The sequence below is a fragment of the Natrix helvetica genome (assembly GCF_964273705.1).
Source record: "Natrix helvetica genome assembly, chromosome: 2".
NCBI classification, from domain to species: Eukaryota; Metazoa; Chordata; class Lepidosauria; order Squamata; family Natricidae; genus Natrix; species Natrix helvetica.
In genome coordinates, this window is record NC_138552.1 from 2,185,671 (window position 1) to 2,247,371 (window position 61,701).

Genomic DNA, 61,701 nt, shown 5'->3' on the forward strand with positions numbered 1-61,701 from the left:
ATTTACTTATTCTGATGCACAGTGGGCCTTTTGTTGCCTTTTCCCTATAGCACTCAATTTAAAAAAAAAAAACTTACAGAGCTCATTAACAGATTTCTCTCTTGTAAACAAGCAACAGCCAAAATCCTGACTCCCTCAAGGACAAGAAATGTCACAAGGGAAAGATGGAAGCTATCAAGATTTGGCTTGATTTGCTATGCCAATTTTCCCAAATAAGCAGATATGGAAATAAAGATTGCATGCTCACTCTTAGCAAGACTTTATGGTTGTTGCTTTTTTTACTCCAGAATAACAAGAGTTGGAAGGGGGTCTGAAATCAGCTGGGTTGCAGGATCAAGTGGAGAAGACGTACTGTGCCTCCGAAGATTGAGCCTTCTTGGGGGGGGAGTTTTTGAAGCCTGCTTCTGGTCCCCTTTAAAGGAATCCTTTTATTTTTATTCATTTCAGTCATTGAAACTCAGTCACAGTGACTCTAGACTAGGGAGATAAAAATCATTTTTTAAAAAAAATCAGGGTTTTTAAATTTTAAATCAGATTTTTTATATTTTTATCAAATTTATTTTAATCAAATACTTTTGGAGTAAGAAAATCTATCTAAATATACCGTTATTTTCTGAGTATAAGACACACCAAGGTTTTGAAGAGGCAAATTAAAAAAAAAGGTTTTGCATTCTGCAAACCTCCCCAAAATGGTCCGTTTTTCACAAAAATGGGCCTGTTTCCCCCCCCCAAGGGCATGAGTAGCCCTTAGGAGGCTTGTAGAGTGTTCCTGGGGGATTGGGGGGGGCAAAAACAGGCAAAAAAATGGCCCATTTTCCATGAAAACTGGCCCATTTGTCAAAAAAAGGGCATTAGGAAGCTTATAGAGTGCTCCTGGGGGCTGAGGGGGCAAAATTGAGCAAAAAACGCCCCATTTTTTGCTCATTTCTGGCCTCCCCAGCCCCCAGGAGCTCTTTGAAAGCCTCCTACAAGCTACGCATGACCATATCCGTGAAGGGGGCAGGGTTTTGGGAGGCAAAAAAATACTGTATTCAGTGTATAAGACGCACCCAGATTTTCAGCCTCTTTTTGAGGGAAAAAGGTGTGTCTTATACTCCAAAAAATACGGTAGTTTTCTACTTAAGATGCATTCATAATTTAGTTGATTCAGCATGAAATGGAGCTTAGTTATGGCTGTATACATTTTTCAGAGTATAAGGCAAACCTTTTTCCCTCAAAAAAGTGGGTGAAAATCTGGGTGCTTCTTATACACCAAATACAGCATTTTTAGCCTACAGCCCACGTCTTCAGGGCCTTCCCAAGGAGCATCGAGGCAGAGCTAGTCTTGCCTCCACAGGGATGAGGCTCCACAGAGAACACACCTGCAACACTTTGGCAGCTGTAAGCTTAGTCTCCAGTTGCAATGGATGGCTGTGAAGGTTGGACCATAAGGAAGGCTGAGCGCCAAAGAATGGAGGCCTTTGAAGTCTGATGCTGGAGGAGACTCCTGCATTGAGTCCCTTGGACTGCAAGGCCATCCAACCGGTCAGTCCTAGAGGAGATCAACCCTGACTGCTCTTTGGAAGGCCAGATCCTGAAGAGGAAACTCAAATACTTTGGCCACCTGATGAGAAGGAAGGACTTCATGGAGAAGAGCCTCATGCTGGGAACAATGGAGGGCAAAAGAAGAAGAAGGGGACGGCAGAGAAGGAGGGGGCTGGATGGAATCACCGAAGCAGTTGGCATGAGCTTCAATGGACTCCAGAGGATCATGGTAGAGGACAGGAAGGCCTGGAGGAATGTTGTCCATGGGTTGGACATGACTTCACAACTAACAACAACAACAAACTATCAGAAATTATCATAAAGCTATGACAGTCAGATGAGATTCATGTCAGGCTAAATTCGAACACTAAGAATAAATCTAGTCTATTATTTAAAAAGAAAAAAGCCTAATAGGAATTTGATCAGGAAGGAGATGGGACTTCATGGATAAGCTACCTAAAGCTGAATTGATGCAATGAACTAATCAAGGCATTCCCAGTTTTCTCCCTTTTCACATTGACTGAAGATTTAATCCTGGTATCACGGAGGGAGGGATGGAGAAGGGAGGGAGGGAGGAGGAAGGGGAAGTGGGAGGGAGGGAGGGGGAAATGAGGGAGGGAGGGAGGAAATTTAATGAATTTATATACCACCCATCTTGCTTTTTGGGGCAAATAGGTTAATTGATACTGACACAGGTTAAAATACTATCAGATAAATAAATGTGAAATACCTTTCACATTGGATTTATTTTTTGGACTGTTTCTAATTTCCCTTTAACTTTTGTACTATGTGTTTTTTAATGCTGTACGCCGCCCTGAGTCCTTGGAAGAAGGACAGCATATAAATCTAATAAATCCAATCCAATCCAATCCTTTTCACAAGAAATGTTTAGCTTTTTTGAGTTTTGAGAGGTCCTCTGTGTGTGTGTGTGTGTGTGTGTTTGTGTCTTCATGGATAAGCTACATAAAGGAGAACCAATGCAATGAAGCAATCAAGGTATTCCCAATTCTCTCCCTTTTTAAATTGATTGAAGATTTATCTGAAGGTATCGGGAAGGGGAGGGGAGGGGAGAGGAAGGGAGATAGGAAGGAAAGATGGAAGGAAGGAAGGGAGGGAGGAAAGAAAGATGGAAGGAAGGAAGGAAGGAAGGAAGGAAGGAAGGAAGGAAGGAAGGAAGGAAGGAAGGAAGGAAATTTAATTAATTTACATACCACCCATCTTGCTGTTTGGAGTGACTAGGTTGTTATTGACACAGGTGAAATTCCTTTTTTTTTATATATATATAAACAATCCATTTTCCATTAGCCAGTGTGTCACAGGTGAAATTCCTATCGGATACATTAATGTGAAATTACTCCTCACAAGAAACGTTTAGCTTTTTTTTTTAAACTTTTGAGAGTTTCAGGTTTATGTCCGTGTGTGTGTGTGTGTTTGTGTGTGTGTCTTTTCTTCTCTATTTGGCCTATTGATGTGAATCTGGGACTAGGAAACGGCTGCTTTGAACTTCCGTGTTGAATTAGTCGGCGCGTGTCGCGTGGACGGTTGCTTCACATCGCTGTCTCGGGTTTCCGTGTTACGTTTCCAGGGATTCGTGACTAACATTCTCCATACAAGTTTGTTGCAGAGAGGATGGAGAGAGAGAATCTGTGTCCCCTCTCTTCCAGTTTGAATGCGGCTCCTTTGGCTTTGTCTCCGTTTATAGACTTTTGTCAAATTATTATTATTATTATTATTATTTCTTAGATTTTTAGACCGCCCCTCTCCCAGAAAGGGACTCGGGGCGGTGTACAGTCAATACAATAAAATCGGTCATAATAATAAAAATACATTTAAGATACATTTGGAGGGGGAGATAGGCTGTACTAAGAAATAAATATATTCTAATCCTAAAAACATCACAATTAAAACCCCAAACCCAATTAAAATAAAATAAATCCCCGGGAGGTAAAACTAAGAAAGTGCCAGGCCAGCTGATTGAAATAGGTGAGTCTTTAACTTTTGCCGGAAGGAACGGAGGTCGGTGGTAGTTCGAATGTCTGGGGGGAGGTCATTCCAGAGGGTTGGGCCCATCACAGAGAAGGATCTACTCCTAGGCGTCGCCCGCTGGCATTGCCTAGCAGACGGCACCAGGAGGAGCCCCTCCCTGTGTGAGCGGATAGGTCGCTGGGACGTGTGTGGTAGGATGCGATCCTGCAGATAGCTAGGTCCTATGCCATGGAGCGCTTTAAAGATGGTGATCAATACCTTGAAACGCACCCGAAAGGCCACAGGTAGCCAGTGCAGCTCGCGCAGGAGAGGTGTTACGTGGGAGTAACGTGTACTTCCCATAATAACCCGCGCGGCTGCATTCTGAACTAGCTGCAGTCTCCGGATGCGTCCCAAGGGAAGCCCCATGTAGAGGGCATTGCAGTAGTCCAGGCGAGACGTCACCAGCGCATGAGTGACCGTGCGCAGGGCACTCCGGTCCAGTAGGGGGCGCAATTGGCGCACCAGGCGGACCTGGTGGAACGCCCCCCTTGCCACGGCTGCCACATGGTCCTCCATTGACAGCCGGGCATCGAGGAGGACGCCCAAATTGCGCGCCCGCTCCACAGGGGACAGTTGTTCGCCCCCTATGGCCAGCGATGGAGTCAGCTGGCTGAACCGAAATTCACAAGCTTGGGTTGCAAACAGGCCCTCTCCGTGGCTGGGTGGGTGCGTAGACGTGAGACCCAACTGGCTCTCCACCGCAGTTGAAATGGAATTGGTTGGCCACATGGTGGGAAAGAGATTTCGTGCTGGGGACCGTCTAGACTCTAGCAATTGAACTGCCACCAAAGTAGAAGGCCCTATTAAGGTTTCCACCAGCGCTACGACATGTTCTCCTCCTGTGTGGAAAATGCAGAAATTCTTGGATTATTTCTCAAGCTGTTCTCCTTGGGAAGAAGACATGCTTTCGTGGTCCTTGGTCACTCAGCAGAAGACCAGCCTGCGTTTCTCAGTTAAATCCTGCAAATTTAAAATGTTGCCTTTTCCATCAAATTGTGACCACCAGTGGCGAAAGAATTAGACCACAGAATCCTAGGGCTGCAGAGGACCTCAGAGGTCTTCTAGTTCAACCCTGCTCAGGGCAAAAGATCTTTATGCCTTTCCAGTCAAATGGTTGTCCGGTCCATTTCTGGAAACCTCCAGCAATGCCGCACCTATAACTCCAGGGGGCAACTTCTGTTCCATTGATTAATTGTTCCCACTGTCAGGAAATTTCTTCTTAGTTCTGGATTGGATCTCTCCTGGATAAGCTTCTACCCACTGATTCATGTCCTGCCTTCAGGAGCTCTGGACAAGAGACTGAACCCTTCCCTTTTGTGGCAGCCCCTGGATGGATGGATGGATGGATGGATGGATGGATGGTGAGTGGGTGGGTGGATGGATGGTTGGAAGGGTGGGTGGATGGATAGGTGGATGGATGGATGGATGGATGGATGGATGGATGGATGGATGGAAGGGTGGGTGGATGGATGGATGGATGGATGGATGGATGGGTGAGTGGGTGGATGGATGGAAGGGTGGGTGGATGGAAGGAAGGATGGATGGATGCATGGATGCATGGATGGAAAGGTGGGTGGATGGATGGATGGATGGAAGGGTGGATGGATGGATGGATGGATGGATGGATGGATGGATGGATGGATGGATGGGTGGATGGATGGAAGGGTGGGTGGATGGATGGAAGGATGGGTAGATGGATGGAAGGAAGGGTGGATAGATGGATGGAAGGATGGATGGATGGATGGGTAGATGGATGGAAGGAAGGGTGGATGGATGGATGGAAGGATGGATGGATGGATGGATGGAAAGGTTGAGCCCTACAGTGGCTGTGTTGGTTGGTAAATATCTATCCAGTCGTGCAATACAAAACAATAGCAGAGTTGGAAGGGACCTTTGAGGTCTTCTAGTCCAACCCCCTGCCTAGGCAGGAAACCCTACCATTTCAAACAAATGGCTATCCAACATCTTCTTAAAGACTTCCAGTGTTGGGGCATTCACAACGTCTGGAGGCAACTTTTGTTCCTCTGATTCATTGTTCTGTCAGGAAATTTCTCCTCAGTTCTAAGTTGCTTCTCTCCTTGATTAGTTTCCATCCATTGCTTCTTATTCTGCCTTCAGATGCTTTGGAAAATAGGTTGACCCCCCTGTTCTCTGGGGCAACCCCTCAAATACTGGAATTCTGCTATCATGTCTCCCCTAGTCCTTCTTTCTCTTACGCTAGACATCCCCAGTTCCTGCAACCGTTCTTCATATGTTTTAGTCTCCAGTCCCCTAATCCTCTTTGTTGCTCTTCTCTGCACTCTTTCTAGAGTCTCCACATCTTTTCTACATTGTGGCGACCAAAACTGAATGCCGTATTCCAAGTGTGGCCTCACCAAGGCCTTATAAAGTGGTATTAACAGGTGATCTTGATTCTATCCCTCTGTTAATGCAGCCTAGAACTGTGTTGGCTTTTTGGGCAGCTGCTGCACACAGCTGCCAAATGGTGGTGGAGCAATGGTGGGTTCTGGCCGGTACAGCCCCAGTAGGGTCATAGCGGTAATAGTCAAGAGGCACGGCCACCGTACCAGAACGGTGGCTTGTTTGGGTCCGCCCGCCTGCCCACCTGCATTCCTTACCTGTTTTTAAGGCAACCGGGCCAATTGTGCATGCACGCACAGTGTGCGGCACTTGAGCAACCTCCGATGCCTCCGACAAGCAGCTGGGCATCACAGGGGTGGTGGATTACGCAAACGTGCACACCACATGTCAGGCATGCACACAGCGTACGTCCGGCGCGTGCACCAACTGGCCACCAGCAGCGTACCAGTAGCAAAGGTAAGAGCAACCCACCACTGTTGTGGAGCCTTTTAGAGGGTCCTTGAGGCCACTTGTAGGTTTATCTCTGTCCTCAGGGTCACCTAACTGGTGTAAATAGTTCCTGTAATCTGCAATTTTTCCCTCTGGAAATCCATTCCTACTCCCCACCATTCCAAGGGTCTTCATCCCAAATTGTGTAGCTAAAAGTCTGTAGAAATTCTCAGTCCTCCAGGTCATGGTTGTCCCAAAGGTCCTTTTCTTCGAGAAGCAACTGGACTGTCTTGGTTTTTTCTTTGAAAGCGTTTTGCTTCTCAACTGAGAAGCTTTTTTTTTTTAGCTTTGACTGGGTGATGCAATATGGAGGGATTGATACTCGTTGCAGACAGCTGGTCATTTGCATTTTTTTAGAGAGCCGTTGAGGCCACTTGGAGTTTATCTGTTTCCTCAGGGTCACCTGAGTGGTGCAAATGGGTCTGGAGCCTTTTTGGCTGCAGGATGTTTTCTACCCCATGTCCCTTCTCTGTTGAAGACGGGTGCAGGCTGTTGCACCACTCAGGTGACCCCAAGGACACAGATAAACCTCCAGGTGGCCTCAAGGACCCTCTAAAAGGATGCAAATGACCAGTTGTTCTGCAAGGAATATAAATCCTTCCATTCCCCACCATCCACTCAGAGCTGGCTCTCTTAATACATTGAGACTTAGAGCAATACTTTGCCTTGGACTCTGATTTACTTTTGGATTCTATTTGGAACCCTGACAACACGAGTGATGTCTAACTGGCCATGCCCACACCACCCACACACCCCCTGAGGTAATGCACAACCCTTAATGGAATCAGGTTTGATACCCCTGTTCTAGAGGCCTGCCTTGCCTTGACCACCTGGGTCCTAACATAGCAGCAACTTCAGAAGAGAAACAAGAGAAGGGTCAACTCGTCCTCTTTCCTGGAGTTCTAATAGTACAGAGTCTTCCTTTTTTTCTGGAAGATGACCAGCTCTATTGAGCGAATCCATCCTGTTCCCACTTCTCCTTTTCATTCGTCTGATAAGCTTAGTCCCTGACTAAGAAGCGCATGTTCCTTCCCAGATTACATCACAATGACCGAACAGTGCAAAAAGTTCTCACACGGAGAAGTCTGTTTTGGGAGAGAATCTGTAGAGATTCTCAGTCACCCAAGTCATGGTTATCCCAAAGGTGCTTTTTCAGGAGTTTTTGGGACTGCCTTCAGGTGCCCTGGAGAATAGCTTGACTCCCTCTTCTTTGGGGCAGCCCCTGAGATATTGGAACACTGCTATCATGTCTCCCCTGGTCCTTCTTTTCATTAAAGTAAACATACCCAGTTCCTGTTAGCCAAAGAACCTGAATGGTTTTCAGCAAACGTTAAGCAAATTGCATAATATAGAATATAGAGCAGAATAACAGAGTTGAAACGGAGATGAGCACCGCCCCCTAGATTCAGGAACGACCAGCACATATGTGGGCGGGGAACCTTACCTTTATCTAAGTGGTTTACAGAGTCAGCCTCTTGCCCCCAACAATCTGGGTCCTCATTTTACCCACCTTGGAAGGATGGAAGGCTCAGTCAACCTGAAGCCTGGTGAGATTCGAACTGCCAAATTGCAAGCAGTCGGCAGAAGTAGCCTGCAGTACTGCACTCTGACCACTGTGTCACGGCGATTCATATTTAGTTGGTTTTAGTCTGCTGGTGGTTTCTGAGATATTTTGTTGCCTGGCACTGTTCTCCTTTTCACAGCTTGTGTTGCTGCATTTTAGTTCAGTGTGTTGTTACTTTGATTTATATATCTCCAAACCGATGGTGAAGCTTGTTTTAAAATCAATCATTGTTTGGGTTGGTATAACTTTAATGATTTAGTCCAAATACAAGGAGTCCTTGACTTACAGCCATTCATTTTTATGACTCTTTAGTCTTAAAACAGTCCTGAAAAAAGCGACTAACGGCCAGTCATGTGATTTGTTTAACAGCCACTGCAAAAAGGAACCACTGACTTAGCAACTGCCTTGCTCAGCAATGAAACTTTTGATCCCAGAATTTCGGTCATAAATTGAGGAACACCTTATTCGCATTGCAGTAGGTGGGAATAAATCACTTTTTTTCATAAGTTGCTTTTTTCAGTGCCATTGTAACTTTGAAAGGTCACTAAATGAATTATTGTAAGTGGAGGATAACCTATAAAACATTTTTAAAGTCCAGAATGCCCGGATAACATTTCAAAGTGGCTCAAAGAGACAGCTCCCTAAATCACAAGAAACAACGGATATTGTTCTGACTGAGGCTTCTCAAGAGCATGAAGCAAACTCCTTGTCCCGGCAAAAAACCCTTTTATCAATCAACTATGAATTCTATCATTCACATCCAGCAAAGTCTTTCAAGGGAGGATTTACAATCACAGACCTTATCTGGCTTGGAGAGCTGCCAGGCTGATATCTGCAAAACTTGGCAAGGAATCTCTGAGAGTCATGAACCAATGAAGCAAACTAATTATCTCCTGCAAACTCCACTCCCCTTTCACTCCTCTTTTATTTCCTCTGGGAGGGGCCACTCATCGTCCACCTGTGGCCTTACTCCCAAGTCGACCCCTGTCCTTTAGCTGTTCCCTTCGTCTGGCAACTCTGTGCATGCGCACACTGGGAACAGGCTCCAGCTGTTCTTCTGCCTCACTGATGTCTGACTCTGAAGGCAGCTGATAACTGGCATACGGCCCTGGCCCCCTCTCTGCCTCTGACACAGAGCCCTCCTCAGAGCCTTCCCCAGACTCCAGGACTGGCCCAGGTTCCTCCCCAACCTCCTCACTGTCCAAATCTGCTGCCAACACCGCTGGCCGCTGGTGGGCCGCAACAGGATGGAAGCTTATCAAGGAGAGAAGCAACCATAGAAGTAAGGAGAAATTTTCTGACAGTAAGGACAATTAACCACTGGAACAGCTTGCCACCAGAAGTTGTGGGTGCCCCAACACTGGAGGTTTTTAAGAAGAGACTGTCTGAAATAGTATAGGGTCTCCCACTTGAGCAGGAGGCTGGATTAGAAGACCTCCAATCTCTGTTATTTTGTTATTCACTGGTATATAAGGTAGGGCGGAGGTATAGCACAATCACACTTGCAAGATTCTGTTGTTATAACCCAGGGGTGTCAAACTCAATTTCATTAAGGGAACACATCAGGGCTGTGGTTGACCTTGGGGGAGGGGGTGTATGGCCGACTAGGTGGGCGTGGCCAGCTTGACGCCACTTCCCAAACTGGTGGTATGTTTCCTCTTTGCACTGGGTAGACTGGGCTGAAGTTACTGGGTAGACCAGACCAATGCCACGCTGGCCTGATCTTTCCTACTTGATAAAGTAGAAAAATGTGGGTTAGACAGCATCATGACCATATGGATTCGTAACTGGCTGACCAACCGCACTCAACATGTAGTCCTCAATGGAACTGCATCTACATGGAGGCAGGTATGCAGTGGAGTACCCCAAGGCTCTGTTTTAGGCCCAGGACTCTTCAACATCTTCATCAATGATTTGGACGAGCGTTTTGCGGTGGTTCTGCTCCTACCTCTGTTTTAGGCCCAGGACTCGTCAACATCTTCATCAATGATTTGGACGAGCGTTCTGCGGTGGTTCTGCTCCTACCTCTCTGACCGGACGCAACGCATGTTGGCAGGGGAGCAGAGGTCGACCCTGAGGCCGCTCACTTGTGGGGTGCCGCAGGGGTCGGTCCTCTTGCCTCTCCTGTTCAACACATATATGAAGCCGCTGGGTGAGATCATTCGTGGTTTCGGGGTTGGATACCACCTGTACGCTGACGATACGCAGCTGTATATTTCCACCCCGAATCACCCCAACGAAGCTGTCGAAATGATGTCCCGGTGTTTGGAAGCCGTGCGGGTCTGGGTGGGAGACAACAGACTCAAGCTCAACCCCTCCAAGACGGAGTGGCTGTGGCTACCGGCCCCCCGGTTCAACCAGTGGACTCCATCGCTGGCCATTGGGGGCGAGCAACTGGCCCCCGTGGAGCGGGCGCGCAATTTGGGTGTCCTCCTGGATGCCCGGCTGTCGATGGATGACCATGTGGCAGCCGTGGCGAGGGGGGCGTTCCACCAGGTTCGTCTGGTGCGCCAATTGCGCCCCCTATTGGACCGGGACGCCCTTTGCACAGTCACTCATGCGCTGGTGACGTCCCATCTGGACTACTGCAACGCTCTCTACATGGGGCTCCCCTTGAGGTGCACCCGGAGACTACAGCTGGTCCAGAATGCGGCTGCGCAGGCAATTATGGGGAGTACTAGATACTCCCATGTAACACCTCTCCTGCGCGAGCTGCATTGGCTTCCTGTGGTCTACCGGGTGCGTTTCAAGGTGTTGATTACCATCTTTAAAGCGCTCCATGGCACAGGACCTAGTTACCTGCGGGATCGCATCCTACCCCACACATCCCTGCGACCAATTCGCTCTCACAGAGAGGGACTCCTCCGAGTGCCGTCCACTAAGCAATGCCAGCGGGCAGCGCCCAGGAGTAGGGCCTTCTCTGTGATGGGCCCAGCCCTCTGGAATGACCTCCCCCCCGATATTAGGATTACCAATGATCTCCGCTCCTTCCGCAAGAAACTCAAGACCCACCTGTTCCAACTAGCCGGCCTGGCCCAATTATAGTTTTATTCTCTAATCCTCCTGGCAATTATTTTAAACTCTGGGGTAGTTTTAATGTTATTTTAATTTTTTACCTTACTGTGTAGATTTATGAAATTGTTTTTGTCAGTTTCTACGCCTCCTCCATGTACCATGTAATATGTATTATGCCTATTTTAAATGTACACCCATGACATTTTTGACTTTTGATTGTACACCGCCCCGAGTCCCTGTGGGAAGAGGGTGCGGTTTATAAATCTAATAAAATCAAATCAAAATCAAATGGACGAGAGAATAAATGGGGAACTCATCAAATTTGCAGATGACACCAAGCTGGCAGGAATAGCCAACACTCCAGAAGATAGGCTTAAGATACAGAAGGATCTTGACAAACTTGAACATTGGGCACTATCTAATAAAATGAAATTCAATGATGAAAAGAGTCAGGTTCTACATTTAGGCAAGAAAAACGAAATGCACAGGTACAGTATAGGTGGCACCATGCTCAATAGTAGCAACTGTGAAAGGGATCTTGGAGTCCTAGTGGACAACCATTTAAATAGGAGCCAGCCGTGTGCAGCAGCTGCCAAAAAAGCCAACACAGTTCTAGGCTGCATCAATAGAGGGATGGAATCAAGATCACGTGAAGTGTTAATGCCACTTTATAAGGCCTTGATAAGGCCACACTTGGAATACGGCATTCAGTTTGGGTCACCACGATGTAAAAAAGATGTGGAGACACTAGAAAGAGTGCAGAGAAGAGCAACAAAGAGGACTAGGGGACTGGAGACTAAAACATGAAGGACGGTTGCAGGAACTGGGCATGTCTAGTTTAGTGAAAAGAAGGACTAGGGGAGACATGATAGCAGTCTTCCAATATCTCAGGGGTTGCCACAAAGAAGAGGGAGTCAAACTATTCTCCAAGGCACCTGAGGACAGAACAAGAAGCAATGGGTGGAAACTAATCAAGGAGAGAAGCAACTTAGAACTGAGCAGAAATTTCCTGACAGTTAGAACAATGAATCAGTGGAACAGAAGTTGCCTCCAGAAGTTGTGAATGCCCCAACACTGGAAGTTTTTAAGAAGAGATTGGATAACTATTTGTCTGGTATAGGGTTTCCTGCCAAAGCAGGGGGTTGGACTAGAAGACCTCCAAGGCCCCTTCCAACTCTGTTATTCGATTCCATTGTATTCTATTCCTCTTCACGTTGGGTAGACCAGGACGACCCTGCAGGCTGGATCCGACCACAATATGGGGCAAATCCAGCCAGTGGGCCTTGAGTTTGACACCCCTGCTATAACCAATCACAATAAAAGTCATTTTAGAATCAGAATACTGATGATCTCAGATAAACCTAGTTTGTAGCTAGGTGTACAATGTTTGAAAGAATAAGCAATAATTTAATAGTCAGTCTGGTTCCTCCGTCTCACAGGTCACACAGATCCTAACTCTGCTTTAGAAAAATCTATAAAATATCATTCACTGAAACTCAGGCTAGGAGACTATCTGAAAAAGCTTTCACTTCAAGCTACAATAGAAAAGGAACTAAGGACCCAATATCAATTTAATATCAAACTGGAAAATCATGAGGTCTAGGGGCCTCCCCGACTTCCGTTGATTTAATCGCAATCCCAATTTCTTGAACAAAGAGGCAAGCTTAATAATCTCATTTTCTCCCCCGGCGGTAGCTAGAGTCTCTCATATTGGAGATATACACACAAACACACACACAAAATCTACCGGTTTCTCTTCTTCTCTTGAAGAGAAATTAAAACTATATTATTTGAAAACCTAGGATTAAGCAAATTGATAAATGCTTGAAAGGTCATGATTGATGCTAGAAGTGCATATTGAAATATTGAATAATGAAAAATGAAAATAAAATTACTAGGAATAATACTGTTATGTTTATTGGTATTGAACTGTATGACTCCCAGGAATCAAGCCATTCACACAATGAGGGGTATAAAATAAAAAACTTTATTAATTAAAAAAAAAGAACTGTATTATTTGGAATACAGCAAGCATTGCAAAAGTGTTAATGGGGTTTTAGACTCAGGTGCACTTTCCCACGTACATAACAAACAGAAAAAGCAGAATTATGATGTTATTTAATTTGTCTAAAACAGTGTTTCTCAACCTTGACAAATTGAAGATGTCCGGACTTCAACTCCCAGAATTCCCCAGCCAACTGGCTGGGGAATTCTGAGAGTTGAAGTCCAGAAATCTTCAACCTGCCAAGGTTGAGAAACAATGGTCTAAGTGCTAATTTCTTGTAATACTTTGTTTTAGAAAGAGTGTACTATTTTTCTCTTTGCTTTCTTGTATGTTGGCTGGCAAGGTGTATAAAAAAAATTCTCTTAGCAGAATAACAGGGTTAGGAGGGACCTTGCAGGTCATCTAGTCCAGGGGTCCCAAACCGTTAAGACCGCAGGGACCATTAAATCCATTATTTTAAATCCCACGGACCACTAATACAATCTTCCTAATGACCGGCTGGGCAGACGTGGCTATGCGGTCATGTGACTGGGTGGACGTGGCCAACTCGATGTCATTCATGTCGAGGGGCGCCTCACTGGCCTCTACTCCCCCCTCCCATTCCTCGCCTGGCTGCTCGGGCTCCTGAGGGCCCCAACAGGAAGCTGTTGCTGGAGCTAAGCAGCCAGGAGGAGAAAGAGTTGGCAAAACAGCTCAGTTCAAATTGGATCTGACCGAGGAGGTGGTTGAGCAGAATCACCTCACTGAGGACTAGGAGCATAGGCCTTCCAAGCAGAGGGAAGACTTGGAGGCTCAGCAGGCTGAGATGGTCAGCCAGTTCCAGGCCATGATGCAGTCCCACTGGAACGAGGCCCTCCTGCTCTTCGCCACCAGCGGCGCTTCCTTCCAGCCTTCGCCCAAAGTGGGTTGGAGCAGAAGATCCGTGTGCCTGATGGTGATTTGAGGTTCTGCTAAACATCTGCAGAAAGACAAGTCGTTCTCCAGAAGCCTTGGAAGAAAGGAAGGCCATGGATAACTCTTCTCTTCGTTTTCCATGCCTTTCGTACAGCATTCAGTGAAGTCTTGACAGAGGAGTCAAGAAACCAGCCGAGAGCTGAAGGCACATAATTCAGAAAGCCAAGGCTCCAGTCCCATCTGAATGCCCAACGCTTGTCCTTGCTGATTCTCCCAAAAGCTGCCTTAATTGAGAGGAAACAGCCTTTGCCAGCTGCTGAGGCCCGGAAGCCGATTTCTGTGCAAAAATACCCGCACCGAGGCTGCAATTCAGAGCCACCGAGAGCAATTTCCTTTTTTTTGTGAAAGTAATATCTGAAGTGACCCGAAGAGACTCTGAAGGAGGAAAAAGCCGTCACGTTTCATCACCAGGTAGAATTCAGGGTCTCCGGGCAGCTTTTACGACAGGATAATGTAAAAATAAACAGCAATCTATATAAACCAATAGACAGATGGGGATGATCCAGTCGTTAGGTAGAATGGATATCAGGCAGCCAGCTTCCAGAACCCAAGAGAAGAGTCTGCTTTTCAAGGCCCTTCCAGAATGCCATCCCCGTGGGGTCCTTGGTGCTCTCTGAGCTTGGGGGCTTTCTTGCAGACGTTTCATGACCCAACTAGGTAATAACTTCAGAGTGAGGAAGAGGAAGATTGTGGGCTGCTTGGTGCTCTTTGAGCTTGGTTGTTTTCTTACAGATAAATCTTCAGGGCTAGAAGGAAGAAGGTTTTGTAGAGCAGTGGTGGTGGTGGAGGAGGAGGAGGAGGGGGAGGGGGAGGGGGAGGAGGAGAACAATGACAGTCCTGATGACAGTGGGATCCGTGGTGTTTTGTGAACCTGGGTGCTTTCTTCCAGACGTTTCATGACCCAACTAGGTAACATCTTCAAGGTGAGGAGTGTTGTGGCTCGCCTGTGGCCTGCGGAGCTGGCAGCAGAGTCAGACAGTGAGGAGGTTGGGGAGGAACATGGGACAGTCTTGGGGACTGAGGGAAGTTCAGGCGAGGGCAATGCGTCAGAGGCAGAGAGGGAGCTAGACAGCAGTGAGGCAGAGGGACAGCTGGAGCCTGTTCCCAGTGTGCGCATGCGCAGAGCTGCCAGAAGACAAGAACAACTAAGAAAGCAGGGTCGACTTGGGGAGTAAAGCCACACCTTGGAGGGGATTGGCCCCTCCCAGAGGAAGCAAAAGAGGAGGAAACTGGGAGGGGGCTTTTGCAGGACTACCTGTAATCTAGGGAGGGAGGAAGGATCTAACTTTCCCCTGCCAGACCCTCCTGCTCCAAATAACTGTCCCCTTCCTACCAATGAAAGCTGAGCAAAGGACCCCTTTTGAGAGTTAATAAATATTTAAGAAGAGTCGAGTCAAAATGTTTTAGCACTGGGCAACAAAGAAGTGAATGTTCCAAGCATTAGAGGATGCTGCATTTTGCACAGACTGTTCTCAGTTTGCTAACCTGAACCTGCACAATTCTCAGCGAGGTGGTTTTTAAATAATGCAGCTCATTGTGCTTACAGTAAAGCGATCGATTTTTATTTCCAGCTTATGTTTTCTGATTTTTTAGACACACCAAAAAAAGCTAGGAAGCATCCGCAGCTCCCTCCTCGGCAGGAATAAGATTTGGAAAGGTGCTTCAAAAGAATTAAGCCAGCTGTCAGGTTTAGTCATAGCGGCCTCTGGTTTCCAAGAATTACATTTACATCTATTTTTAAAACTCTTGCGATTTCGCTTTCTTTTAGAATGCCAGGAAGTGCTGGATATAGCCTATGGGTAGTCCTCAACATACGACCACATTTGAGCTAAGAAACATGGAATAGAATAGAAAGAGAAGAAAAGAAAAGAAAAGAGAAGAGAGAAACATGGAATAGAATGGAATAGAAAGAGAAGAGAAGAAAAAAGAAAAGAGAAGAGAAGAAAGAGATATGGAATAGAATATAAGGAGGAGAGAAGAGAAAAGAAGAGAAGAGAAAGATATAGAATAGAAATATGGAATAGAGTAGTCCTCAATGTACAACCACATTTGAGCTAAGAAACATGGAATAGAATAGAAAGAGAAGAGAAGAAAAGAAAAAAGAGAAGAGAAGAGAGAAACATGGAATAGAATAGAAAGAGAAGAGAAGAAAAGAAAAAAGAGAAGGGAAGAGAGAAACATGGAATAGAATAGAAAGAGAAGAGAAGAAAAGAAAAAAGAAGAGAGAAACATGGAATAGAATATAAGGAGAAGAGAAAAGAAGAGAAGAGAAAGATATAGAATAGAAATATGGAATAGAGTAGTCCTCAATGTACAACCACATTTGAGCTAAGAAACATGGAATAGAATAGAAAGAGAAGAGAAGAAAAAAGAGAAGAGAAGAGAGATATGGAATAGAATAGAAGGAGAAGAGAAGAGAAAGATATCGAAGAGAAATATGGATTAGAGTCGTTCTCTGAGCTAAGAAACTGGCATCTCTGGTTTTTTGGCTGATCAATCTGGGCATTTCTCCCATCTCCATTTTTCACACTTAACTGCCATCGCAGAGTTCCTGTGGCCATGTGATCAAAATTTGGATGCCTGGAAACTGGCATGCACTTTGCGACCTCCTAACACACAAAGTCCATGGGGGAAGCTGGATTCACTTTGCAACCGTATAACTAAGATTAACAATTGCAGCGATTCCCTTATCAACTGTAGCAGTGGGGAAAACTCGCTTAACAACCGTTTTGCTTAGCAACAGAAAATTTGGGTCCATTGTGGTCATAACTCGAGGATTACCTGTACATTTGAAAGTGTTTTTAAAAAAACCTTGCACAGAGATGCTTAGAGGACTGTCTTTTTCATCCGATGTCGATCGATTTCACTTGTATGTCACCAGAATTCCTGCTTGAAGCAGGGGGTTGGACTAGAAGACCTCCAAGGTCCCTTCCAACTTTGTTATTCTGTTATGCAAAGGATCTCTTGCTTCGTCCCCCCACTGCCATAAAATGAGGCAGGTGGAAACTTGGAGCCCCTGATGCTGTTTTGCTGTTTTGCATCTGACTCTGGAATAGCTTTCCCCACAAATATCGATCCGTTCTCCCGTTGTTGGTTGTGTGTAAGAAGCAGCGCACTTGAGGTGTGAAGTTTTGTCTTGGAATGTTATGAGTTTTGCAATTGTATTGATTCTTATCTGTTGATAACTTCTACCGTCGAGGCTTTGTTCTGCTTTGTTTCAAATTGCTTTGTAAACTGCCAGAAATCTTCCCAATTGCAGGCTCCATAAATCTAAATAATAACAAATGAGAGCCAGTTTGGTCTAATCTGATGCTTAAGGCAAACAGGCTAGAAAATGGGAGATTGTGAGTTCTAGTTCAGCCTTAGCCATGAAAGCCGGCTGGGTGACTTTGGACCAATCACTAGGAGATTGAAAATTCTAGTTCCACTTTAGGCATGAAAGCCAATCGGGTGGCTTTGGGCCAATCACCAGGAGGCTGTGAGTTCTAGTCCCGCCTTAGGCGTGAAAGATGGCTGGTTGATTTTGGGCCAATCACCAGGAGACTGTGAGTTCTAGTCCTGCCTTAGGCATAAAAGCCAATCGGGTAACTTTGGGCCAATCACCAGGAGACAGTGAGTTCTAGTTCCACCTTAGGCATAAAAGTGAATCAGGTGGCTTTGGGCCAATCACCTGGAGACGGTGAGTTCTAGTCCTGACTTATCCATGAAAGCTGGCGGGTGGATGTGTCTGTTACCTTGAGTTATTTGTATAAATAATCAAAGTTAGATATAAATGCCTAAACAATCTAATAACATTTTTTAAAAAACGATGGCAGTCCTAATGGGTTTTGTGCTTTTCCTGCCCTCCGACAGGATCCAGCGGCCGCCTCCATCTCGGACAGAGACTGTGACCCCAGAGAGGGCGAGACCGTAGCCATGAACTACAAACTGTCTCCACTGCAGGTGAAACTAGGTAAGTCCAAGCCGAAGAAGCCACAGAAAGCTTTGCAAATTTCTCCTCTGGCTCTTGGGGGAGAAATTCCCCTGTCTGCCTAGATTCCTCTCCCCAAGCCATCCCGCCCACGGAGACATCGACCGACAGGCAGCCTACGAGCCCCTCGGAATTCAGATCAAGCCCACAAGTGACCAGTGACAGCCCCAGCCTTCAACCAACCCAGGACACCACCACCACCCAACAAGCACTTTGCCTCCCAATGATTCTCACTTGATTGTTCTGAGCTAGGCTTCCCCCAAAAAGCACGAGGCAGAGTCCTGGTCCCAACCAAACCCCTTTTATTAAACGAATGTGAATTCCTCTCATTCCCCTTCAGCCAAGGCCTGGCAAACAGTCTTTCAAAGGAATATTTATGACCACAGACTTTATCTAGCTTGGAAAGCTGCCATGTCGATATTTTCCAAAGGAGGTGCTGTGCAAGGAAAGGCTTGGCACAGAGTCCCTGAGATTCACGGACAGATCTTCACACTCCTGAAATGAATCTAACAACCAAATTATTTTGGTTGTTAGATTCTTTAATCTAACGAACGAATTATTTCCTGCAAAAGCCCGCTCCTCTTTATTCCCTGGGGAGTGGGGGCATTCACTGTCCACCTGTGGCCTTACTCCCAAGTCAATCCTTGTTCCTTAGCTGTTCCCTTCGTCTGGCAGCTCTGCGCATGCGCACACAGGGAACAGGCTCCAGCTGTTCCTAGATCTGCTGTCTGACTCTGAAGGCAGCTGATAACTGTCAGACGGCCCTGGCCCCCTCTCTGCCTCTGACCCAGATCCCTTGTCCGAGCCTTCCCCAGACTCCAGGACTGTCCCATGTTCCTCCCCAACCTCCTCACTGTCCGACTCTGCTCCAGCTCCGCTGGCCACTGACAGGCCACAACACTGACCTAACCTCCCCATCACAAGATCCTCACTTGACACAAGACCCTTATCTGATCTGACCAATCATAAGACCTTCACTTGACACAACCCACACCTGTCCTATCACAACAGGCATCTCAAGACTCTCACCTGATGTGACCCACAAGACCCATCAAGAACCATCATGAGACCTTCACCTGACATGACCCCACCTGGCCCATCTTAAGACCCATCATGAGACACCCCCCAACTGACATGACCCATACTTGACCCATTACCCTCATGAACCATCATGAGGCCCTCACCTGACATGACCCACACCTGAACCATCCTTATTTGACAGACCTGGCCCATCTCAAGATCCTCACCTGATGTGACCCACACCTGGCCCATCTCATCATGACCCATCATGAGACCTTCACCTTACATGACCCACACCTGAACCATCCTTATTAACATGACCCACACTGTGCCATCTCAAGACCCATCACGAGACCCTCACCTGACATGACCTCCCCATCACAAGTCCTACTGACCACACAAAGCCCTTACCAAGAGAAGAAGACCAGCACTGGTGTCCCTTAAACACCACTGAAGACGTTACCTAGCCTGGTAATGAAACATTCTGTAACCAACCCACAAGGTCAATGAACCAACCTCCACCCTCATAGATACATCTCTATCATGCTTCTGGAAGTCCTCGACTTATGACTGTAATGCAGCCTGCCCATTACGGTTGTAAGTCATGAACCTTCACAGGTCACCTTCACGACCGACCCAATTCTACGACCTTTTGTGCCATAGACAATGAACACCACTGTCATTAAGTGAATCAGTTGTTTGCTATGGACCAGTTTTGCCTAAAATTGCAAGTAAATGTTGATTTTCATCAAAAATGTCATATAATGCGGTTGCATGAGATCGGTTGCTATGTGCCCAAAATGTGGTCACAGGACAGTGGGGCACGGCTGTCGGATCTTCAGAATCAGGGAGGTCTGTTGTAACTTTGAAAAGTCAGTAAATGGCCTGTCATAAGTTGAGGACTAGCTGTATTTATTCTCTGGGCAAACGGTGTTACGTCAAATGCAGAAATGGAGAAATAGTCGATGAGGCAAATTAAAAGCCGGTGATAAGAGAACAGAAACATAGCTCAACATAACTAAAGGAGCCAGTTTGGTCTAGTGGTTAAGTAGCACAAGACTACAAACCAGGAGACCAGAGGTTCTAGTCCCACCTTAGCCATGAAAGCTACCTGGGAGACTTTGGGCCAATCACCACGAAACAGTAATCCTGACTTAGCCATGAAAGCCAGCTGGGTGACTTTGGATCAGTCACCAGGAGACAATGAATTCTAGTTTCCCCTTAGACATGAAATCCATATATATATATATGTTGTGTTTGTGCTGATATATATGTATTTGTGTTACAACCCCTGGTATGCCTAAATATGGGAGGGAGCTCACTCCTCCCTCTTTCTGTCCTTCGGCTCATCACAGAAAACCATCCAGGCAGAAACCCATATTTTTATTTTTAATGTTGCCTTTTTATATTTGTGTTGTATTTGTGCTGATAAATAAATAAAGGGAGACTAGTATGGATCCATTTCAAGCTATTTAGCTCTCATCAGCTAGCCATGGTTCAAATCCCAGTAAGGGTATGGCTAGCTGATGAGAGCTAAATAGCTTGAAATGGATCCATACTAGTCTCCCTTTATTTATTTATCAGCACAAATACAACATACATACATACATACATACATACATACATACATACATACATACATACATACGTGTGTGTGTGTGTATGTGTGTGTGTGTGTGTGTGTGTGTGTGTGTGTGTGTATGTATATATATATATATATATATATATATATATATATATATATATATATATATATATATATATATATATATATATATAAATAATATGACATGTTCTTGGTTTATGAACAAACGATGAGTATTTTATTCCTGAATCGGTTACCGTATTTTGGGAGTAAAAGAAAATCTGGGTGTGTCATATACACTGAATACAGCATTTTTGGCCTACCAATTCCACCCCCCCCCTTCGCAAAAATGGATGTGCAGATGATTTGGGAGGCCTGCAAAGTGCTCCTGGGGGCTGGGGAGGGCAAAAACAAGCAAAAAGTGGGTCGTATTTGATAGGTTCTCCCCCCCCCCCCAGCTCCCAGGAGCTCTCTACAAGCCTCCCAAAGCTCTGCATGCCCCCTTTTTTTTTTTTTTTTTTTGCAAAAAACTAGGCACGCAGAGGGTTTTGGAGGCCTGCAGAGTACAATTAAAAAAAAAAACCTCTTCAAAATCTTGGTGCCTCTTATACTTCGGTGTGTCTTATACTCCAAAAAATACAGTACTTTGTTTTTTGCATTCAAGCCACATTCCTTCAGAAAGCCATGAATTCTGCTCCTTTTTACACACCCACTTGTACCTGGCCTTCATTTCCATATATCAAAATGGCAGAAGCTCTCACATACAGCTATTTGCACTTCCATCAGCAAGCATTAATTCCTTGCAATAAATCTCCTAACATCCACTGTCTCTCTTACCATCCTTGGTGCATTGTCACATTTCTCCATCTGTTTACCAAGGTGCAGGAAATCATCCCATTTGCTCTAATTTTTCATCACTTATGTAAAACGTGCTTCCTTTCCCTTCATTTACCCTGTTGAGCACGCAGCTCTCGGTCTCCGATATATTCATTTTCAGATCCAGGCAACTTATTTGCATTACTGCCAAATACAGCTGCCCAAAAAGCCAACACAGTTCTAGGCTGCATAAACAGAGGGATAGAGTCAGGATCAGGTGAAGGGTTAATGCTGCTTTATAAGGCCTTGGTATGGCCTCACTTGGAATCCTGCATCCCGTTTTGATCTCCATAATGTAGAAAAGATGTGGAGACTCTGGAAAGAATGCAGAGAAGAGCAACAAAGAAGATTAGGGGACAGGAGACTAAAACACATGAAGAACAGTTGCAGGAACTGGGTATGTCTAGTTGAATGAAAAGAAGGACCAGGGGAGACATGATAGCAGTCTTCTAATATCTCAGGGGTTGCCACAAAGAAGAGGGAGTCAAACTATTCTCCAAGGCACCTGAGGGTAGAACAAGAAGCAATGGATGGAAACTAATCAAGGAGAGAAGCAACTTAGAACTGAGGAGAAATTTCCTGACAGTTAGAACAATTAATCAGTGGAACAGCTTGCCTCCAGAAGTTGTGAATGCCCCAACACTGGAAGTCTTTAAAAAGATGTTGGATAGCCATTTGTCTGAAACGGTATAGGGTCTCCTGCCTAGGCAGGGGGTTGGACTAGAAGACCTCCAAGGTCCCTTGCAATTGTTTCATTCCATTCTATATTCTATATTACACAATTGGCTTAACGTTTGCTGAAAACCATTCGGATTCTTTAGCTAACATCTAAAATGTTTTCATCTGCATACAAAAAAAATGTGTCTGTATTGATGTTCCCAAGGAAGACTGCAAAAATTTTAATTTTGGATGCTATTTGGAACCCTGACAGCCGATTCATGTGTAAAATGCCTAATTGGATAGAGAATATTTGCCTCCAGAGGTTGTGGGTGCTCCAACAACTGGAGGTTTTAAGAAGAGACCGAACAACCATTTGCACGGAATGGTTGAGGGCCTCTTGCTTGAGCAGGGCCTTGGACTAGAGGACCTCCAAGGTCCCTTCCAGCTCCGTTTTACTGTTATTTTCTCCTCTGCCTATCATCTCCCGCTGAAAACCGTGATGATGGCATGACACTAGTCACACAGCTCCGTGGTTTAGTTGCCATGTAGGGTCTGTATAGTTGTTTATATAGCAGAGACGGCGGTAACTACGTATGCACACATGGGGAAGAGCAGTTGCTTGTTTGAACTCAGAAGCTGAGATGATGGTGTAAAGTTTAATATATTTTATACTGCTTGTATAATTAAGGGAATCCAGGCTTAGCTTTTTTCCAAGATTATGGAACAGACTCGATTAGATTGATATCGGTTCATTATTAAGGTGGATTACACAGTTACAAATAGATTTCAACGTTCCAAAATCACATGACCAAATGACAACAGTTCCTGCAAATGGGGAAATAGCCTGCTCCAAACCCCACGGAGCTTCAGCTTTGCAAGTTGCCAAACTGCGCCTTTTGGATAACTGGATAAATTCTGGAGGAAAATGGATCAAGTAATTTGAAGTTAGTTTAGTTTAGTTTAGTTTATTTAATTTATAGACCGCCCCCTCTCCCCGTAGGGACTCGGGGCGGTGTACAGACCATTCATAATCAAAACAACAGAAAATAACATAAAACATAGAGCAGAAACAACACACACACACTGTCTGTATATAAAATCCCAAAACCAATTTAAATACTTAAAAAACAATTTAAAACCCGTTTAAAACCCCAATATAAAATTTTAAAAAGCCATCCAGGAAAGTTAGTAATAGATGTTAAATACAGTTACGATTATAATTATAATTAGGCCAGACCAGCTACTCGAAACAGGTGGGTCTTGAGTTTCTTGCGGAAGGAGCGTAGATCAGAAGTGGTTCTAATATCGGGGGGGAGGTCGTTCCAGAGGGTTGGGCCCATCACAGAGAAGGCCCTACTCCTAGGCACCGCCCGCCCACACTGTTTAGCGGATGGTACCCGGAGGAGGCCCTCTCTGTGAGAGCGAATTGGTCGCAGGGATGTATGGGGTAGAATGCGATCCCGCAAATAACTAGGTCCCGAGCCATGGAGCGCTTTGAAGATGACGATCAACACCTTGAAACGCACCCGAAAGGCCACAGGTAGCCAGTGCAGCTCGCGCAGGAAAGGTGTTACATGGGAGTACCTAGTACTCCCCATAATAACCCGCGCGGCTGCATTCTGGACCAGCTGGAGCCTTCGGGTGCATCTCAAGGGGAGCCCCATGAAGGACTTCTTGCAGCAAAAGGTGGGATATGAAAAGTAGCTTTGGAGTCCCTATTGTTTGGTCTGGAGTGGAAGCTTTCAGGATGCTGACTACCATGGACCTTTGTGAACATCTGTTCTTGGGGGAGAAAGGGAGACCATATCTGGGACCTCTTGAAATTCTCATCATTTCCTCAATGTTGGGTCCTGACAGTGCACTGACTACTATAGCACTGAAACAGCTAAAAATGGGATAGGATGGGATGGAATGGAATAGAATAGAATAGAAAATATGGAATGGAATAGAATAGAATATAGAATACCATAAAATATGGAGTGGAGTGGAGTGGAGTGGAGTAGAGTAGAAAATATGGAATAGAATAGAATACTATAAAATGTAGAGTAGAGTAGAAAATATGCAATGGAATAGAATAGAATAGAATAGAATAATAATAGAATAGAATAGAATAGAATAGAATAGAATAGAATAGAATAGAATAGAATAGAATAGAATAGAATAGAATAGAATATAGAATACCATAAAATATAGAGTAGAGTAGAGTAGAGTAGAGTAGAGTAGAGTAGAGTAGAGTAGAAAATATGGAATGGAATAGAATATAGAATACCATAAAGAATAGAATAGAATAGAAAATAGAATGGAACAGAGAATAGAATAGAATACAGAATAGAGTAGAATAGAATAAAATAAGGAATGGAATGGAATATGGATAGAATAGAATAGAAAAGAATAGAATAGAATAGAATAAGGAAGGGAAAGGAAGGGAAGAGAATATGGATAGAATAGAATAGAATTTGAATTGAATTCTTTATTGGCCAAGTGTGATTGAACACACAAGGAATTTGTCTTTGGTGCAGATGCTCTCAGTGTACATAAAAGACAAGATACATTCATCAAGGATCATAGGATACAGCCCTTAATGATAGTCACAGGGTACAAATAAGCAATCAGGAAGCCATCAATATCAATACAAATCGTAAGGATACAAGCAACGAAGTTACAGTTAGGGAAGCCGATCAGTACTTGGATGGAAGGCTCTGTTGTTATTCTCTTTTTAGCTTTGTAAAGGTTACCTATAGCTCTAAAGCTATAATTCCATTCCATTTGACTAACGGGGGAAACAAGAAGAAATATTAGCCTTAGGACAGGATTAGCCCTGGAAAATAAACCTCAATTTAAATGGAAGCGCTCCTTTGAAAAAAAGCCATTTGGGTCCCTGCAGTCCTGACCCCCTGCGTTTGCAGCCTTTTTGGGGGGGTTGCTGCCCGGGAACAAACAGAAGCTTGTAGGGATCCCCCAAGTCCAACACCAATTGGAGCAACAAACGACAGAGCTTGAGACGATGAAAGAGCTTGGAGGCTTATCAAAGAAAGAACGTGTTGCAATCGGAAACTGGCAGGGAATATAATTCTCCGAGAAAGACCGCCCAATTGTGCGTTGCAAGAAGATTAAAAAGTCTTGGCCGATGGCTACGAACTCATATGAATAATGGAAATAAAAAGTGTACCTCTGGAAACCCCTTGTGAAGTTATGGTAGAACATCTTCCAAGGTCTTAGTGAGCCCAGGGGCTACTATTCTTCCTTTGCTAATCCACATGGAGGGCGAGGACGTTGGCATGAACAGCTACAACTAGATTACAATGGACCTTGGATGTCCTAGAAAAGACACTCGGTGGAATTTCATCCACCCGCTCCAGTGCAAAAAAACATCTCTGAACTACTCAAAATTTCTGCTACCGGTCAGAACCTGCTGAATAACACCTCTGGGTGTACATCAGAGCTGGAAGGGACTTTGGAGGTCTTCTAGTCCAGCCCCCTGCTCAAGCAGGAAAACCTAGACCATTTCAGACAAGTGACTTCTTAAAAACCTCCAGTGATGGAGCTCCCACGTTTTCTGGTGGCAAGCCGTTCCACTGGTTGATTGTCCTCTCTGTTAGGAAGTTTCTCCTTGAAGGAAACTTTCAGTGAAGTTGTAACTTTGAGCGGTCACTAAGTGAACTGTTGTAAGTCGAGGACTACCTGTAGCTGGAAATAAATTCTATTCCAACATGATGGGGGGGGGAGGGAATACATGCTTATCTAACGTGTGGCAAGGTTGATCCATGCAACGTTTTAAATATCAGGGTTCCAAATAGCATCCAAAATTAAATCCGAGTCCAAGGCAAAGTATTGCTCGATGTTCCAATTTATGAAGAGAGCCATGTTGGCACATCTGGGAAAACCCGAATCTGAAAGCTTCCCGGTTTTCCCCACCCAGTTGAAAGTTCAAGATCTTGCCCCCCACACCCACAAGTCCATCCCATGATCCAATCTTCCACTGCCATGCTGGCAGCTTCCACCCATCCAGTTCCGGTCAGGTGCAGAGAGAAAGGATGACCTTGGCTTTCTAGAAAGAATGTTGTTATGGCTACATATCATCTAACTCCATACAATGCCCCCCTCCCATTTTCCCACCATAGAAAATGCATAGTAGAATAATAGAAAGTGTGGCAGGCCAAAGATCCAAAAGAAAATATGGCTGCAGGCCTGACATTAAATGCAATTGTGTCCCAGTTGGAAATAAAGATATTTACTAAAGATGGAACAGCAAGTCATGTACAATGGAGCCTCTTCACGACTCTTTGGAAAGTAAGAAAGAACATTGGCTTAGAAAGTTCATGGTCTAGCATGAGTTAAGTAGAATAAAGATAGATGGTGGGCGGACTTTTTATTGTAATATAAGAATGGAAGGATACAGCCTGTTCAAAAGGAAGAGAAGAGATGGGAAGATTTACTTATATTGTATTTTAACTCCAGCTCAGAAATACGAGTGATGAAAGTGGGCTAAAAAAGAAAAGGGAGAACAAAGAAAAGCAGGACTATTGAGGGTGGCTCTTCTTCCTCACCCAACCAGGGAGGGGAAAAAACGAGAATAAGGCTTTTCAAAAATGAAACTGCAAGGAACTTTTAAAGAGGCGTGAAATCACAGTGACGGGCGGGTTTTGTTAGGAAAAGTTGTGTCAGAAGCATAGCTTTATCCAGAAATTCCTTCTTTCAGTTTGCTCTTCTAGAAGCTGAACCCAAAGGTGCTTTTTCCGAAAGGAAACTGGACTTTTTAATTTTCCCCCCTTTGAAAACATTTCACTTCTCCTCCAAAGAAGCTTCATCGATTCTGAAGATGAAACGTTTTCAGGGGAAAAGCAAACCAAGAAAGTCCAGTTGTCTTTTGGAGGGGGAAAAAAAACCCACCTTTGGGACAAATATGACCTGGATGATTGAGAATCTTCATAGATCTTAAGTCACGAGTCCCTGGTCGCCCGCAAGAGAGCTAGGTCCAGGCCATCTGGAATGCCTTTATTATCTCCTGCTGATCTCCCTTGACTGTTGGTTGGCCAGATTCTTGTAGAGAGCTTAAACCTGCAGTAAATCTTTATACTCATTTGAACCGGAACGGGATTCAGCCCAACTCACCACGGCCAATTCCCTGCGGAGCAATTTAACAACTCAGTTTAATTATTTAAAATACATTTTAAAATAGTTTACTTTTTGCCATTCCTTTCATTTTTATCCCGCCTTTGGCATCCTTTCTTTAATTATTCTGTTCTGTGATTTCTTTAATATTACCAAAGCTCATGTCCTGCAGTGAGTTGGCCATGGAGAGTTGGCCATGGTGAATTGTCATAGATCCCATTTGAACTGCCTGAATCCCCTGACAGTTGTGCTGGAATCACTGGTTTTAGGGAAATCCGAGTCTGGCTGAGTGAATGACTCGAACTTCTCAACAAGTGGAAGTTACAGATTGTCTTCACTTAACAAATGATCAAGGAGGGAGGGAGGGGGAGAGAGAGAGAGAGAGAGAGAGAGAGAGAGAGAGAGAGAGAGAGAGAGAGAGAGAGATTGATTAGTATTTTTGACTCTCACTAATATTTAATTAAGTAACAGTAACAAGAGTTGGAAGCAACATTGGCTGTCATCTATTCCAACCTGCTGCTCTCGCAGGAGACCTATACTATTTCTAATAAATGACTCTCCGGTCTCTTCTTAAAAGCCTCCCGTGATGGAGAACCCACAACTTCTGAAGGCACGCTTTTCCCCTGGTTAATGGTTCTCACTCTTAGGAAGTTTCTCCTGACTTCCAGGTGGCTTCTCTCTAACTCTTCCTACCGAGGCTTCCCAAGAGCATGAAGCAAACTCCTGGTCCCGACAAAAACCCCTTTTATTAATTTACTGTGAATTCTGCTCATTCACAGCCAGCAAAATTTTTCAAAGGAGGATTTACAGTCACAGACCTTATCTGGCTTGGAGAGCTTGGCCAGGAGTCTCGGGGAGTCACGAAACAATTAAGGGAACTAATTGTCTCCTGAAAACTCCACTCCCCTTTCGCTCATCTTTTATTTCCTCTGGGAGGGGCCATTCATCGTCCTCCTGTGGCCTTACTCCCAAGTCGACCCCTGTTCCTTAGCTGTTCCTTTCGTCTGGCAATTCTGCTCATGCACACACTGGGAACAGGCTCCAGCTGTTCTTCTGCCTCACTGATATCTGACTCCAAAGGCAGTTGATAACTGGCATACGGCCCTGGCCCACTCTCTGCCTCCGACACAGAGCCCTCATCTGAGCCTTCCCCAGACTCCAGGACTGACTAAATCTGCTGTCATCTCCAGTGTCCACTGGTGGGCCACAACACTAACCAAGGGGAGAAACAATCTGGAATTCAGGAGAAAATCCCGAACAGCGAGAACAATTAAGCAAGGGAACAGTTTCCATCCCTTGTTTCTTGTCCTGCCCTCTGGAGCTTTGGAAAATAAGTTGACAAAAACCCCACCTTCCTTTGATAGCAGTCCTTCAAATATTGGAAAACTGCTTCCATGTCATGTTTCCAAAGCACCTTTGAAGGCCAGACAAGGAACAATGGATGGAAACTGAACAAGGAGAGATTCAACCTGGAAATAAGGAGAATTTTTCTGACAGTGAGAACAACCCACCCATGGAACAGAAGTTGCCTTCAGAAGTTGTGGGAGCTTCATCCTCGGAAGCTCTCTCAAGAAGAGACTGGGCTGCCCTCTGTCAGAAATGCTGCAGGGTCTCCTGCTGGAGTGGGGGTTGGACTAGATGACCTCCAAGGTCCCTTCCAACTCTGTTATTCTGTGAACCCCTGGTCCTTCTCTTCAATAGATGGGACATACCCAATTCCTGCAACCGTGCATCGTGCGTTTTAGCTGCGTAGGTTTTTGCTTGGATGCTGCCTCTGCCTTAGCCGAGATGAGATGAAACCATGAATAATTAACATGGCAGCTACGCTCCAAAAATCTATAATTGAGCCCCAGTATGTGGCCAAAGGCTAAACCAAGGAAGGAGAGGACGAGTCTGGTTTTCCTTCATTTCTATGAAGGCAGCGCCGAGAGGACAGAAGCGGGCCGACCGAGAAGGCACAGTCCAGCGGAGCTACCTGCTGACAGTGGAAGGAGGGGGTTCAAACCACAATGGCAGACAAGCCTCTTTAGATGTAGCTTCATGCATTTGCCCCCTACCCCTGCCTGCCCTCCCCGGTCTGAGAAAGGGTTCTAGATAGGAATGAAGGCGACCCTTATAGACGTACAAAACCATTTCTCTGGGCTGCAGCCACTTAAACATTTAACGCACGATGGGAACATTGACAGAAGAGAAGTAAACATGTTCATATATATACATATATTTATTTGTTTTCGTAGATTTTCACAGGTGTAGGTATGCTGGTTTTGTTGTATTCGGGTCTTTTCCCGTGTAAAGTTGAGATTGTCTTTGCAACGTTTCGGCAGGATCTCACCTGCCATCTTCAAGCTGTGGGCTCACGCTTGAAGATGGCAGGTGAGATCCTGCTGAAACGTTGCAAAGACAATCTCAACTTTACACGGGAAAAGACCCGAATACAACAAAACCAGCATATATTTATATATATATGTATTTATGTTACAACCAGCATATATTTATATATATATGTATTTATGTTACAACCCCTGGTATGACTAAATATGGGAGGAAGGTCACTACTCCCTCTTTCTGTGCTTAGGCTTATCACAAAGACCATGCAGGCAGAAAACCATATTTTTATTTTTACTGTTGCCTTTTTATATTTGTGTTGTAATTGTACTGATAAATAAATAAAGGGAGACTAGGATAGATCTATTTCGAGCTAATTAGCTCTCATCAGCTAGCCATACCCTGACTCCCACGGATGATGGTTGAAGTGTCCCCGTGTCTTACCATCTCCTTTTATCCTCGACTTACGAGCACAACTATTTCTGTTGCTAATCGAGATATTGCTTAAGAGAGTTTTGCCATATTTTATGACTTTTCTTGCCACAGTTGTTAAGTGAATCACTGCCACTGTTATGTTAGGAACCTGGTTAAAAGAATCGGGGTTCCTCGTTAATTCTCTGGAGAGGCTCGGTCATTCAGGCCATAGGCTGTCCCAAAGGAAGTCCAGTTGCCTCCCGAAAAAGGCACCTTTGGGGCAACCATGACCTGGATTGCTCACAATATAAGCCCCAGTTAAGATCATTCAGTACTGTATTTCCCCCAAAATAAGACCTACCGTATTTTTGGAGTATAAGACGCACCTTTTCCTCCCCCAAAAGATGGTGAAAATCTGGGTGCGTCTTATACACTAGATACAGCATTTGTGGCCTCCCAAAACCCCACCCCCTTTGCAGAAATGGACGTGCAGAGGGTTTGGAAGACTGGCAAAGTACTCCTGGGGGATGGGGATGGCAAAAATGAGCAAAAAACAGGGCGTATTTGCTTGGTTTTGCTCACTCCCCCCCGGACCCCAGAAGCCCTCTACAAGCTTCCCAAAGCCTCTGCATGCCCCCCCCCTTTTCTTTTCTTTTTTTTTTGCAAAAAGTGAGGCGTGCAGAGGGTTTGGGAGGCCAGCAGAGTGCAAAAACTTTTTTTTTTTAATTTACCTTTTCAAAATCACAGTGCGCCTTATAGTCTGAAAAATACAGTAATACGGTCCATTTTGAATATGTAGGGGAAAGAAGAATCTTGAGATTTCACAAGGTTGATGCTGCATGGAACAACAAAGCCAATTTTAAACTTTTTAACAGTTCTTCAAAGGGTGGAAGTCCAAAGGCTCCTGTCTTCATTTGACTCCTTTCAATAAGTGAAGAGGGGAAGATGAATGGCTGCAGGTCATTTCCCTGCCTGCCGATCTATCGAACTGCTTCTTCAGACAGACACTTTCATTTTTTCTCCAGGAATGCAGTGAGATCAATCAGCCCTTCAGAAAGTGGTTTTACTGCTACTCTTTCTTTTCCTTTTTCGCCCTGATGGATGGATGGGCTGGAAGAGGACATTATTCCCATCAAACCGGAACTCCAGGCTGTTAAAATTTACAGGGATTTAGGTCTATTACAAGGACTCAGTGGCTAAGACGTTGAGCTTGTCGATCAAAAAGGTCGGCAGTTTGGGGGTTCGAATCCCTAGCGCCGTATAACCGAGTGAGCTCCCGTGACTTGTCCCAGCTTCTGCCAACCTAGCAGTTCGAAAGCACGTAAGAAATGCGAATAGAAAAATAGGTGCCACCTTTGGTGGGAAGGGAACAGCGCTCTGTGCGCCTTTGGGCATTGAGTCATGCCGGCCACATGACCACGGAGACGTCTTCGGACAGCGCTGGCTCTCCGGCTTTGAAACGGAGATGAGCACCGCCCCCTAGAGTCGGGAATGACTAGCACATGTGTGCGAGGGGAACCTTTTCCTTTAACCTTAGCTCTATTACTGCAAATGGGGGGACAAGCAGCCAGCTAATTGATTTTTAGTCCCCTTCTGTTGGCTTTCTTTTATTTATCTTTTGAAAAGATTAGGCAGTCTAAACCTGGATAGCCAATAACCACCAATCCTGTAATATATTATGGAATACAAAAACCTCAACCTCCCCATACGGGATGGACTTACAACCACTGATTTAGAGACAATTTGAAGTTACAATGGCACTGAAAGAAAGTAACTTAAGCGCTCCTTGGTGGTTTCCTTGCAGACGTTTCATTACCCAGATTAGGTAACATCATCAGGGCTTGGGTAACTTATGGCATTTTTTTCCACACTTAACGACCGTTGCAGCATCCCCGGCATCACGTGATGAAAATTCAGCCACTTGGAAACTGACTCCAATTTATGATGGTCACAGTGTCCCAGCGTCTGTTGTGGTCCACTGGCGGCCTGTGGGGCTGGCAGCAGAGTCGGACAGCAAGGAGGTTGGGGAGGAGCATGGGCCATGGAGTTGAGGAAGGCTCAGACGAGGGCTCTGTGTCGGAGGCAGAGAGGGGGCCAGGGCCATCTGGGAGTTATGTGCTGCCTCCGGAGCCTCCAGAGTCGGACATCAGTGAGGCAGAGGAACAGGGGGAGCCTGCTCCCAGTGCGCGCATGTGCAGAACTGCCAGAAGGCAAGAACAGTTAAGACAGAAGGGACGACTCTGGAGTAAGCCTTGGACGTGATTGGCCCCTCCCATAGGACATAAAGGAGGAGCAAAGAGTCTTTGCAGGAAGCAACTTGGTTCATGCTGGTCGGTTTAAATTCTGAAGCTCCGTTTGGACTCTTTGCTCCGTGTGGCCTTGCCAAGCTAATTGCCAATGAAGTCTTTGGCAGCGTTTCCAACGAAGATAAAGGTGGGCGCTTATCAGCCTTACCCCGAAGGACTTTGGCAGACTACTGTAGGACTCTTTACAACTGTTTGGGACTCATTACGGGCTGTGAATGAACATAATTCACAGACCTTGAACCAAAAAGAGGGTTTTTGGACTTAATCACATGCATTTTACTGTCTCGGGAAGCCTAAGTCAGAACAGCATCCCGCGATCCCCTTATGCAGCTTTCTGACAAAGCAAAGTCAATGGGGAAGCCGGATTCCCTTAACAACCATGTTGCTTACTAACTTTAATCCCTGCAGTGATTCACTTAGCAACTGTGGCAAGAATGGTCGTAAAATGGGGCAAAGGTCACTTCATAAATGTCTTACTTGGCAACAGAAATTTTGGGCTCGGCTGTAGTCGTATCTCGAGGACTGGCTGCAATAGAAAAGTTAGATGTGCACACTGTAACATCACGGTGCAACTTTTGCTTACCTCCATTTGCTCTCCACACCCACACCCACCTGGGATTTTGGCTGTGCAGTTGGAGTTCCTTCTCGGACAGAAGCTGCCCATTCTGCTTTATGTCACAAATACCCGTGTTACGGGAATGAAATTTTGCAGTATCCTTCCCCTGGAGTGGAGAGGGAATAAAGATTTTGCAGTATCCTTCCCCTGGACTGGGGAGGGGAGGGGGATTTTGCAGTATCCTTCCCCTGGACTGGGGAGGGGAGGGGGATTTTGCAGTATCCTTCCCCTGGATTGGGGAGGGGAGGGGGATTTTGCAATATCCTTCCCCCTAGAGTGGGGATGGAATGAAGATTTTGCAGTATCCTTCCCCTGGACTGGGGAGGGGAGGGGGATTTTGCAGTATCCTTCCCCTGGAGTGGGGATGGAATGAAGATTTTGCAGTATCCTTCCCCTGGAGTGGCGAGGGGATGGGGATTTTGCAGTATCCTTCCCCTGGACTGGGGAGGGGAGGGGGATTTTGCAGTATCCTTCCCCTGGAGTGGGGATGGAATGAAGATTTTGCAGTATCCTTCCCCTGGAGTGGGGAGGGGATGGGGATTTTGCAGTATCCTTCCCCTGGACTGGGGATGGAATGAAGATTTTGCAGTATCCTTCCCCTGGAGTGGGGAGGGGAGGGGGATTTTGCAGTATCCTTCCCCTGGAGTGGGGATGGAATGAAGATTTTGCAGTATCCTTCCCCTGGACTGGGGAGGGGAGGGGGATTTTGCAGTATCCTTCCCCCTGGAGTGGGGATGGAATGAAGATTTTGCAGTATCCTTCCCCTGGAGTGGGGAGGGGAGGGGGATTTTGCAGTATCCTTCCCCTGGAGTGGGGATGGAATGAATATTTTGCAGTATGCTTCCCCTGGAGTGGGAGGGGATGGGGATTTTGCAGTATCCTTCCCCTGGAGTGGGGATGGAATGAATATTTTGCAGTATCCTTCCCCTGGAGTGAGGAGGGGATGGGGATTTTACAGTATCCTTCCCCTGGACTGGGGAGGGGATGGGGATTTTGCAGTATCCTTCCCCTGGAGTGGGGATGGAATGAATATTTTGCAGTATGCTTCCCCTGGAGTGGGAGGGGATGGGGATTTTGCAGTATCCTTCCCCTGGAGTGGGGATGGAATGAATATTTTGCAGTATCCTTCCCCTGGAGTGAGGAGGGAATGGAGATTTTACAGTATCCTTCCCCTGGACTGGGGAGGGGAGGGGGATTTTGCAGTATCCTTCCCCTGGAGTGGGGATGGAATGAATATTTTGCAGTATCCTTCCCCTGGAGTGGGAGGGGATGGGGATTTTGCAGTATCCTTCCCCTGGAGTGGGGATGGAATGAATATTTTGCAGTATCCTTCCCCTGGAGTGAGGAGGGAATGGGGATTTTACAGTATCCTTCCCCTGGACTGGGGAGGGGATGGGGATTTTGCAGTATCCTTCCCCTGGAGTGGGGATGGAATGAATATTTTGCAGTATGCTTCCCCTGGAGTGGGACGGGATGGGGATTTTGCAGTATCCTTCCCCTGGAGTGGGGATGGAATGAATATTTTGCAGTATCCTTCCCCTGGAGTGAGGAGGGAATGGGGATTTTACAGTATCCTTCCCCTGGACTGGGGAGGGGATGGGGATTTTGCAGTATCCTTCCCCTGGAGTGGGGATGGAATGAATATTTTGCAGTATGCTTCCCCTGGAGTGGGACGGGATGGGGATTTTGCAGTATCCTTCCCCTGGAGTGGGGATGGAATGAATATTTTGCAGTATCCTTCCCCTGGAGTGAGGAGGGAATGGGGATTTTACAGTATCCTTCCCCTGGACTGGGGAGGGGATGGGGATTTTGCAGTATCCTTCCCCTGGAGTGGGGATGGAATGAATATTTTGCAGTATCCTTCCCCTGGAGTGAGGAGGGAATGGGGATTTTGCAGTATCCTTCCCCTGGACTGGGGAGGGGAGGGGGATTTTGCAGTATCCTTCCCCTGGAGTGGGGATGGAATGAATATTTTGCAGTATCCTTCCCCTGGAGTGAGGAGGGAATAGGGATTTTGCAGTATCCTTCCCCTGGACTGCGGAGGGGAGGGGGATTTTGCAGTATCCTTCCCCCTGGAGTGGGGATGGAATGAAGATTTTGCAGTATCCTTCCCCTGGAGTGGGGAGGGGATGGGGATTTTGCAGTATCCTTCCCCTGGAGTGGGGATGGAATGAATATTTTGCAGTATGCTTCCCCTGGAGTGAGGAGGGAATGGGGATTTTACAGTATCCTTCCCCTGGAGTGGGCAGATGTTAGACACACGTAAAAACCCCATGCTAGGTCTTATTTTCAGGATATGTCTTATTCTTGGGGAAATTGTGGTTATTTGTTATTGTATTATTATTAGTTTGTTATTATTTGTTACATATTGATTATAACCCCGAAGACTCGACGTTGTTCACCTCCAGATAATTGTGTTTGCATTCCCGGGCCGAACTCTGCCTCCTCTTTGCCCTGCAGATGGCTTCTATAGGATAGGCTCCCTTGCCTAATTCTATTCCTCCGTCTCTGTCTTTGCCCTGCAGAGAAACAGCGAGAGCTGGTTCGGAAGGGATCCTTGAAAAATGGTACCATGGGGAGCCCGGTTAACCAACAACCCAAGAAGACCAACGTCATGGCTCGGACAAGGTAGGTGCCACTTCCGCATGAGAACCTTGGTGTCTCTACAACTGGGCCACGGACCATTCGCAACCGGGCCGTGTGAGTGTTGTGGTCGCTTGGGTCCCCACTCATGTGAGCACTCCCGGTGTTAGGGTTCTAAATACCATGCAGAAATAAATCATTGTCCAAAGCAAAACATCCTTAATGGTGCAATTTATTCCACAGGCATGTTAGTACGGCTATGGAAATTTCAACTCTAAATTACATCCTCTAAGTTCAACCAGTTGAAAGTTCATGATCTCTCCCCACACCCACAAATCCATCACATGTTCCAATCATCATCTTCCACGCTGGCATGTACACCCATCTTCTTCCGGCCAGGTGTCGAGATGCGAAGACAAAAGATGACCTTGGCTTCTACAAAAGAATGTCAACAATCCATTCTACAATCCTACTCCTTTCTATTCCCCCCTCCCAATTACTACACTAATGAAACAGCATAGAGAATTATTAAAAAGTGTGGCAGGCCAAAGATCCTAAAAAGAATATAGTTACAGGCCTGACACCCGGCCCCATAAGGAAAGGTTGGGAGTCTAATCCAGGGGTCCCCATTCTGTGGTCCGCGGCTCACGCCTGGGTCGTGGGCTAATTGCCGCTGGGCCACATGAGGGGTCGGCTGGTGCGTGCATCATTGCGGGAGCTCGTGGTCCCTTTTGTGCGAACTTCGTCGTGGGTGCCTGCAGCCCCGCTTGTGCAAGTGTCACGACAAATATGGGCACATGTGCTTGCCCCTCCCACAAAATCATCCCCTTCTTTCCCCCCCTTCCCCGCTCCGGGCCGCCAACCCAGAAAGATTGGGGGACTCTGATCTACAGCGGTGTTTTCTCCACCGTGGCAGCTTTAAGAGGTGGAGACTCCCAATTCCCAGAATTCCCCAGCCAGCTCTCAGAATTCTGGGCGTTGAAGTCCACACATCGAACTGTGTGTAAAATTTTTTTTTTTTGAAAAAAGTTGTTTATTTTTCCTTTCAAATTCATTCTTAAATATGCATTCTTATAATTGCTACTTAACATTTGTCAACTCATATCATTTTTCCGCCTGTATATTTTCGTTTTCATACTTTCTCATCTCCCCTCCCCCTGATTTAATAATGTGTCGTCTGAGTTATTTGTTTTGTGCTTTGTTCCTTTCTCTTTCTATTTGTATCTTTTTTCAAGCCAATCATAAAATCGCCCCCATGTCCTGTAGCACGCTGATTCCTCTTTGTCCTTTATTCTCAATGTCAACCTATTCATTTCTGCACAATCTAATATCTTCTTTATTGTCTCTCCTTCTGATGGGATTTTGTCTGATTTCCAATTTTGTGCAAATACAATTCTAGTTGCTGTTATTATTTGTACAGAACTGTGTGTAAAATATTATTCCCCCTTTTTCTTTCTTTGTTTTTCTCTTTTAAGGGGTTGGCTGTTAACAGGGCAACAACTGCAGAATAGGAGGCCAAAGCTTTGGGATCCTAAACTGAACGGCACAGATTCAGATCCCCATTCTATGGAGAAAACATTGTCCATTTATCCCAGAAGTGTCCACCCTTGGCTACTTTAAGACCTGTGGACTTCAACTCCCAGAATTCCACAGCTTGCTCTGCTCTGCTGGTTGCGGAATGCTGGGAGTTGAAGTCCACACCTCTTAAAAGCTATCGAGGTTGAAAAAGACTGGTCTACAGGACTTCCACTGGGGCAGTCTAGTTTGGGAGAAATCAGTGCCCCCTAAAGCGGAACCGATGAGATATCTACCTTTTCAGATTAAAATGTAGAACTTAGAATAACAGGGAAGAAATTCTGGGGGAGCTTCTGATCAAAAGACCGGTTTGAAAATAGCCAATTCAAAAACAGCCATGGCTGAGTCACGTCCTTTGAATTTAATTCCCGTCACCACATTTAATTCCTCAGTGCTTTTCTTGCAGATGTTTTATGACCGGACTAGGTAACTTCCATCAGTGCTGGAAGAGAGTGGGTTTTGTTCCTTTTTAGAGACAAGTGGTTTGGATAGAAGGGAATGTTTGTACTCAGAGTTGAACTGTGTTTTCCTTGGTGCTCTCTGAGCTTGGTAGTTTTCCTGTAGACGTTTCATTACCCAACTGGGTAACATCATCACCACTGATGATGTAACCCAGTTGGGTCATGAAATGTTTGCAGGAAAACTACCAAGCTCAGAGAGCACCAAGGAAACCACAGTCCTCCTCATTCTCCTCCTCCTCCCTGCAAACCCCATTCCCTTCTAGCACTGATGATGTCACCCAGCTGGGTCATGAAACGTCTGCAGGAAAACCACAAAATTCAGAAAGCATCAAGGGCGCTGTGGAGGAAACCTCTTTAGGGCGAGACCAAGCTTATTTTCTCCTGAACCCAGCTCCAGTCTCACAAAATGTTTTGCAGTGATCCTTTGTGCCAATCCACTCATTCTGCTTCGGTTGGCTTATTATTCATACGTGACACGGTGCGGACCCAGGAAAGTCTCCCCTCCCAAGTTCATTGTCTCTGCAATTCCGACCCATTTCCCCAAATAAAATTCAGAAGAAGCTAGACCGCTGCTACAAATAATCATGTATTATTCATGTTTCTCCTCCCCTCTTCCTTCACCCCCAAGACTGCAATTTGCCCTGGAAATTAGACTGAGGGCTTGTGTGCTGCCGTCAGCAGGATGCGCCTAGATTATATTCTATTTAATTTTTATTTCGTGGGTTGTTAGAGCCAATTTAAATAAAGTGACTCCGGGTTGCAAACAATAAATCAAATCACAGTAAAAGGCGAACAGCCCTGGTGTAAAATTTTTGCACGAGGTCTTATACACTCTCTAAATAAATACATTTATGAGACTTGCATAATCCATTTTGACACACATGCCAGCATGTTTTCAGCTTGTATTTGTCCCCAGCTGGTGTCTTCAGTGGGAGGAGGACAGGCTGAAAGTCAAGGACGCACAAAGTCCTTCGTACTGGTTCCTTTTACAGGTAGTCCTCGACTTACGACCACAGTTTGTTTAGTGTCCGTTCAAAATTGCAACAGCACTGAAGAATGTGACCGGTGACTGTTTTTCACACTTACAACCCTTCTAGCATCCCCTTGGTCAGGTGATTAAAATTCAGCCGCTTGGCATCCGGTTCACACTTATGTCCATTGCTGTGTCCCCTTTTGCGACCTTCTGTCAAGCGAAGTCAACGGGGAAGCCGATGTCACTTAGCAACAGGGGTTCCTGATTAATCAACCGCAGTGGTTCACTTAACAACCGTGGCAGGAACAGTCGTCAAACAGCCCGTGAAACTCACTGACCAGATGTCTCACTTAACAGCAGAGGTTTTGGGCTCGATTGCAGCCATATGTCGAGGACTAACTGCATTGCAGCATTTGGCAAAGATATCCATAATAATTCGCTACTGGTAGACCTTGAATGATGACTTCAGTTGGGATCGGGATTTTGATCGCTAAGCGTGGCGGTCGTTAAGCAAGTCATTTTATGATCTTTGTTGCTAAGTTCCTTCAGTGAAACACGGCAGTTGTTGAACTGTCACATGGTCATTAAATGAATCTGGCTTCCCCATTGCTGGTCAGAAGACAGCTATCACACATGATGGTCATATGATCCTGGGACACTAAAGCCATCATAAATGTCTCCGGAGAGTCTCAGTCATTCAGGTCAGGGTTGTCCCAAAGGTGCTTTTATTTTCAAGAGTCAATGGAACTTTCTTGGTTTTTCTTTGAAGGCGTTTCACTTCTTATCTAAGAAGCTTCTCCAGCTCTGACTGGATGGTGGGGAAGGGAAGGATTTATACTCCTTGCAGACAGCTGGTCATTTGCATCCTTTTTACAGAGTCGTTGAGACTGCTTGGAAGTTTATCTCTGTCCTCAGTTGTCCCAAAGGTGCTTTTTTCAAGAGGCAACTGGACTTTTCTTGTTTTTTTCTTTGAAGGTGTTTCACTTCTCATCTGAGAAGCTTCTCCAGCTCTGACTGGATGGTGGGGAAAGGAAGGATTTATACTCCTTGCAGACAGCTGGTCGTTTGCATCCTTTTAGAGAGTCATTGAAGCCACTTGGAGATTTAGTTCAAATGGGTGTGAAGCCGCCTTGGAACAGCTGAAAGGTAAACTGGAGACAGATCAGTGGTGGCATGTTGCCGGTTCGCACCGGTTCAGACAAACAGGTTGTGGTGGACGTGCGAGGCTCTACCCACCCACCCAGATGCCATCCAGGACCTTTTCCACATGCGCGCGCTCCTTCTACTGAACCAGTAGAGAAGATAATAGGATACCATTACTGAGACAGATGATGTCGTATCCCTCCCGCTCTGTTGAGAGAAGACTGTTCGATTTGGGCATAGATGGCCTCTTTCAAACCACGTTCCTCTCTATCCAAAATGTGGACTTTTCTGTCTTCAGAAGAGTGGCCTTCATCTTCTATGAGGCGCGGAATCTAGTCCTGATGAGTTGGTCCTCCTACGCTGTGACAGGCGCTTATGAAAAAAACAACCCCTTCATAAACTCAGCCAATCCTGAGGGCATAGCTAAACCTCCAAGTGGCCTCAAGGATCCTTTAAAAGGATGCAAATTTATTTATTTATTTATTTATTTGATTTGATTTCTAGACCGCCCCCTCTCCCCGAAGGGACTTGGCGCGGTGTACAGGTACCAAATTAAAAAACCTTACAAATAATCATAAATATAGTTAAAAACGAATTAAACATTAAACCCCTGTACAAATTTATAAAAATTAAAAACTAAGCCTAAGACCAAAATTTAAAAATACAGGCTGGGGTGGGAGAGCTGGAATTAGGCCAAGCCGGCTAGATTGAACAGGTGGGTTTTGAGCTTCTTACGGAAGGAGCGGAGGTCCGTGGTTGTTCTAATGACCAGCAGTCTGCAAGGAGTATAAAGCCTTCCATTCTCCATCGTTCTGTCAGAGCTGAAGAAGCTTCTTGGATGGAAAGCGAAACCTCTTCAAAGAAGAAAAAACAAGAAAGTCCACTTGCTGTCAGCGTTCCAGATATCATGCAGAATTAAATCATTGTCCCAGGCAAAGTGATCCTTAAAACTCCAATTTAATAAGACAGGCATGTTGGCATTATGCTGTTGAATTTCAGCTCTAACGTACATCCTGTGAGTTCACCCAGTTAAAAGTTCATCATCTATCCCCACACCCCATAATTCATCACATGGTCCAATCTTCATCTTCCACGCTGGCATGTACACCCCTCTTCTTCCGGCCAGGTGTCGAGGTGCGGAGACAAAAGACGACCTTGAGCTTCTAAGAAAATCCATAACAATACATTCCACAATCCTTCTCCTTTCTATTCCCCCCTCCCAACTACTATACCAATGAAACAACATAATATATATATATATATATATATATATATATATATATATATATATATATATATATATATATATATATATATATATATATATATATATATATATATATATATATATATGTTTTAAATATGTGGCAGGTCAAAGATCCTAAAAGGAACAGAATTACAGGCCTGACACTTGCCTCCTGAAAAAGAAGGACTTTTTGGTCAACCTGGACCTGGATGACTGAGAATCTCTACAGACGTTTAGCTATACAATTTGGGATGAAGACCCTTTGAATCGGGTGGGGGTTAGGAATGGATTTCCAGAGGAAAAATTATGGACTACAGGAACCATTTACACCACTCAGGTGGTCCTGATAAACCTCCAAGTGGCCTCAACGGCTCTCTAAAAGGATGCAAATGACCAGCTGTCTGCAAGGACTATAAATCCTTCCATTCTCCACCATCCGGTCAGAGCTGAGGAAGCTTCTTGGATGAGAAGCGAAACGTCTTCAAAGAAAAAACAATAAAACCCAGTTGCCTTTTGAAAAAAAAAACACCTTTGGTGTAGCCATCAAAAATACACGCCAGCAGTGGAGAGGCAAGGGAAAGGAGAGGAGGAAGGAAGGAAGGAAGTAGTGAAGGGAGGGAGGGCGAAAAGAAGGGAAAATAGGGTGGTGATTTAAAAAAAAAGATACGTCTATGGGATGGTAAGCAAAGCAACCCAGAATGTATATTTTAACCTTTTATATGGAAAAAAATAAAATATGTAAAAGTGATAAATAAGAATAATAACTATGTTAATGTGTACCTGTAACTGAACGCAAGAGAATTAAAAAAAAATTATAAAAAAAAATACACACCAGTTCCTGGGTGTCTGAAGTTGGCTCTAGGGGCAATGGTCATTCTGTGACGGTTGTAAGGGGCGAGGACGGGTCGTATATCACTTTTTCCCCGCATCGTCGGAACTTAGAATGTCCACTAAATGAATAATTGTAACTTGAGGACTCTCGGCACTGCAAACCATGAAGGCTCAAGACGCAGGTCCTCCTCACACCTGTGACAGCCGCACAGTTTTCAGTAGGTAGACCTGTCCTCACCTGTGCATTGTGCTGGAGAATAGTCAATTGCGGTCACAATTGAGCCCAATATTTCCGTCACAAGCAAGGCAACTGTTAAATAAGCACTTGTCCTCCTTTATGGCCTTTTGGCCGCAGTTGCTAAGCAAAACCACTGCGGCCGTTCAGCGAGTCTCACGGTCATCAAGCAAACCTCGCTTCCCCCGCTGACTTTGCTTGTCGGAAATCGCTGGGAAGGTTCCCAGTGGGGATCACATGACCCTGGGACTGTGCAACCGTCATAAGTACACGCCAGTTGCCCAGCCTCTGGATTTTGGTCACATGACGGTGGGAATGCTGCAAGGGTCATAAATGTGAACGACGGTCATAAGTCCCTTTTTTCAGTGACGTCGTAACTTGGAACGGTCTCTAAACGAATGGCTGTAAGTTAAAAACTACCTGCAGCAACGATTGTCTCTAACTTTGTAATATGAGAAAGTTCTTTGTAGAACCTATATGTGCGTGAGAGAGAGAGTGTGTGTGTGTGTACTTTTTATTAGGCTTTTATTTTTGCCTATCTTTGCCTAACCTGAAACTCAAGGCACCGTTTTCCACCTCCTATTATTCTAAATTTGAGCCTTTCCACTTGACAGTCCGTATAATGTTCTTTTTTAAATTATTATTATTATTATTATTTCAGGCTGGTCGTTCCGAATAAAGGCTACTCCTCACTAGATCAAAGTCCTGATGAAAAACCATTGGTGGCGCTGGACACAGACAGGTAGATATGCCGTCACAAAACTCACCTATGAAATTATATTACTTAGAGGATAGAAAAATAAGAGTCGGAAGGGACCTTGGAGGTCTTCTAGTCCAACCCCCTCCTCGAGCAGGAGATCCTATGCCATTTCAGACAAATGGTTATGCAATCTCTTCTTAAAAGCCTCCAGTGATAGAGAACCCACAGCTTCTGGAGGCAACTTCTGCTCCACTGGTTGACTGTCCTCATTGTCAGGAAGTTTCTCCTTAGTTCTAGGTTGCTTCTTTCCTTGATTAGTTTCCATCCTTTGCTTCTTCTCTTGCCTTCAGGCGCCTTGGAGAATAAGCTGCCCCCCTCTTTCTCTGTGACTTCCTGGTGATAGGACATTTACTGTCACACATGCCTCTTTCAATTGCCAAGAAAGGAAACCCCCCAACTCCATTGTTTTAGAGTAAAGGTACTTTTATTGGATATGAAGTGATAACAGCAAATAGTAAAGCAAGATCTGAGGCTAAATGATGCGAAATTGTACATATCAAACGTTTACCCAAATCCCTCCCCACAACAACAACCCCAAGCTAAATATCCAATCTACAGCCCCCAAGGGTGTCATGTGGGGTGCAACTTCAGGTGGCCTCATCCAGCCGGTATGCAGAGACTGTTGGCCTTGACCAAACCGAAACACGAGCCTTCAGCATGCGCAGAAGATGGTAGGAACAAAACTCCTTCGAGATATCTCCACCAGCACAATTCCCTTCCCAAATACCGAAAAACCCCACCCTCCCCGTTACTATGGCAGCAAGCGATAGAGAGGCTGACAGTTACTTTCATAGAGACCCCAAGTAGATCCAGCCTGGTGGGTCCCGTAGGGCCATTCTCTCCTTACCTGTGAAAATGAAAATTCATTTCGCTACTCAATATGCTCTTTTGCTTGCTGGAGGTGCCTTCCCCCATTGTCTCTTCTCTTGCTTTGCAGTGACGACGACTTTGACATGTCCAGATATTCCTCTTCGGGATATTCTTCAGCTGAGGTGAGTCCGTTTCCATCCCTTTGCGTCTCATCGAGAATAAACTTGTCTTTCTCTCTGTCTACGGAGAGTCTCCGTCATCCTGGTCCTGGTTGTCCCAAGTGTGCTTTTTTCAGGAGGCAACTGGACTTTCTGGTTTTTCTTTTGAAGACGTTTCTCTTCTCATCTGAGAAGCTTCTTCAGCTCTGACTGGATGGTGGGGAAAGGAAAGATTTTATATTCCTTGCGGACAGCTGGTCCTTTGCACCCTTTGAGAGGGTCATTGAGGCCACTTGGAGCTTTACCTGTGTCCTCAGGGTCACCTGAATGGTGCAAATGATTCACGTAGTCCAAATTCTTTTCTCTAGAAATCCATTCTTACTCCCACCCCATTCCAAGGGTCTTCATCCCAAATTGTGTAGCTAAAAGTATGTAGAGATCCAAGGTCCTGATTGTCCCAAAGGCGCTTTTTCAAGAGGCAACTGGACTTTCTGGTTTTACTTTGAAGAAAACTTTTCTTTGAAGGTTTTTCTTTGCTTCTCATGCAAGAAGCTTCTTCAGCTCTGACTGGATGGTGGGGAATGGAAGGATTTATATTCCTTATGCAGCTGGTCATTTGCCTCCTTTGAGAGGGTCGTTGAGGCCACTTGGAGGTTTCTCTGTGTCCTCAGGGTCACCTGAGTGGTGCAAATGGTTCCTGTAGTCTGCAAATTCTTTTTCCTCTGGAAATCCATTCTTACTCCCCCACCATTCCAAGGGTCTTCATCCCAAATTGTGTAGCTAAAAGTCTGTAGAGATTCTCCGTCCTCCAGGTCAGGGTTGTCCCAAAGGTGGTTTTTTTCAAGAAGCAACTGGACTGTCTTGGTTTTACTTTGAAGAAAACTTTTCTTTGAAGGTTTTTCTTTGCTTCTCATCGAACAAGCTTCTTCAGCTCTGACTGGATGGAGGGGAAGGGAAGGATTTTATATTCCTTGCAGACAGCTGGTCATTTGCATTTTTTAGAGAGCCGTTGAGGCCACTTGGAGTTTATCTGTGTCCTCAGGGTCACCTGAGTGGTACAAATGGGTCTGGAGCCTTTTTGGCTGCAGGATGTTTTCTACCCCATGTCCCTTCTCTGTTGAAGATGGGTGCAGGCTCTTGCACCACTCAGGTAACCCTGAGGACACAGATAAACCTCCAGGTGGCCTCAAGGACCCTCTAAAAGGATGCAAATGACCAGTTGTTTGCAAGGAGTATAAATCCTTCCAACATCCAGTCAGAGCTGAAGAAGCTTCTTGGATGAGAAGCGAAACATCTTCCAAGAAAATCAAGAAAGTCAAGTTGCCCCTTGAAAAAATGACCTTTGGGCTTATCTTTCTCTTTGCAAAGCGTGAGGGATATAAAACTGAATTGGATTCTGAAAGGCAATGAACCTTGGCGCTAGTTTTCCCATGCTGAAACTTCTAGATTTTCTGATAATATTTCTGAAATAGGAATTCAGATACTGTGTTTCTTTTGACCCCCAGAATAAGCGCTTGGTCTTATTTTCAGGGAGGTCTTATTGTTTTTGAGGTGCAGGAGGCGGCGAGCGGGGTCACCTCATGGCTGCTGCTGTGTTGCAGTATTTTCGGGGAGGGCTTATTTTTGGGGAAACAGGGTAGTTGTCTAGGGAAGACCTGTTGCAATTTTCATCACAGAAGCAGGGAGAGATAAGAGTCGGCCAGAGTCATGACTCGACCTCCTCCATGGAGATCTTCAGATACTGCAAATACATTTCTTTTTCTCGGTCTCTGAAAATGTCCTAGAAAAACGAGATTGGCAGTCAAACGTTGGCAACCACGCTTACTGTTTCAATACAGGAAGTCCTCGACTTATGACAATTGAGCCCAAAATTTCCACTGCTAAGCGAGACAATTGTTGAGTTTCATCTCGTTTTACCACCTTTCTTGCCATAGTTGTTAAGTGAACCACTACACTTAGTAACCCGGTTGTTCAGTGAATCCGGATCACGTGACCCCGGGGTTATACTGCAACCGTCGTAAATCTGAGTCAGTTGTCAAGCGTCTGAATTTTGATCATGTGACTAGGGGGAATGCTGCAGCGGTTGCAAGAGTGCAAAATGGTTATAAGTCACTTTGTTTGGTGCTATTGTAATTTTGGTCACTAAATGAACTGTTGTAAGTCAAGGACTACAGGTAGTCCTTGGCTTACGACCTCAATTGAGCCCAGAAATTTCCATTGCTAAGCGAGACAGTTATGTGACAGTTGTCATCTATCCATCTGATCTGATGGATCTATCTGATGCATCCATCCATCCATCCATCCATATCTATCTATCTATCTATCTATCTATCTATCTATCTATCTATCTATCTATCTATCTATCATCTATCTATCATCTATCTATCTATCTATCTATCTATCTATCTATCTATCTATCTATCTATCTATCTATCTATCTATCTATCTATCTCTATTTGACTGCCCGATCATCTATCTAAATTTCTCTATCTGACTGCCTCCGACACAGAGCCCTCCTCAGAGCTTTCCCCAGACTCCAGGACTGGCCCAGGTTCCTCCCCAACCTCCTCACTGTCCGAATCTGCTTCCAGCTCCACTGGCCACTGATGGGCTTCAACACTGATATAACTTCCCCATCACAAGACCCTCACTTGACACAACCCACGCCAGTCCCATCACAACAGGCATCACCAAACCCTCACCTGACGTGACCCACACCTGGCCCCTCACAGGACCCATCATGAGACACCCCCCCAACTGACGTGACCCACACCTGGCCCCTCTCAAGACGCATCACCAGACCCTCACCTGACGTGACCTCTGCATCCCAAGATCTACTGACCACACAAAGCCTCCACTGGTGGGCCACAACCATCTCCCATCCTGGTCCAGGTGCCTTCCGGGGGGGGGGTCTGTGAGTGGACGGTTGGTGGGTTGACCTCTTGTCTCTTTGCCTGCAGCAGATTAACCAGGATTTGAATATCCAACTCCTCAAGGACGGCTACCGGCTGGACGAGATTCCCGACGATGAGGACCTCGACCTGATCCCGCCCAAGTCCGTCAACCCCACCTGCATGTGCTGCCAAGCCACCTCTTCCACTGCCTGCCACATCCAGTAACCTGGGGGGGCAGGGTGGGGAGCGCCAGGCCAAGCCCAGGGCGACCGGCGCATTCCATGATAACTGTAAAACCTAACAGCCATTGCTTCCTCCTATGGTAGGACGTGCACCTCTTCGTGTTCATTAGAAGCCAGGAGAAACCAAAAAAAAAAGAAAGAAAACCCTAAAAAAAAATCCCTTAAAAAGATTTAATAACGATATTAACCATTTTAAGATCCTCTTCTGTCTCTTTCTCTCTCTCTCTCTCTCTTTTTGTTCCTTTTGGTGTTCAAACTGTAGTAAGTCAGCTGAGGAGGCACTGTGTACAGGAAAAGTTTGTTTATCTCAATCAATCAATCAATCAAATTTTATTTGATTAGCCGCAACCCTCTCCCGAAGGACTCGGGGCGGCGTACAATCAAAAGGATAAAATACACATAGGACACACATACATACGAAAAAACAAGGACAATTACATTTGTGCATGGAGGAGAGTAGACTTGTAAGTGAAAGACAATAAACACAGCTAAAAACACAGTTAAAACACAGTTTAAAATCCCCTAAATAAAATTGCTAAATTAAAAACCCCTCAGGAGCGTAACGAAGTTATGGTTGGGCCAGGCCAGATATTTGAAAAAGGTGGGTCTTGAGCTTAACACGGAAGGAGCGGAGGTCTGTAGTGGTCCTAATATCCGGGGAATTCAGGACGGGGTCCAAGAATCTCGTGGGAATTCAGGACGGGGTCCAAGAATCACCCATAATGGTTCCAGAGACGGGTGTGTGGGTGGATGGGTTGGCTGAGGAGACCCCGCAGGGCAGAGCTATCTGACCTTGGCAACCTTCAGACCTGAGGACTTCAACTCCCAGAATTCCCCCAGCCGGGAGTTGAAGTCCTCAGGTCTGAAGGTTGCCAAGGCCCAGATATCTCTACTCTAAGGGATCTCTAGCAGACAGATTTTGTTCCAGGCACAGGCGTCTGAATGGAGAAGGAAGGCAACCCACGGCCAGAAAATGAAAGGGGTTTTATTTGGGGAGCAGGGGAAGCTGAATAAGAAGGTGGTGGGAGGAGAGCAGGAACGAAAATACGAGATTTTTTATTTATTTTGGGGGTGTTATTTTCGCTAAAGAGGAATTGCCCAGCATGAATCCATAGCAAACATGGATTACGCGGGGATCTGAAACAAAACAATGGTGGCCACCAAAAGATGGGGGGGGGAGGAAAATGTAGCGTAGAGTCAGGGCTCCCCTTCCCCCGAAGTACCACAACCTTCCCTACTCACGGAGCGCAAACCCTCCCAACGTGGAGAAGGAGCCTTGCGTGTCACGGTGGGAATCTTGGTTTCTTCAACCTTGATCTGCGTTGGGCTGTTGCCTTCGCCTGCATTTGCAAATTAAGAGGTCCTTTAACTTCAGATCTCGGCTTGCAGCGCCCGTTGCAGTGGGGGGGGGGGAGTCCCTGGCGTTCTCCAATACTATGGCTGTTTTCCTGCAGACGTTTCATGACCCAGCTAGGTAACATCATCAGGACTGGTGATGTTACCTAGTTTGGCCAATGAAAAGTCTGTTAAGAAACCCACCAAGCTGAGCGAGCACCAAGGGAGCCCTTATTAGTTCAACCCTGAGCTGCAGACATTCCCCTCTATCTGTGCCCACTGGGCTCAAAACCGGAGTGTGGCTGCCCAGAGTTCAGAGGGCAACACTCTTTTGTCCCAAGATCCAGCTGGTCAAACCCAGCACCTGTCTCCTCTCTGGCCCCAGGGTCATAGGATAATGATAATTATCCTATTAACCATGGTAATCCACCACAGCCAACTCGCCATGGCCAGCTCACTGCAGGAGAACTCAACATGGCCAACTCGCCCAGCTCCCCAAACACCAGAAACCCTCTGTATTTAAATCAATCATTCCATTACGAGGAGCGCCAGGAGCCCCGGCAAAAAGTTTCTCTCTCACCGCACGCTAGCAACTCCATCCGTCAGGGAGATGAATAGTTGTCTGCCACAACTATTCATCTCCGCCCCCTGCCCAGAGCTCAGGTGGGGCTTCGCTAGCAGCGGTGGCTCTTCCGTCCCGAGGACCGGCCCATAGATTTCCACTGCTCCCCTCTCCTCTGCCTTCTGCGCATCTGTGCGTCAGGCACTGGACCCAGCTGTTCCTCCTCTTCCTCATCGGCCACCTGGGGGCTGTTGACTCTCCATCTGAGGGCTGATGGACAGCTCAGGCTCTGCCCCTCTCTCTCTGTCTGCCAGCTCCGTTCCCTCTTCCCCCTCAGAGCTGTCGGGTTGCCTTGATGCTGACTCTGAGTCCCACGCCTCCCCCTCCTCCAATTCGGCTGCATGCCACAACACCTCAGGACTAGGGTTACACTAATATTAAAGAATAAAATCATTAAAGGAAGGATGCCAAAAGGAGGAACGCGATATGATGCGAACGACAAAAACCTAGAATATTTTTTATTTATTTATTTTAAATAATCAAATTGAACTGTTCAATTGTCCTGCGGTGGGCTGGCCGTGGCGAGTGGCCCCGTTCGGTCTGGAGCCAGGAGAGGGACAGGCCGGGATTCCGTAGAGACCCCTTGGCCCAGTTCCTGCCCCGTTCTTCGACCCCGGTGAGCACGCTCTTCTCATTGGCAGAGGTCCCTGGCACTCTGTTTGGTCGTCGCTGTTGCTTGTAAATAGAGTGCTTTTGCAGCATTTGTAAAAACTACCAGCCACCCGTAGTAAAGGAGAAAAATAATAGCCAAAATTAACGATGATTATTCTGCTTTGCTAAATTCAGACCGCCGTGCCAAGCTTTGCAACCTAACGTGGGAAATACTTAAATATATATAGACGCAAAAACCAACATGGCAGAGTCGTAGCGCCTATCAAAGCCAGATTTTCCTGTTCCCCTCCAGGGACTTTTGCTCCAGGCTGGGTTTAGGATTTGCCCCCTGGCTCATCAACTCTCCCCTCCTGAGTGCAAATTCGGACCTCTCTCTTCTCCTGATAAGAGTATTTATGTACGTGGATACTACATATCCCATCCTGGTTTAGCAGGTCCACCTGTTGTCTGTGGATAAAGTGATCCTGAGTTTTGGAAAGCAGAGTTTCTATTTGTGGTCCTTTTGGAGAAGAGTGAAGATGCAAGAGAAAAATAAGATTGTCAGGGTTCCAAATAGCATCCGAAAGTAAATCAGAGTCCAAGGCAAAGGATTGCTCAAAGTTCCAATTGATGAAGAGAGCCATGTTGGCACATTTGGGAAACCCGAATCTGAAAGCTTCCCAGTTTTCCCCACCCAGTTGAAAGTTCAAGATCTTGCCCCCCACACCCACAAGTCCATCCCATGGTCCAGTCTCCCAGTGCCATGCTGGTATCTTCCACCCATCCAGTTCTGGTCAGGTGCAGAGATGCAGAGACAAAAGATGACCTTGGCTTTCTAGAAAAAATGTTGTTATGGCTACATAGCATCTAACATCGTACAATCCCCCCCTCCCATTTTCCCACCATAGAAAATGCATAGCAGAAGAATAGAAAGTGTGGCAGGCCAAAGTCCCAAAAGAAAAGAGGGCTTGCAGGCCTGACAAAGAGGTTTTTGGAAACGAGATACAGGAGATTGAAGTTGTCTTCTGCTGAGCTGGTCTTTCTGAGTTGCAAACCAGCCTGGGAAAACTTCATGGGACAAGTAAAACGGTAGCAAAGGCTGACCCTTTTTAACCAAATAAACTCTGACACCCCACTCCCAAGTAAACTGGTCTTATTAGCGATGAATCTAGGAGTTTCCCTTTAAAACAAAAAAGACACCCTTAATTTGAAAAGCCTTTGAAAAGCTTCTACCTAGAGATTAACTCATCTGTATTTGATTTTTCACCTGTGGTTCGTTCACACGGATAACAGTAATTTTTATTTTATTTTAAAAGATCCTTTGCACTGCTTTACACGATTACGGTCCCCTTCCTTTGTGTTTCTAGCCAAATGCTTTGTCGGGTTTTTTTCCCCTCCACCAGAATTTTGGGGATTGCAAAAGGACTGTGCTTTGAATTTGACCTTGTTCGTATTTGTGCCCTAAAGAGATTAGATTGGTAAATATTACGGCCCGCTCACCTTCTTCTTTTGACCTGTGACTAATTAATCAGAATAGAGCTGGAAGGGAGGTTGGAGGTCTTCTAGTCCAGCCCACTACTCAAGCAGGAGAACCTATACTATTTCAGATAAGTGACTGTCTAGATTCTTCTTAAAAACCTCCAGTGATGAAACAACTTCTGGAGGCAACTTCCATTCTACCAGTTAATTGTTCTCATTGTTAGGAAGTTTCTCCTTAATTCCAGGTTACTTCCCTCTTTGATTAGTTTCCATCTATTGTTTCTTGTCCTGCCCTCTGGTGCTTTGGAGAATAATTTAACCCTCTCTTCTTTAGGGCAGCCCCCACAGATACTGCATTACTGCTATCATGTCTCCCATGGATGGAGGGATGGAGGGATAAGAGGATGGGTGGAAGGATGGATGGATGTGTTCTGACCCAACCTTAGCAGAAGCAAGAAAGAGACTCCTTGTCCCGAAAAAAACCCTCTTTATTTAGCTACTGTGGATTCATGGCATTCACACACAGAAAAGTGGAGGGAATAATCCTTCCAAGTGTTAACTGAACTACAGACCTTATCAGCTCTTTGGATAAGTGCCAGGCCGGGAGCTGTAAATTCAATTCTCTCAAACAGTCTGAGACACGAATCACAAGGAACAAATCTCCCAAAAGAAATCCAAACAGTTGTCTCCTACGACTCCACTCCCTTTTTGCTTCTATTATTCCCCAGCCAGGGAGGGGTCCTTCAGCATCCATGTGTGCCTTTCCTCCTGAGTCAGCCCCTGTTCCTCAGTTGTTCTCCTCTCCTGCGCATCCATGCATCTGGAACAGGCCCCAGCTGTTCCTCTTCCCCACTTATCTCCTACTCCGAAGGAAGCCCTGGCCTTCCCCAGATTCCAGGACTGGCCCAAGTCCCTCCCCAACCTCCCCCCCTCGTCCGAGTCTGCCACCTACTCCACTGGCAGCTGGCAGGCCACAACAGAACGGATGGGGGGATAATGGGAAGGAGAAATGGATGATGGGATGGATGGATGGATGAAAGAAAAGATGAATGGGTCAAGGGATGGATGGGGATGGACAGATGGATAGAGATGAATGGTGGGATGATGGAATGAATGGATGGATGGTGAAATGGGGGATGGATGACAGAAAAGATTAATGGATCAATGGATGGATGGATGAATGGATGGATGGATGGATGGATGGATGGATGGATAGATAGATGATAGATAGATAGATAGATAGATAGATAGATAGATAGATAGATAGATAGATAGATAATAGATATGAATGGTGGGATGATGGAATGGATGGATGGATGGTGAAATGGTGGGATAGATAGATGGGTGGTGGAATGGAGGGATGGATCTGCTATTTTCTCCCTCTTAGGGACCATTCATCCGGATGGAGATTTCATCGTTTGGGGCTTGAGGCATTTTGGGAATCCCCCATTCTCACTTGAGGGACTGTCTTCCTGCTTGTGTGGCAACTTCAGGCAGAGCGTGTGGGCCTTCCCGTCGCTCTCCCCTTCCCAGGCCTAACTGACTTGTCCGAAGGACCCTTGGCCCCCGTGCCCCATGCTTAGGTCTAGAACTGTGAGCCCTGCTGAACGGCAGCGAGCCTTTCGTTCCTCAGCTTCTCTTGGGCCTTCTCAGGCCACACCTGTTTCTGCTTGGAAGCTGGGCAGCTCCTTCTCCCTGCCTTCTGCCTCTTCTCCTCCTAACCCTTGGAGGCAGCTCAAAACACCCTCCCTCCCCCACTAAAACAGCTGCCTGCCCCACCTTTGTCCCAAGAGTGCCCCACCTGTGCCTCTCCAAGGAATTCAGGCGCTCGGGTGGAGGAGGCACATATTTACCAACCAAGCACCTTAACAGAATAACAGAGCTGGAAGGGGCCTTGGAGGTCTTCTAGTCCAACCCCCTGCTCAAGCAGGAGACCTTCTACTGTTTCAGACAAATGGTTGCCCAATCTCTTCTTTAAAACCTCCAGTGTTGGAGCCCCCATAATTTCTGAAGGATCTGCTGAGGTTCTTCTCTGCTTTGGGGGAAGATGATCTCCATTGCTGCAGGGGGTTCTTGGCCTAGAATTTGTGGGTCCCCCCCTATTCCTTCCCCCATCACTCCGCCCCCCACCCTCCTTTGGAGAGAGCCAAGTGGGAGAACGTTGCTACCCAACCTCTTTGCCCCTTTGAAAACCATTGCATCTTCCATTCCTTTGGTGAGGAATTACAGAATACAAAATAGCAAGAGTTGGACGGGACCTTGGAGGTCATCTAGCCCAACCCCCTGCTCAAGCAGGAGACGCTATATCCATGATGGCGAACCTATGGCACACATGCCCGAAGTGGCACACGGAGCCAGGTCGCCTGGCACACGCAGCGTCACCCGTTCCTCTTCTGGGTTTCTGGCATGCATGCGCAGAATCAGCCAGCCTTTGCGCGAGTAGCAGTGGCGGAAACCAGAAGAGCTAGCCTCCCGTTTTCCAGCATGAGCATGCGTGCCGGCTGATCGGCTCATGCGCCTGTGCGTCAGTAACCGGAAGACCTGCTGGCTGGCGAGCATCTGCACTCTGGAAACTGGAAGTTCATATTCTGGTGTGTGCAACTGCTCTTCCTGTTCACAGCCCAGATATACACAGGCACCAAGTGCTCCGTTTCCTTCAGCACTCAGTGCCGAAAAGTTTCCTCATCACTGCCCTATAACATTTCAGACAAACGGTGTTCCGGTCCCTTCTTAAAAGCCCCCCGTGTTGGAGCGCTCAAATTCCTTCAAAAAGTCTTTGTTTTCTTGCTTGAATGCACCTTATTATGGCCAACCGTAGGGTTCAGTCAATTCTAGCCCATCTTCTCTTTTTAAAATTGATTCGGGGGAAGCAGAGGATGCTCCTTCCTCCCCAAACTGCGAGGGGATAATTTTGTCTTCGTTCTTGTTTGGTGGAGGGGCAGGAGACCCCTTTAGATTTTGCACTGTTCAACCTGTCCCCTCCCCTATCAGTCCTACCCCCCCACCCCACCCAGCCAGTAGCTCCATTAACTCGATAAAGTGTTCACGACTGCTTCGGTTTTTTTCTTGCTGGTAGACGGCAGGTACTCTTCCGAGAGACCCCCTGACTCTTCTGTTCCTGAAAGTCTGCACCATGAGGGTATGGAAGCAAGGGGTCTTCTGCAGAAAATTGTTTCAAGAAACTTAGTCTGTTCGTCCTTCCTCTTTTAAGCGTCAGTTTATCAGGGATGTTAGCTCTCAACCATCTCTTCTCCAGGAGCCAAAACAAGAGACCCAAGGCATGTAGTAAAACCCTACTCCTCATCCTTAAGGGCAGAAGAAGAGAGGAGCTGAGGAGGCTCAAAGACTTCTCCACCAGCCTCCTCTGTCCTTGTGGCCAGCTGCCTGTTGGGAGAGAGGTTTCACAAAGCACCAAGGACCACCTTATCCATGCGATGTGCTGTCTGAGCTTGTCTGTTTTCTTGCAGGTATTTCATGACCCAACTAGGTCACATCATCAGCGCTTAGAAGGGAATAGGTTTGTGGAGTGGAGAAGAAGGAGGACCATGAAGTTCTTGGTGCTCTCTGAGCTTGGTTGGGTTTTTTGCAGATGTTTCATGACCCAACTAGGTCACATCATCAGGGCTAGAAGAGAGGGGAGTTTGCAGAAAGGAGGAGGAAGTGTAGAGTCTTTGGTGCTCTCTGAGCTTGGTTGGTTTTTTGCAGACGTTTCATGACCCAACTAGGTCACATCATCAGGGCTAGCAAGTGTGGAGTTTGTGCTGTTGTTTTCTTTAATCCCAGAACACATCCTCTCCAACAGCCGACAGCCAGATAAGCAGGGATTACTTCCAGACAAACAAGCAAGCAGAAAACAGTATTCTAATCAAGCTACTACTAAGCTTTACACCACTAGTTACATAGACTGAGGTTCTTAATGCTACTTGAGCTGGTTTGCTTTTTTGCAAACATTTCATTGTGCATCTGGCTGACATCATCAGTACTAGAAGGGAGGGGGGCTTGGGGAGGGGGGAAGGAGGAGAAGGAGAGGACTGAGCGTTCTTGATAATCACTCAGCTTAGCTGTTTTCTGGCAGACGTTTCAATACCCAACTAGGGAACACCATCAGTGCTATTGTGGGGATTGTTCGCTGTTTACCCCAATCAAGAAACTTATCAGTTCCATAAACAGCCTAACCAAGGAACCACCAAGAGGAAAATAGCATTCCCACAAAAAGGACAAGCCACTAATATATAAAAAGAGAGTAAACCCCACTTCCTTTTCGCACAGATAATGGAACATAGTTTGGTAATGAAATGTCTGCGAGGAAACAATGAAGCTCAGAGAGCACCAAGGGCCTCACAGTCCTCCTAGCGCTTACGGTGGTACCTAGTTTGCCGATGAAACACTTGCAGGAAACCACAAAGTTCAGAGAGCACCAAGGACCCCACAGTCCTTGTCTTCTTCCTCCTCCTCCTGAAACACCACTGGCTTCTAGCACTGATTTTGTTACCTAGTTGGGTCATGAAACGTCTGCAGGAAAGCTCAGAGAGCTCTGAGGCCTCCACCGTTGAAGCCTGAGCTACAAATTCTCTCTTCTGTTGGTACTTCTTGCCACGCCTGACTCGCGTGTGCATGAAACGGGCAAAGAAAGGGACGATGTCAGAGCTCAACAGGGAATGTGTAGATTGGAGGGTAACCCACCTGCTCGAAGCTCTTTTGACCGGCCGTATCACTTCCCTCTCAAACTCACTTATAAATTGGGGAGACTCCTTGTTCTGGCTAATGCCGCTCCCCTCCCAGTAAAACCAGCTCTTGTTTTCTACAAAACCCAGTCTCAATTCTTTGCTTCCCCAGTCTGAGCAACGTAGCACAGTCCTTTCCCCCATCATGTAGATGAATGCCTTAAACCGATCTCTTGGGTTGTTGGTTTTTTTTTAATTTTTATTATTTTTATTATTATAATTTACCGTCAGGTTTACACATTAATTTATTTTTACAATGTGGTTTTTGGAAGACATGTTACATGTATAATATTTTTTTTTAACATTTCCATTGCAGTATTTATCATTGTTACTGGTTGTGTGTAGTGTTGACAGAATTAATATTAAAAAGCATACATATGAAACCGAGCCGGCTGTCTCCGTTTGTGAAAACCTCCGTCACCGGAGAAGGCAAGGAAGGATTCTGTTTTTCTCTTTTTTAAAAAAAAAACAAAAAACTTTTTATTAAACATTTTAACCTTTAAAAACAGAAAGAAAGAAAAAACAAATACAGAAAAAACAAGACACACATAACAATATAAAATAGTTTTTTACAGCCTTCTGTATCGGCTTGCATATTTAGCTTTTATAGTTCTCTGTTCTACATTGCCTTCCTATCGGTCTTAACATCTGCAATGGTGTAATAACAGTTGTACTCACAGCTGTAATAATAATAATTTGTTCATGTCCCCATGATATTTACATTATGGTCAATACTTTAAGTTTGATAGTAATTAGTAACTTTGGTACTAGGATTCTGTTTTTCTCAAAGCAGTAAGAAACGAAAATAGACCAGCAAAGGAGTGAGTGAGTGAGTGAGTGAGTTGTTTCCCGAGAAAGCATAAATCACAATCTTAGTCCCCCAAATCCTCTTATATTTAGACGGCTGTGAATTATGGTCATTCACAATCTGCATGGCTTCACAAGCAGTCTGTGAAGATTCCGACAGATGTCTGCTCGAGTTGCCACAGTCCTTCAGGGTAATGGAGATAAGCACCTACTTATCTGCCAGAGACCTAATCGCCAATTGGTTTTGCAAGGCCAAACAGAGCACAGAGTCAAACGGAGCTTCTCAGAGCTTGAACCGACCACATGAACTAATTGCCTCCTGCGAAGGCTTACGTCCGTTTGCTCTCTTTTAATGTCTTATGGGAAGGGCCAATCATCCCCAAGCCTTACTCCCAAATTGCCCCTTTTTTCTTAACTGTTCTTGCCTTCTGGCAGCTTTGCGCATGTGCATACTGGGAACAGGCTCCACCTGTTCTTCTGCCTCGCTGCTTTCCGACTCTGGAGGCTCCGGAGGCAGCACATAACTCCCAGATGGCCCTGGCCCCCTCTCTGCCTCCGACACAGTGCCCTCATCCGAGCCTTCCTCAGACTCCAGGACGGGCCCATGTTCCTCCCCAGCGTCCTCACTGTTCAACTCTTCTGCCAGCTTCTCAGGCCACCAGCAGACCACGATGTGAGTGAGTGATAGGGAGCAAGGGAAGATCAGAAAAACACTCACAAAACGTCACTTTTTTTCAGTGCTGTTGTAACTTTGAATAGTCCCTAAATGAACAGTTGTAAGTGAAGGACGACCTATACTCTATGACAAATCCCATATGTCAGGGTCCCATATAGCATCCAAAAGTAAATCAGAGTCCAAGGCAAAGTATTGCTGAAAGTTCCAATTTATGGAGAGAGCCACATTGGCACATCTGGGAAAACCCGAATCTGAAAGCTTCCCGGTTTTCCCACCCAGTTGAAAGTTCAAGATCTTGCCCCCACACGCACAAGTCCATCCCGTGGTCCAGTCTCCCACTGCCATGCTGGCAGTTCCAGCCATCCAGTTCCGGTCAGGTGCAGAGACCAAGGATGACCTTGGCTTTCTAGAAAGAATGTTGTTATGGCTGCATATCATCTAACTCCGTACAATCCCTCCTCCTATTTTCCCATAATAGAAAATGAGAAAATGGATAGTAGAAGAATAGAAAGTGTGGCAGGCCAAAGACCCAAAAGAAAAGATGGCGGCAGGCCTGACACCACACTTGCTAGCCACAGCAATCCCTATGCAACCAGACTGGCTGAAAGGGGTTTTGGAGGGGATCATTCAGACCTAGAAGGTTCACCCTTCTTTCACCCCTAAATTCAGGGACAATGGACTTGTGGGGAGCAAAGGCTTCCATGGAAAGCCCCCGGGGGTTCAATATTGGAAAATCAAAAGAAGGCAAAAAAAAGTTTTCAGGCAAGTTACGCAAGACATGTTTACATCAGAAGCCTTCACACTTGGCAAGTGTAAAGCCTCATGGACTTCAACTCCCAGAATTCCCCAGCCAGCCTTTAAGACCACAGATTTTAAAACTTTATGACTTGAAGACCACACACTTTGAAATTTGCTGACTGGGGAATTCTGGGAGTTGGAAGTCCAAACTTCTTAAAGCTTGTTGACTGGGGAATTCTGGGTGCTGAAATCCAACATTTACAAGCTGCAAAGGTTGAGAAACACTGCTATAAAGCAAAAGAAGGAGCAGGTTAAACGACTCATTGGCTTTGAGTCTGTTATATTGCCTGTATGGTCATTCTCAATTCCTAGAAAGAAGCCTACTCTCAATTCTAGTTCCATTTTTTAAAATCATCCGGATGGTTCAACGTCTAAGGGAATCAGGCCCCTAGCAGAACTAAATCTTCACCAGGGTCTCCCTATACAAAGTCCTGGGAGGCAGAATCATCAATCAATCCAACAGAATAGAGCTTGAAGGGACCTTAGAGGTCTTCTAGTCCAACCCCTGCTCAAGCAGGAGGGCCCATATACCATATCAGATAAGTGACTGTCCAGTACCTCTTCTTAAAAACCTCCAGTGATGGAGCGTCCACAATTTCTGGTGGCAAGCTGTTCCACTGGTTAATTGTCCTCACTGTTAGGAAGTTTCTCCTTAATTCCAGGCTGCTTCTCTCCTTGATGAGTTTCCATCCCTTGTTCTTGCCCTGCCTTCTGGTGCTTTGCAAAATAATTTGACATCCTCTTCTTTGTGGCAGCCCCTCAAATACTGGAAGACTCCTATCATGTCCTCCCCCAGTCCTTCTTTTGCCAAGAGCGGCCAAACCCAAATCCTGCAGCTGTTCTTCACATGTTTTAGTCTCCAAGCCTTTGATCATCTTAGTTGCTCTTCTCTGCATTTTTTCCAAAGTCTCAACATCTTGAAAAAGCTTCATGCAAAAGCTGAAATCTGCAGGTGACACAGACATCTTCCCCAGTTACTGAGGGTCACCCCAAAGATGGATGCTCCCTCTGCTGGAACAAGGCCCTCGGGTTGAAGTTTTCATCTTCCCCTTAGCCTCATCTTCCATCCAAGAACCTGCTGAGCTCCTGCACATGGCAGGAAGTTCTAGATCAGTGTTTCTCAAACTTGGCGACTTTAAGTCCTGTGGACTTCAACTCCCAGAATTCCCCAGCCAGCTATGCTGGCTGGGGGATTCTGGGAGTTGAAGTCCACAGGACTTAAAGTTGCCAAGTTTGAGAAACACTGTTCTAGATCCTACCATTTTCTACATCCACGGCAGAAGGAGGTAGGACAGGGGCCTCCGAACTTGGCAAGCTTTAAGACTTGTGGACTTCAACTCCCAGAATTCCCCAGCTGGCAAGCTTAAAGATGTGTGGACTTCAATTCCCAGAATTCCCTAGTTAGCAAGCTTTTGGAAGCATGGACCTCATGCTGGCTGAAAGTCTGTAGAGATGCTCCGTCCTCTAAGTCATGGTTGTCCCAAAGGTGCTTTTTCAGGAGGCAACTGGACTTTCTAGCTTTTTTTTTTGTTTAAAAACATTTTGCTACTCATCCAAGAAGCTTCTCCAGCTTTGCTTGGATGGTGGGGAATAGAAGGATTTATACTCCGTGCAGACAGCTGCTCATTTGCATCCTTTTGAGAGGGACTTTGAGGCCACTTGGAGATTTGTCTGTGTCCTCAGGGTCACCTGAGTGGGTCAAATGATTCCTGTAGTCTGCAATTTTTCCTCTGGAAATCCATCCCTACCCCCACCCCATTCCAAGGGTCTCCATCCCAAAGAACATGGCTAAAAGTCTGTTGAAATTCTCCGTCCTCTAACTCATGGTTGTCCCAAAGGTGCTTTTTCAGGAGGCAACTGGACTTTCTAGCTTTTTTATTTTGAAGACGTTTCACTTCCCCATCTAAGAAGAGAGGAAGCTGAAGAAGCTTCTTGGATGAGAAGCAAAACATCTTCAAAGAAAGAACAAGGAAGTCCAGTCCTGAAAAAGCACCTTTGGGACATGCTGGCCGAGGACTTCTGGGAGTGGAGGCCCAAGCTACTGAGGCTGCAAAAAACTGTGCTCAAAGCCTTTGACCTGGAGGCCCAGGTGGATGGGTTTTCCTCAGCCACCTGCCCATTTCTGCCTGCCAACTGTGACATCACGCATGATGCCAAGGCTGACTGTTGGGAAGGGTTGTGGGCCTCAAGGGGGAAAAAAAGTCTTAATTTTGCCCCCCCTTGGCATGAAAAGCACACTCTCCCTTCCTCAGTATCTTTAGGGAGGAGAAATCGCCCGTGCGACTTAAGGTCCCAAGCTCTTCTGCTCAAGAAGTGTCCTTCACGCCTTCTCCTTGCACTGACGATTTCCGAAGAGCTGCCCAGCTGATCCAGCCAAGATGTTTCTTTTTGCCACCAAAACCAGAACTCCCATCAGCACCTACACCGACTCCTACCGGCCTCCGAACACCATGAAGAAAGCCTTTGAGGAAGCGCCGATGACCCTCTGGAGCGAGAATAAGTTTGTCACCCAGGTAAGTCTAATATGCATCAGAACGGGAGGCCAGGAAGTTGTGGTCCACCAGGGGTTAAATCAAGCAGGTTCTGGGGAACCAGTAACGGAAATTTTGAGTAGTCCGGAGAACCGGTAGCAGAAATTTTGAGTAGTCCGGAGAACTGGCAAATGCCACCTCTGGCTGGTCCCAGAGTGGGGAGGGAATGGAAACTTTCCAGTATCCTTCCCCTGCCATGCCCACCAAGCCACACCATGCCAACCAAGCCATGCCCACCAAGCTATGCCCACAGAACTAGTAGTAAAAAATTTTGAATTTCACTACTGGGTCCCACCCAGTGGTGGGTTCCAGGTGGCATGGCCCGGTACAGGCATACCGGTGGCAGCTGGGAGCAGCGGCCACTGTACCAGAACGGTGTTTCAGGGGACCGACCCTGAAAAGAATCGAGTCTCCCCACAGTCTCCATCTTCTCCTCCTCTCTGCAAAGCCCTCCTCCTTTCACTGATGATGTTGCCTAGTTGGGTCAGGAAGCGTCTGCAAGAAAACCACCAAACTTAGAGAGCCCCAGGGACCCCACAGGTCAACCCTGAGCTACAAATATTCATCTATTTACATCAGAGCTATTAAGGTAGCTCTGCCTCATTGCTGCCCAATATGGTATAGGCTCAGGATTATGGGAATGAAGCCCAGCACATATGGACTGTGTGGTCTGGGAAATGTTAGTCAGATTAGTTGGCAGATCCGCTCCAGTTACTCTGAAACATCCATCCAAGCCCAAGATCAGAAGAAAAGCATCTCTTGGGAGAAAAATGGGCTGGAAAATCCATGGGGTGTACATCAGAGCTGGAGGGGGTCTTGGAGGTCTTCTAGTCCAACCCCCTGCTCAAGCAGGAAACCCACTACCATTCTGGACAAATGACTGCCCAATCTCTTCTTTAAAACCTCCAGTGGTGGGAGTTTTTCCAACTCAGGGTGTCAAGGGGGAAAAAAAATTCAAGAGCCACAACCATACAATTAAAACCATGCCCTTTACATGTATTATGCGTGCAAGGTATACAAAAAAAACCAAGGCTTTGGTGGTGCAGAAGCAGTTGCCATGGGACTTTTGGGGCCTCCCTCTACCCTCCTGCAGACACATACACACACACACACACACACACACACACACACACACACACGGAATCCCAGTGTATCCAGAAATACTGTAAATAGGTGTGTGCCTTAGCTTGGGCTCATCCTTGTGAAACACCGCCCTCTATTGGCCAGGATGGGCATCTCAGCCTTCCAAAACATGGCCAACTGAGATGAACTGGGTTTGGTTGCTCCACTTCCCCACCTGAAGGCTGGCCTGTGTAAGCAAGGTTTAATTTTGGACAGAGGTGGCCTAGGTCTATCTTGGGTCATTCAAAAGAAACCTGAAATTATAAGGATACAGAACAATT

The 61,701-nt window shown here is 45.9% G+C and overlaps 1 protein-coding gene across 2 annotated transcripts; it reads left to right on the plus strand.

Moving 5' to 3' along the window:
• Window positions 1-17,797: 17,797 nt before the first annotated feature.
• FAM219A (family with sequence similarity 219 member A) lies at window positions 17,798-47,475 on the plus strand. 2 transcript variants are annotated; one of them, XM_081945063.1, is made up of 5 exons: window positions 17,798-17,892; window positions 35,350-35,452; window positions 42,533-42,613; window positions 43,569-43,623; window positions 46,560-47,475. In XM_081945063.1, the coding sequence occupies exons 1-5, from the start codon at window positions 17,856-17,858 to the stop codon at window positions 46,716-46,718; spliced, it is 435 nt and encodes a 144-aa protein (XP_081801189.1). In that variant the 5' UTR covers window positions 17,798-17,855; the 3' UTR covers window positions 46,719-47,475. The 2 variants fall into 2 exon arrangements, with proteins under 2 accessions (XP_081801189.1, XP_081801190.1); XM_081945064.1 differs by having other exon boundaries at window positions 46,563-47,475.
• The last annotated feature ends 14,226 nt before the right edge of the window (window positions 47,476-61,701 follow it).

Excerpts from the sequence above, each read along its gene's own strand:
- FAM219A (XM_081945063.1), top strand. The coding sequence starts at position 17,856 with ATGAACTACAAACTGTCTCCACTGCAGGTGAAACTAG. Across the intron at positions 35,453-42,532 it reads AACGTCATGGCTCGGACAAG|GCTGGTCGTTCCGAATAAAG; the intron begins GTAGGTGCCACT and ends TTATTATTTCAG. Across the intron at positions 43,624-46,559 it reads CGGGATATTCTTCAGCTGAG|CAGATTAACCAGGATTTGAA; the intron begins GTGAGTCCGTTT and ends CTTTGCCTGCAG.